Below are 53,402 nucleotides of genomic sequence, written 5' to 3'. Positions count from 1 at the left end.
GAGGTAATTATAGAACCGGATGAAGTGTGAGGTGAGTGTTGAACTATTTATTATTACTTTGGTTTGTCCGTTGTGTGTGTTTTTTTATTTGTTGGTCGTCTTTCGCATCGATTATTGCTCGTTTTGGACCGATTCGTTTTCGATACGTCTATAGTTATCAAGATATTGATAATTCAGCATTTAACAATTTTGGCTGTGAGCCGAGATTATTTTTCATATTAGTATGAGTATTTGGTATTGCACTAATATATTTCGTCTCTTGAAATATAACATATAGAGTATAATTGGAATTGGATTAATATTGAAAATTGATTGAGATTTAATGAGAAAGAATTACGGGGTGAGATATGGTGTTATCATATTCGATGTTGAATTCTTGTTACTGATTTCCCTTGCTGAAACTTTAAATATATTAGAATTATTGATATTGAAATTGCATCTAGAATTCATCCCCCCAGAGTTTGGACTATTTCGAAAGTACTTTATGAATCCCGTGTTGTTGATAATACTGAGGCATTATGAAATATTAATCTCTCTTCTTAATTGAATATTGAAGATAATAAATACTTTAATATTTGAATATTATTTGTAAATTTCGAGTATGGAATATTTTTCTTATTATTGAGTTTACTAATATCGAAAGTATTTAAATTGGAACTGGAAAAATTGAATCAACAACGTAGTATTTTTAACGATGAATTTATTGTTGCCATCGGATATCTGAAGGATCAGATATCGATCTGTAAATAAATTGTTAATAAATATTTGTTAAGCTGAATTGTGTCTGTTATTATTTATTAGATTTAAGTTAATTAAGTTTTTTTGTGGTATATTTCTGATTTATTGGTGAATGCTGAATTATCTATTATTGCCAAACTCCTGCTTTGTATAAAAATGGGGACATCAGCCCACGTAGATCCCTCTGTAGTTGGTTGGGGGTGTTGCTGATTGATCAACATATCTTGCGACTTTTTGTTAATCCACGTGTGTAGGACACTTGGCAATTTTCCTGACTTCGACGGCGGATGGGAACGCTACAAAATTTGCTACATAGTCAGTTCTGTTCTTTTTTTAAAGAGTTGGGTTACAAATTATCAGTTCCGTTCTTTGTTTTTTTAGTGAAGGGTTACAAACATTTTTGAAATCAGTTCCGAAGGAGTTCCTCTGTGCTCCATTTTTGAGGAAAGAGTTATTGCTTCCTAATTTATTTTAAAAAGAACTATCAGTGAGAAGTATACAATTAGTTCAGAATTTTTGATAAATGATATTAGTTCAAAATTCTTAAAACAAAAAAATGTTGTAATAATTTTGGTAATTACTAATTGCAATTAGTTTGAACGGTCGTGTTGGTTGGTATTAGTCAATTATTATATATTATTTAGTATTTTTGTGAGGCTACCATCGATTAGAAAAAAATATTATATATACTTTATTTAAGGAATTATTGTTAAAGGTTGTTTGCTCGGTTGGTTCCATTCTGGTTCTCCCGGTTTGTGTAGTGTCCGTAGATAGTTTAATATTAAGTTTATTTATAATCACCTGTAATATTTTTTTGTGTTATTATCCTACTGTTTGTTGAATTTTTGACAAAGTACTATGAATAATCGATCTGAATATATTAGCATTTATATATCTGAAGGATACTCGGAATTGGTCACACGTGACAGAAGGGGTTATTGTGAAACGGATACGCATTCGGATTTTGGAAATATAAGTATGTCACTTACTCCGACTATGCAAGGAAGCCTATATGCTAGGCGAGTTTCTTTAGGAAATAATAGTAATTTTGGGAGAGTGAATGAGAGCTCAAATTCTATAAGTTATGGTTTCAGTAGGCTAGCAAATGCATCTAGTTCTCGAGAACCTCAGAGGGATATGAGACAGGTTGCTTTTGAAGCTCCGATGAATCAACCCATGCAAATGGGTTTGGGAAATAGAGTTTCTTCGAGTGTGAATGCTGTTAGTAATAGTCAATGTAACGGTTCAAATAGATATTTAAATCTTAGAAATTATTATCGAAGAGTGTCTCAAATTCGGAATTCGACTCCTAAAGCTCCTGTGAGTTCTCCTGTTTTTCAGCCTATTGGTAAGTCTATAGGGACACATAACTTAGAACCTGGTGCTTCTAGTGGTAGTAACCGACCTGATTTGAATGATGTCGAACATAATCTGATGATTAAGTATGCATTTAAAAGAAATAGTTAATCTCTTGAATTACGATTCAAGAATTTAGTTGTGACCGATGGGAGCAATAGTAATCTGGTTTTTGAATTGTTACTTAAAATCGAAGATACTCACTTAGAGACAAGTTATTCCCTTAGTATGATATTAACTGTGATTGTTGCCAAATGTACAGGAGCCTTATTGAGGGAAATATTATTTGCTATTAATAACAACATAGGTTGGCAGAATTTAAGAGAGAAATTATTGAATAATTTTGTTACTCCTGTTAGTCATCATGCATTTGTCTCGGATTATATTTTTAGAAGACAAAAATTGTCCGAACAAATAAACGATTATGTAAGATCGGTTGTTATCGCAATGAATGTGTTAGGTTTCTCAGGTCCAGAATCGGAATTAGTAAATATTATAATTTGTGGTATAAACCCCAATCAAAGGTTTCGAATGCTTAATAACTATATTCCAGAAACTCGTTTGGAGTTATTAGATATAGCCGATAGACATGTGTTGAATTTCCGAGAACAATTTGATTATAATAAGGAAATGGGTACTAATAAAAGGAAGGTGAATACATTCGTATCCAGCTATCAGTCTAAAGGTGTATATCAAAATAAATTAATGGTAAATGAATCTTTGTCAGACAATAAAAGTAGATCCACCCTTAATGAAAATAGATCGGGTAGGTTAATTGGAAACTCAGGGAATTTTCGGAATTCCAAGGGTCATTGTTACATATCTGAGCCTAGACGAGATGAGAGACCTGGTCAAACGCAAATTCCTTCTGAGATGAACAATACAGTTGCTTCGTTCATTGTGGGGAAAGTTGATAATCAATTGACGGACATATGCATAGATGGTGGTTCTAGTTTCAACATAGTTCGGAATGACTTGGTTCGAGCCTGCGGTTTGGAGAAGATAGTGATTACGCAAGAAAAGCATGTAAATGCTCCTTCGGGTCTGCATTTTACTACGAACCAAGAAATTATTTTGACTTTGAATCTTTCGGGTCACTTCGAAAGAGTAGGGTTTAAGGTTGTTGAACAATTGCCTTGCAAATGTTTACTCGGAACTTCGTTTTTGCGTGCTACATGTTCTGTTATTGATTATTCGAATAATGTTTTATTGCTCCGCAATGGAAAACGACGTATATTATTGAACTTTGAGAAGACGGTTCGTAAACCCGAGTTTCATCCCAAGGGATTTAAGTCAGTATCTCGAGATGGCCAGTCGAGTTCGAACGATACTAAGGAGCATTGGAAAAGGAATCAAATTGAAACCAAGGATAGTATGGTTTCGATTTTCATTTACGAGGATATCTTCAACTATGGATTACATGATGAGGGAATCCAACATAATCTGGATTCCTCAGATACTGAATCGAAACTGTTGGAGATTCGAGTCCCAGATGACATCCAATTGGGACAAATTAGAGCTATGATCGACTCCGAGGTGGACTTAGGGAGTTCTATAGAAGATACATTGGCTTGTATGGCAGATGCTTGTCGCATGGAATCATCGACCAGTGGATTAGGTGGAGTGAATGAAGTGTCCGAATTCCAGTTTTCACCATTAAGAAATTCAACTTCAAGAACATTAGGAAATCCTAGCACAACATCAAGGAGTTCGATGGGAGGAATTGGTGTTAGTGGAATGACATGTAGGAGGAGACCAATGGGTACTAATGTACAGAACTTCAGACCAGTGGTTAGGTGTACTACAGTTCCAGCACGAGAATTTGGAAGTACAGATGATGTTGAGGGTTCATCCAGATCTCGTCAGCGTCGTAGTGAAAGTTTAGCTTCTGTTAATTCTGAATGGAACTCTGAAAATAGTACTCTTTCCAAAGGGATGCGACTTGCTGCACATGAGGATTCCACCATGGGACATCCGAATTGTTGGATTTCTGGAACTTTAGATAGACCTAGTGGTGCAAGTGAAATGTCCTTCCAGGGATCTTCAACTGCAGGACTTGTGACACCTACCAATTCTGCTGGGGAATCTTGTAATTTTGAAGTTTCTCGTTCAGCTAATGGAGTTGGTGCGAGTGGAATGTCCAATAGTCATCGAACTTTTGCTGATAGTGAATCATCAAATTGGGTTTTGAATACCGAAACGCAAGATGATGTTCGTTGAACATTAGAATCTGTTTCTGGTGGCAATCCTACATCAGATAGTGCACAGCCTTTGGATAATGTGATTATTGCTCACAATTTGGATTCAACGGCAAAAAATGTTTCGAACACTGGACAAGCCGAGAAGTACTGCAGCAAGAAAAGACGTGAACGTCGTCGAAGAAGAAAAGAAAGAAGGAAGAAAGAAGTCACCGAATCTTCTAAACTAGATGATGGGTTTGAAAGACCTTGTGGTGATAGTGATCCAGATAAGAGTGATAAGGTGGATGATGCAAACCGTAAGAGTATTTCATCGAATATGTGTAGCAGTAGATCAGAAGCATCAGACGTGGATTTTGAACAGTCTGATAACTTTCATAAACTTATACAACGTAATAAAAAGTTCCAGCCTATTGACCATTGCTTGAGTTCAACAAATGGTCCTCAGAATAACACAGGTGTTTAACCATGTTAACACACAGGTGAAAGATCACAGTATGGGTCAGGACTCATGGAAATACGAAACCCCTGAGATTTCTGAATTTATCAGCTCGATGAAAGTCAAGTATTCTGATGTTATTTCAGAAAGGGTTGGATGCATTAAACGGTTTGTAGGTAGACTCTATTTAAAAGAGAATAGACCATTTAAGGATACCCCTTTCCCAGTTCCCAAAAATAAGGAAAAGTATTTTTATGAACAAATTAATGATCTTGTTCGAGAAGGGATATTGGAAGAGGTGGACCATTCCAACTATGGTAGTAGTTGTTTTCTTGTCAAGAACAAGAATAATACGTTTCGAATAGTTGGTAATTAGATCAAAGGCAATAATTTAGTAGTGAATGATGTGTATCCATCCCCAAACCCAGAGGCATGTTTAACTGGTCTAGCTGATAAGAAATTATACAGCAAATTTGATCTAAAGCGAGCCTACAATCAGATATACCTCGATAAAGCATCTCGTGACATCACTACTCTTGTTACATTTAAAAGGTGTTATCAGTATACACGAGTACCCGTTGGTATAAAGACGGGAAGTAATATTTTATCGAGGGCTATGGAGAAAGTCTTGGGAGATCTAACTGATAAGGGCGTTAAGGTGTATTTCGATGACGTCTTAGTAGCCAGCAATACAGTAGAAGAACATATGCAAATGGTGGAAAAAGTTCTACAAAGATTCAAGGAATATAATATTACAGTATCACCTGATAAGTGTTTTATGTTTTATAAGAGGATAAATTATCTAGGATATATAATTGAGGGAGACCAGATGGAGATAGACCCGAGTAGAGTGTCTGCTATTAGGAATATCCCACCTCCTCGTAATAGGCGTGGTTTGTTAAAGATATTAGGTGTGTTCAATTACTATTCAAAATTTGCCTCAGAGTTACAAGAGCTTATGGCTCCTCTTAGTGCTCTTAAATCTCCGAAGGTAAAATTTGTCTGGACACCCGAACATCAGCTGATCTTGGAGAAGTTAAAATGTATTTTGATTGAAAAATGTTGTATTGAAAACTCCAGATCTGAATAAATGGTTTGTAGTCCATGTCGACGGGAGTGGGAAAAGTATAGCGGGCTGCGTGTCTCAGAGAAATGCAAACGGAGATCTTCAACCGGTGTGTTAATATAAGATCTTGTAAGAAATTGTCAGAGGCTGATGAACATCGCAGCATCTATGAGATTGAATTCATTAGTTTAGTTAAAAGCATTTCTCGCTATAGGCACTATCTTGTTAATGAATTCGATGTGTTGACCGACAACAAAGCTTTGTCTTGGATCCTTAACAACAGCAAAAGACTTCTGAAATATGGTCCCTTTGTTGAGACACTTTGTCAATTCAATTTTAAGATCCGGCACATAAAATCAGGGGAGAACATCATCGCGGACTTTATAACGCGGATGTATGATCCCTTTGAGTTTAGTGTTTTAGACGGCCCGGTTGGATTAGCGGCATTTAAGAAAAATATGAAATTAGCGCATCTGTGGGATTTACCATTGGTGAAGGAACCCATTGACAAACTGCAGAGAGAAGATCCAGAAGTGGATGATATCATTAAGAAATTCTAGAATGGCCAGGATGTTAATGGGCATATCGTGAACAAGAATATATTGTTAAAAAGAACGAATTCAGCTATCAATCCGTATAAGATTGTAATCCCTAAGGATTTGAGACGAGTACTCATTAAGTATTATCACGAAGATGCACTAGTTGGTGGCCATGCTGGCGTTTTTCGGACACTGGGCAAGCTGATGAAGAAATTCACGTGGGACGGTCTGAAAGAAGATGTTAAATTTTTCGTCAGTACCTGCGATATATGTAAGAAAGTAAAAGAATCAAACCAAAAGAAGATGGGACGTTTAGTTTCTAACTTCAGCGGAAGGATTAACGCACACTGGATGTATGACATCGTTGGAGCATTGCCTAATTCCAGCGGTTATAAATATATTCTCATCGGGGTGGACAATGCAAGCAGATTTGTAGTACTTGAACGTCTTCGAAGTTTGAGTTCTAATGTGGTGGCCAACAAAATGATGGAAACTTTTAGTAGATTAGGCTTTCCGGAGGCCCTGTCTACTGATAATGCCTCTATATTTTTTCTTACTATTGTAAGAAGCTCTTGTTTGGCCTAGGTATTAAACACGTAAGGCTTAGTCCGTACCATCCTGGTGGTAACACAGCGGAGAGATTTATCAAGACGATGAAAGCTTCTCTCAGAGCTTATATTTCCACCAAACAACATCTATGGTCATCCCTTATCCCAGAGCTACAATTTACCTTAAACATCAGCGAACATTCGGGATTGAAGATGTCACCAATCGAGGTCTTTTATGGACGTCCTTATAATACAACGCTCGAGAATCGATGGTGCGTCAACGATTCCGATTTCGGAGGTAAATCGTCAGCAGAACTGTGGAAGAAGGCGATATGTAATATGGAGAAAAGCTGGGCATCTATACGTAAGTTAATGCTGCAGAGGAGAAATCCAGTTAATCTAGACGTTGGGCAAAAGGTATTGTTGAAGGCGCATGTTAAGTCGTCGTTAAGGAACAAAATAGCTAAGTCTCTGAGTGACAAATGGTATGGACCATTTGTCATCAGAAGGTTTCTAACTCCGAATACAGTTTTAGTGTCGGATGAAAACGATACGGAAGATTCTTATAGACGTTCGCACGTATCTGAGATTAAGGTTTATCGAAGCAGACGTAATTAATAATGGTAATTTTGGACCGTTTGTCTGACGTAAATAGGAATTTTGTAAATATATATGTAAATACGAGGCTATGATTCTTGTTATTAGATTAGTGTGTCATAACATTTTATTCCTTTGTTATTTCATCATGGCCATGATGAACAAAAAAATATACATAAGGATTATTTGGATTTATTGTATATTGTGGTAAATTATCATTAGTTTAATTGTAAATATATGATATTATTGTATATAATTTGTGGTTTTATATAGTATTTATATGTATGTTTATTTATGTTTGTACTTATGGTTTTTGTATATTTTGTAGCCTCGCTGTTCTGTCATGACGAAAAATTCCTGGAAGAAGAATTGTTCTTTTCCATCGGTGGCCAGCCTGTAACGATATCGTTACGATGAGCTGTGGAGAGAGGACAAAAATAAGAAGAAAAGGATTTGAAAAAATCTTATCATTGTAAATCATGCTTTCCTCATGAAAGAGAATGTCTGAATTTATGTATCTTTTTCCATCTTGATTACATTAAAAAAAGAAAGGGGAGAAGAGAAATGAAGAAAAGAATCTGTAACTGCAAGCTGTTTTCATCAGCTGGGTTTGTAATTAAGGAGAGAGAGGGGAGGTATTCTGTCATATTGCCTCAAGGCCCTGGACGTGACGCATTTCTCACATGACGCGATTGTGGCGCCAAGTACTTTGGTGGGTTCGCTCGTTCCTAGTGACGGCGACTGACTATGTAGTACCCGGTGCGTGTAGATGTCTTGGTTTGGTTGTTCGAAGGAAGGAGAATAGCTATTCTGTTAGCGTTCGATATAGTAGAAAGCGGACTTCAGTTAATGGGACGTTTGATTCATCTTTCGATTCATACCAGAGTTCTTGTTGGATTTCATCGCTGTGTGTAAAGTAACAGGAATGAGAATAGTAAGTTGTTGCTGTGAATTAGTTTTGTGTAAATTTCAAAAAAAGAATTGCAGTGAAAGAACAGTGTTGCTTTGTGAATGAAGTTTTAGTGCTGTATGTGCCCAATTGTGTTTTCCAAACAAGTAGAGTTTCTTTCTTTTCCACTCTTTCTGTTAATTTCATTATTTTTGTTCCTCGTTTTCTGCCGTGTTTCGAATGAATGAAAAAATATATAAAAATACAGTAGCTTAAGTCTGGTCAAACCGGCGATTTACCTTGTTCAAGGAAATCCCTTGTTGAATACATTATATTGCAGTTCTCTATCTTAGTGGAATGAGAACGAGGGTAACTTGTGCATGAACTGGCTGAAAAATCCCACTTTAAACTGTATAAGCATTCCAAAGAGTCGTTTCTTGGATGCAACTCACTTAATGCTTATTTCTATGAGATACAGTAGATTCTTTTTGAATGGTGAATTGGAGATGTGGGCAACGTAAGTGCGTGTGGCAATTAAACCTTTAGTTTGTCCTAATAAGGTTTATTTCCCCCGTCTCAAGAAAGTGCTTTTTCTTTTTCTTGAATTTGCCGTTTTTGCAAATGGTGGAATGTGGATGTTGGAAGTATCGAGGCAGAAATTTAGTCAATTGATTAGAAAGAGGAGTATATATACCGGAAATATCCTTATTGGGCCCAATTAAAGAATTGTTTAGAATTCTGAATATTTGGCACTCAATTGAAATTTGTTGCAAGGGAGTGTTGCAAAGTGCAGCAGTTTGTATGCAAATTGGAAAGTTGTGTTTTTCCATCAAATTGACTAAGGATAGTCAAAACTTCAATATTTCCTGTTCAGATTATACAGCAACGACCAAAGTATTCTCGATTCCTCCTTTTCACTTGCAAGACGACATGCAGTCCCAGGACCAATGTACAAGGAGGTAATTATAGAACCGGATGAAGTGTGAGGTGAGTGTTGAACTATTTATTATTACTTTGGTTTGTCCGTTGTGTGTTTTTTTATTTGTTGGTCGTCTTTCGCATCGATTATTGCTCGTTTTGGACCGATTCGTTTTCGATACGTCTATAGTTATCAAGATATTGATAATTCAGCATTTAACAATTTTGGCTGAGCCGAGATTATTTTTCATATTAGTATGAGTATTTGGTATTGCATTAATATATTTCGTCTCTTGAAATATAACATATACAGTATAATTGGAATTGGATTAATATTGAAAATTGATTGAGATTTAATGAGAAAGAATTACGGGGTGAGATATGGTGTTATCATATTCGATGTTGAATTCTTGTTAATGATTTCCCTTGCTGAAACTTTAAATATATTTGAATTATTGATATTGAAATTGCATTTAGAATTCATCCCCCCAGAGTTTGGACTATTTCGAAAGTACTTTATGAATCCCGTGTTGTTGATAATACTGAGGCATTATGAAATATTAATCTCTCTCCTTAATTGAATATTGAAGATAATAAATACTTTAATATTTGAATATTATTTGTAAATTTCGAGTATGGAATATTTTTGTTATTATTGAGTTTACTAATATCGAAGGTATTTAAATTGGAACTGGAAAAATTGAATCAACAACGTAGTATTTTTCAACGACGAATTTATTGTTGCCATCGGATATCTGAAGGATCAGATATCGATCTGTAAATAAATTGTTAATAAATATTTGTTAAGCTGAATTGTGTCTGTTATTATTTATTAGATTTAAGTTAATTAAGTTTTTTTGTGGTATATTTCTGATTTATTGGTGAATGCTGAATTATCTATTATTGCCAAACTCCTGCTTTGTATACAAATGGGGACATCAGCTCGCGTAGATCCCTCTGTAGTTGGTTGGGGGTGTTGCTGATTGATCAACATATCTTGTGACTTTTTGTTAATCTACGTGTGTTGGACTCTTGGCAATTTTCCTGACTTTGACGGCGGATGGGAACGCTACAGACATAATTGCAGAGCGAGTGTTATCGAATGAAGTCATGGCACGTTGTTTTCTATCTTCGTTAGTAACAATTGACTTTCTTTTCTTAGATAAATCACTTCCGTTTTGTATAAATCCTCTACTGCCCTAAAAAAATGTGTTCGATACTTTCTTGACTATTTGAACATCACTATCAACTCATTTCTTCCGTAATTCATCCTATTTTTTGCTAATTTTGGCCCCCCAATACTAAACAATTACCCTACTTTTTAGTGCAAATGAAAACGGAACTTTAAAAATCATATTATTAGTTATATAAAGTACCATCAAATAATTTTAAATTTTTTTAACCTCCAAATTCTTTAAAACCTAGAAGTAAATCATAATATATTAAATAAAGTAATTAGCCATATGGTTCTTATAATTTGGAAGATAAAGTAAATTAATGGAAATAAATTCCTTCCCGGGAATTTATAGGCCAGGGAAAAAACCCGGGAATATTCCCATTTTTAAATTCCTTCCCACCGGGAATATTCCCATTGCCCATCACTATGTACATCCTCGCACACTACGCACTATGCTCTCGCACACTTCTGAACTTGGACCTTTTGACGCACACTAGGTGCCGTCACTTCCGGAAGTGAGAGTACTTCGAATGCGAACTTGTGTCTTTTGGACACGCCCTGAAATTTGACTTTTTCCCGATTGCGACACTTCTTTTTTTCACGTATTTTCGCTTTATTATACTTAGTACTTTCTATCTGTTTTATGACTTTGTACACATCTTGTTACTTTTTATCATTTTTCAACTATTCTAATTTTTACATTTTACACGTTTAATAACCTTTCTAAATTGCCAATATTCATGTTCAATACAGTGATAATGATACTATGAGAATCTTTTAAGATGCTTACTACAAACAAACAATCAATTGCCGAGAGAGCAATTGTAGCTGATGCAGAAAAATAAGAGGAAGAAGAAGATGATTGGAAATATAAAGTTTCTTTTGGAGGACGTACTTGTAAATCATGTCATTAACACTGGCAACGTAAAATATAAGGGGAGTATAAGAAAAGTGTTAAATTCTTAGTATATTTCAATTCACAATGTCTGGTAAGGCGTCTGTTAAGTTGGAATTGATGTGCAAAGAAGAAATTGCTTATGACTTACCTCATGAAGATCCACTCGAAAGGAAAGGATGGACATACGAACTAGTGAATGATAACAAAGAGATAATATTATCTACAATGGAAGAAGAGGTATCAGTGGACAAGGATACAGCTATATGCTCTATGGATTTGAAACTAAACGTTGAAAGGGTAAAACCAGAATTAGCACTAGAAGAAGATCCTGCATTTGAAAGTAATATAGAAACGCTAAGAAAAATAGTGGTTCAGGAGACTTGCGCGTCGTATTCTAATGACTCCCAACAATTAACAACAAAAAGTTTAAATTCAGTTCGGCCAGAAAGGTAATGTTCAATTTTTCATTAACTAATTGGCTCAGATTGATAATACGGTTACATGGTTTCGGAAACTTTGTTGGTTAAAAGCAATACTTCACGATAAATATTTAGGTATGGGAGATATCATGAACGTAAGTTAGTAGCCTACACTTTGGAAATGACATGGCACACATAGACTATCTGTATACCAAATAAAAATTTTAATAAGATTGATACCATCCATGCAATTCTTATGTGGTTCATATCTTGATAAAATAATAATTTCTTTATTATTGGTTACACATTTCTCACTAATTGTTGCACATATTTAAAATATGGGTGCTCGACGATATTGTTTTATTTATATAGAGACTTATGTGAAATAACAAATAATGAGAATGGTAAATATCCTAAAATTTTACAAATGTAAACCTGTAATGTATTATATTCGAACATAAACTATGGACGTTTGTGATTTTATTTAGGATTTAGCTCAAATGGGTCTAGCCTGATTTTTCCAGCGGGCTTCGAAAGACAAAAGTAAAATACAAGATAAAGAATATTTTAACCAACAATGGATGTTCATTATTTGTAGAGGTCCATACATCAGTCCATTTCATAGCTGCACTCATTTTTTCAAGGAAGTCGACCTTTCACATTCCAAGGAATCTTTTCTTGTGTATGGGCCTGCATTTCTCAATATGGGATCACTTTAGGGGCTTGGTGAACGTACATGATATATGCATTATTGTTAAAACTACGCTAACCAGCATGTGCTAGGTGGCCGGTAATAATAAGATTGCTATGCAAATTAGGGCATTACGCAGAATGTGGGTAAACAAGGATAGCGCAAAATTCTGTATTTAGGATGACTTACATGTCTTACGTGTTGAATGTGTTCTTGTACGTTGCTAAGTATTTTATAGGTAACATCCTGAAATGCTTTCTTTGCTTGTATATTAGTGTTCCGATGTAACACAAGACATTAGGGACGTAACTTCTTAATTATATGGATCCCTTCATTCCCAAACATTTTCATAGTTCCGTGTTATGATTTGCCACACTGAATTTTGATACTTCGTTTCGCTTATAGTGGTTACTAGCTACCTTAACAAGGGGTTACTTTACACATCGGGCATTTCTTCCCACAAAATATAAAAAGAGTTCCACAGTCATCTGTAGGTAAAACCATGAACTGTATACACGAACTTTCAACTACACTCTACGATAGGACATGTAACTTTATTTTGGCGTTAATGTTGGGGGTCAGCATCAGTTCTAATTACAGGGAGGGTTTGTTGTTGTAGTGGTATGGAAAGCTGTCACTGTAAAGACCGCCAAATTTGAAAAGAATTTCCGTCAATGTTAAGTCAGTTTCCTTTATTATACAACGTAACTTGCATTATACAACTTAACTAATAACCGTTTGAACAATTTTATACAAATAAATGAGTTTAACGGCGGTGAAGGCTTACGGAGCGCCATTTTGTGCGTCATTAGTTGACAACAAAGGTTGTAAGTCATTCATCAAAAATACAGATTAATGAATGGGTTCCTAAAACCAACGGTGGTGACGATCTCTTACAGTTGAAGCTTGCAAGGTCGCTTCTACCCTAAGACCTTACATCCCAACCTGGTTGCATGCCTTCGTCATTCAAGTCATGACACATCAGGGTTAATTTCCCAACCCCAATTGGGCTGTCAACATTCAGGCCTTGAGGAGGCATTTTAAGAAAATAAATATAATGAAAAGGACGACAAGAAATACACCCTGGGAGGAGACTTAATGCTACAGCCCCGCATTTCATCAATTTTTTATTCATTAGTATTACTTCATTCCCGCTCGTACCTACAAAATTGGTAGGTTTACAAATGTAACGTTTTAAAGAGCGCTAGCTAATACTTATGTGTGGCTTACTAGCAATTGCACTTATCTTTATCGAGAATAAAGTCACATCTGAGAGCATTTGTCACATTAGTGAAACACAAGATAACAGTATTATTAACTTGTTCATTAAACATTAATGTTGTTCAGGGCCTACTCGTACGTAGCAATCTTAATATGTTCTCATAACATAAACCTGAATTTTACCATATACTGCCTAACTAACGTAGACACTCCGTACTATCGATACATCATAGTATCCTGTGTTTATCGTAGTAAAGGGTACCGTGGAATCTTAAACGGTCTTCCCTTTTCCTTTTTCTCGAGACCGGTTTATGTTTCCCGGCACAACAAAACAAGAGTTATTTTCAAACATCAAAAAGAATAACATTTAATTTACTTTCTCTAAATCCAAATCAAAACTCTAATTATTTTCTCTAAATCCAAATCAAAACTAAGTATTATATCAAAATCTAATATCCGAACATCAATTTTATTACCGTCAAATGGGGCGACTTGAGACGATTTTTGAATATTTGTATTTGTCACGACACATTGTATGGTTGGAAAGAATCTGTTTGGTACGGAATTATGGAGGTATTTACCACACTTGTCATTCATGGTATTGCCAAGCCTTCACCTCTTCTTAATCATTATTTATTTTTAAATATAGACTGTCTCATGTCACCCCATGCAGTTAGGTGACATGTGACATACGTAATTGTCTTTGTACGTCTCAAGTAATTCTAACATCAGGGTAAGATGACTCTTATTTTTTGTTTTTAAAATTATATTTTTAACACTACAATACAACATTACGGGTAGGACAAAAAAATAATAAAAAAAGCAGCCTGAAATGCAACAAATAAAAATACACTTTCTTAGAAATACACTTGATAAACTATTTGCTAAAAGAAAGAGACATCAAACAGATAGCGTCCACCTCTCATAACTTTAACAGGTTTTATTTTACATACAATATCTTGTACATTAAACGATTATGTATCTTCTTTTTGTGGATAAATGAAAACTCCTCTTTCTTTTGTGCTCTCGTTCAGAAAAGTGGCTGTAATAGTTTCTCCGTCTATAGTACAAATTCTTCCGATGAATAGTAAACGTCGACCCCTTTCAGACTGAAATGTAACAATTACAAAATCTCCAATTTTAACATTCCCTTTCGTACCAGAAGCTGAAAATTTTCTTCCTTGCTATTAAGGTGGTTGGGCATATTTTCGCTTTCCTTGTCTCTTCCATCTTCAACTGCCTTCAAACTGACATCAACACGTAAGTCATTATAGTTCTTTCCTGTGTCATTGGTTTCTTTATCCATCGAGCCCAAAGTAACACTTTTTCCAGGTTCAATATCAATACGCCTTTTACGTTTTCTTTTAGTTTTATCTTCAAATCTGGCTGATTGCGGTGCATCTATAAAAGCACCAGACCAATTAGTGGAAGAAGGGCCGGCCTCTGGTTTTATCTGGAATTTGCTTTAAAACCTGATTTCTGTCCAAAGGAAAAATGCCTGTAGCTCCAAATCCGGCTTGAAGGTTTTGAGCAGAATGTTCTTCTATTTTCATTAAAGTACTATTCAGAAGGGAAGGAAAGAGGTCTTTGGTCAGATAACCGCGATGTTTTTTCTTCCACGCAGAAACAATCCCACGCCAAATTCTCTTGGGAGGTCCAAAAAACGCAACGTCTAAAATGGTTGGCACAAATGCGTACTGTTCGGAATCAGCAACACAAATTCTATTCCCTCTTTGGGAAGCTCTTGAATCACAAGATCGGAGAGATGGCTGGAGACATTATCACCTATCAGTACTTTTCTAAGGTTGGAGTTTTGTCTTTTGAAGTACAGGAGTGCAGTAGTCATAAACCAGTCTTCAAACACATGCTGATCGAACCAACTAGATTTTGTTCGATTATAACGTGTTCCTGTTGGTCCATTTTGACACCATGATTCCCAAAGATGATCGGCTTTGTAGCACACATACGGCGGTAGTAGCGTGCCATCGGCAGTAGCAGCAAACATCACAGATTTAGATGCCTTTGATAAATTTACAATTTGTTCAGGATGTTTTCCTCCCCGCTTGGTTATAATTTTAGTTTCACCAGGATCGTCAACAAAGTTCGTTTCGTTAAAGTTAACAACATTTTAAGGTGGAACGTCTTTCAAAGTTTCTTGTAAGTTGTTAAAGTATGCACTGATTGTTTCCACACTAACTCCTGGCCTGGCACGAATAATGTTTTGGCTTAATCTATGTGTTACAACAGCCGAGTGCCGACGAAGAAAAGAAATTGTCCACTCCAATCCAGGCAAGTTATTGTTGAATCTTCTTTCTCTTCTTCCTGTTCGGTCAAGATATCTTTTAACTATCAAACGTACATCCATTTTAGTGAATGGAAACCCCCATTCTGCTGCGTGAATATTACCATTTACTAATTTGTATTCTTCGTCAACGGTTAGAACAGGTTGACCTCCTGGGGTTCCTGAGTACGTACCTCTTAGTCGGCGGTGTAACGCATCCTTATTAACACTAAACTTGCTCGAAACAGTCTTTAGTGATTGGCAGGGATGTTTTTCCGAATACTCTACTGCTTGTTGTAGTTGAGTTGCATTGTAGTTGTGGTAGGGCCTACTTCCCGCCCTTATCTTATATACTCTTGGCATGTCTCAGTCACCACAGCAACACACCTTTCGTCAGAAAACGCCCTCTACAATGTAAAATATGACCAGAAACGAAAAAATGTTAAGAAGCTTCCACAACTTGTAAAACACAAGTCGATTAGATATTCAACCATAATATTTGAAGTATGCACACATGGAAGTTGAAACGCCGTCAGAAAATGCTTACGTTTATACTCTAAACGTTTAAGCTTCCCGCCACTTATTCATGCACATGATCTTTACACGACACACACGTACAAGTCCACTAGATCTCCAAGAACAAAATAGCGTTCACTGCGCACGAAAAATGTTTACAGTGTAGCAAACTCCGAATACAGAAAATACGCAACTGTCTCATTTTACCTCTTAGTCTCAATTAGCCCCATCTGACCGTAATATTACACTTTTCTCTAATTATGCCAAACATTAAAAGTTAGAACAAAATTTTGAAATTTTAGTCAATATCGAATCTGCACATTAGCTGGGACCCAACAAGCGTCGCACTGGTTTCATCACTTTCATTTTATAATGAAAGTAGTGATGTCCCTAGGGGATGAATTATATTTTAACTTTAGGGGGCGCGGTGGCTCAGTGGTAGAGCGTTCACCTCTGGTGCTTGGGGTCCCGGGTTCGATCCCAGCCCCCGCCAAGTGAACTTTGTGGTGGACAAACACCGTGCTCGTGGGTTTTCTCGGGGTTCTCCCGTTTCCTCCCACTTTCTTCATTCCACCATTTCACTCATCTCTCATCATCACCGTCTCCTTTAGCCTAACCGGCATAACCGTGGGACGTAAAACTCAAAGATTTCATTTCATATATATTTTAACTTTCAACTCTTCTTAACTTATAATATCGCTTTCTCTAAAGTCAATTAACTTCAGTTATCATTAGTCACATTGAATGCACATTGACTTTTCATAGTAGACTGCATATATATATCGAACGACGAACAAATCAACGAACAACTTTATAAAATTCAAGGTTATTGTCAATTACCTTCAATATTATACTAAATTGTGTTTAATTTACAGTATTTGTACAGCGACTTAATCTTACATTACAAATTTCGCATATTTTCTTATTATACAGTCACAACGTTAGATGAAAAAATCACTATCTGAAGAGCACATTTTTTAATTACCCAAAATTTTAATTTTATGATTTATTGTAGTTATTACTAGTACTTCTCTAATTATGTTCGTAATTATCTCTAGTTACCTAACATGTCTCTAAATGCTTGATTGTATGGGGGACAGCTAAATGTTAATATAAACATAAAGAAGAATGAATAAAAACTCAAAACAAGATTTGATAATAAAATTTTATGAAGTATGGTTCCCAAAACTGGAAACACCTGAAAAGAAAAAAAAAATACAAAACTTAAACATCCTAACAGGAATTCGATACTGAAAGTCCGCATCCAAAACGGAATAGCCATTCTTTTCAAAAGTAGTGTGGTAGTATTACAATTTCAAAGTCCGAAATCGCGTTTTAAATCAATTACCTTTTTAAAATTTCCAATGCTGTACTTTCTCTCCTTTCAACATTCATCTTTCATCTCCAAAAGCTGTAAGGAAACCATAAAACATGACATCTAAGTGAACGTACCTGATTGTAGAGCGATATTGATGGTTTCCTGGACTGGTGCGTCAGTGGCGGTGGGCACACACTTTGATTATGAAAAGTAACCTTCGAAATTTGGGAGAATAATCAAATAAATAAACAGTAATTCTTTTCTATTCTCTAAAAGTTTAAAAGGTCAAATTCGGTATTTCTGATTTCTCATCTCTTCCGGGATTTAGTCCGAGTTTGGGTGAAGTTCACGCTTTTTTTGGGCTAAGATTTTAGTTTTCCATCTGTGCCGGTTACTCTTGTAAGCTGTAATTTAGCACGTTTACGTGTACTTTTCCAGTTAGTTTGATTAATTTGCGGAACTTTTCACCTTTATACAGCACATTTGCTAAATTTCCACGTAATGACACGTCTTCCTTTACGACAATTGGATTTACGCTGCATTGCGATGCGTGTCATAAATTTCTTTTTATGTTTGCGCTTATTGTTACTATATTTTGCCATGTAGTTTACTATACAATGTTTGTACGTGATTTCGCTTAAGCTTTTTAGTATTCTTCGGGGTCGATGTATACTTCTTCCGCATGTTTGACTCGAAATAACCTCGCCTACAGCTCGACTTTAATTTCCATGTAGTTCGTCTTTGACCGAGTTTAGTTTGTTCCGAATTACGCTTACCAAAGCACTTTCCTTTTATTCTCAACTTATTTCCTACTGCACGCCTAATGCGTGGTTGTGCGCGCTGAGAATACGCTGTACGTGGAGGTCGAGGAACATTGTTATCGTTACGAGCAATCAACTGGTCTACATTTTGAGTAGCACTACACTTAAATTTTCGCTCTTAAAATTCGCAATAGTGAAGTACTAGATTGAAAATTCAAACATCTCGTCAACTGAAATCTATAAATGTTGCATCTGATGTACTGATATTACGATCACGTTTGCTCATTTTAACTCTCCTGATTATGCTCCTCGAAATCGAGTTTACGTTAATAATGTATTACGAAAACTCAACTGGGTTTATTTTGCCATCTTATTTTTCTTCTTAAACTTAGTGTTACATTTGGGTTCTGTAACGGAAATATACTTTCAACTGCGTGTGGTTTTTTGGAAGTGTTACTTTTACGCTTGTTTACGGTACACATTTCCGACCGATATATTATGTACGAGACGTTCACTACGTAAAACACAATTCGCTTGGCCGGTCTACACTCTAAACTGTGAATTTGAAGTCGTTTCCTTCTACAATACTCAAAGCTGATAAAGTTGGAATGGATTTACAGCACTAAAATGCAACTTACATTAGACATACACGGTTACAAAGACAAATTTGAATTTGTGAAATCGCGCAGAACCATTTGCCTGCGACACAAAAGCGACAACACTGTAACTTCGTTATCACACAAAATCATCAATTGAACTGTCAAGCCTTCCCTGGCTTCTTCAAGAGGGCGGATACGCGCAACCTCAACGCTACCGCTTATCATGTGTGAAACATCGGTATCCCTTGCCGGTAAAACAATTACATTAGAAAAAATTGTCTACAGGTACACGTAACGATTCTTCCTTTTTCGCTATCTCTACACTGCATATTTCCTCTTCCTGACTGTAATCGACTTTTCGGTTTATTTGGCACATATCTTTCATAACGTGGGCCGGCTTGAATTCAAGAGTATTTACGGTTTCTTTTCCGCCTTGCACTTCTTTGCACTGTTGTATTTTGTTGGTTTGCCTACACTCAACCTATGCCGTTCGCATGTATTCATAGAACACAGTGAGACCGTTCTTTCATTCCGCTACACTATTTTTAAATTCAGCAGTAACTGAATCAACATGATTAGCCGCATTAACATATTCAGAGCGTACCTCAGTTAAGGAGTTCTTGGCTACTTTGATATTATTACGTAAACTGTCTGCTTTGGCATTCAATTTGCTCTTTTCTACGCCCGCAAATCGGTTCTGTTATAGACTTTTGGAGTTCACCTACTGATTCATCTATTTCTTGCCCTAGACGTCCAATATTCATTACCATTTTTGAGCAACGGTTTCTAATTGTTTCTCTAGTTCCTCTGTCGAGATTGCTTGAAATTGTTCTAAAACACTAGCCTCCATATTGAAATGAATTACGAGCAACTAATTGATAGTACAAAAATATAAATAATTGATTTTAATACGAAAATATGAAACATGCACTTAAAATATGAGACACTAAAAATTTTGATATTACGATCATTAACAAAAAATCCTTCTTTTCACAACTCAGGTTTCACTTTGCGAAGTGCTTCAATATAAAATTAACACACATATAAACTAGTACCATATACAAAACATTTTCTATAACTATTCTATCAGCCTTTGTTTCCATTTTTTACTAATACACAATAACACACTGTGCAAGGCCATATCATAATATGTAAAAAACAGTATGACGTGACAGTTTCAACACAATAACTGGGTCTTCATCAGACTTCCACTCCTTCTGGCTGCTGGGAGTTGGTCATGACATATATACTGTCCGGAGATCAACTTTTAATTAGGCTCCGCACCTTCATTAAAGAGTAACACTTGTGCGGAGTAACACTCTGCTAAATGCGTTCTGTCCTGTAATTATCCTTATTTTCCTTGTTATTTTTTTTCTCTATCTTTCTTTTTCCTTTTCATTTCTTCTTCTTTAAGCAGAATTTTCTCCCACTCCTTATTTCTCGAGAATCCTGCATTCCAGTTCATCACCTTGCCTCCTACCTTCATAATCACCCTGGCTTTCTTCCATTTTCTCACCAAAGTTCTGTTTTCTACATCTATGACCTCTGCTCCTTCGCACCCTATCCTGTGGTTTGTATCTTTCTGATGCTTGTATATCGCATTGTTGTCCATTTTCAATCTTACATCGAACTTGTGGAGTTTAATCCTTTTCTGCATTTTTTTTTTGTTTCTCCTATGTAATTTTTTTACACTCCGCGCATTCTACTCTATATATTACTCCCCCTTGATCATTGTTCGCTATTGCTTTCCTCATTGTTCTTCTGACTAGTTCAATTAATCTGTTTCCTCCTTTCCAGTACGTCCTAATTCCTGCTTTCCGAAGCATTCTCTATATGTTCTCTGTTTCTTTGCACAGTTATTGTGTTGAAACTTTCACGTGATACTGTTATTTACATATTATCACATAGCTTTGCTCTGTGTGTTATTGTGTATTAGTATTAAAGCATTTTCTGTTATTCATAAATGCACATGAAGGTGCATAGTGTAAAAATATGTATGTGTGTATGTATATATTCAATCAGCTGTTTGCTATTCTCTCACATCTACATAAAATTAAAAATTAAGATGAAAAAATTTTATGAGCTACATTAATCTCTCTTTCGCTCTCAAGATCAAAATATATTTACTTAACTTATATGAAAAATCTACATTACTTATTTCTTGCTTTTATCTATCCCTCTGCTTTATTTTTAATTAATTGTGTTCGCGCAGGAGCTGATGGAAATTGTCGACACTAGGCTAATCAGATACAAAACTCAACACGTTATCCGAATAACTAATGGTGTTGTAATGGCAGGTGTAGGAAGATTATTATAATTTAATCCGGAAAACGGTCGCCGTGTGGTTGAAATCCTGTTTTTTGGTAGTTTTTAGATTCTTGTAAATATAATCGTAACCTTTACATTGATTTTCGTCTTTTTCCCAAGATTTGTCACTTGTTTTTTGCGTTTATCCCAGCTTTGCTAGGGAAGTAGAACGTAATATTGAGGTCTCAAATATTCAGTAATAATAATAATAATAATAATGGTAATAATTTCCGTTTGAGAACACATTGTATTAAAGCCTGTAAAATAGCCCGTAGCGTAAGGCATAAGTTACAAAATAGTCGGGATTGGAGAAAAGTGTCAGGACCAACAGCACATACCTTCTCGATACGATCCTACAACTAGCTACGTGTTATAACGGAAAGCTTCCCTACAACGAGCTAAATGTTATAAAGGAAAGTTTCCCTACAACTAGTCAAATGTTATAACGGAAAGTTTCAAGGTATATCTCGTGTAGAAAGTAAGGATTCTGAACTCACAAGAGCCGTAAGAAACTTTGTTTTTAAGTGATGGTTATGCCGGCTAAGCTACAGAAGATGTCGAAGGGGTCTCGGGAAAGGGGTTCCGTACCACTACAGCTACTCAAATTTAAACAAAAAATTTCCGCTAATATTTCGTGTAGAATATATTCTACTGTACGTTTTCAGGAAAAGAACCGTAAAAAAAAGAACTGAATATAATTGAACACTAAAGCTTGTAATAAACTAACTTCTGAAGTTTCCAGATGTAATTATAAAAGCTTTGCTACAAAAATATATACACAGACCATAATTCAGTGAGCTCTGAAATACAAACTAACAAAATGATGTATATGATTCAGTCTACAGAGCAATTGTTGCTTAAAGAGTGGCATACACTATTTCGAGAATCGAAATAAGATTAGAAATATTTACAATAGCTTTCTTCTCTTCTCGATTCTAATCTCCAAAGCATGACCATAGTGTGAGTTGACCTTGTCCCGTCTCGAATTAAAATGTTTCATCACGATTTTGTTTGGTCTGTTTTAAAATTGAGATGAGAAATTCGTCTTTTCATTGGCAACATTAAACAAAACCGAAATATTTTCTTGTGCGCCAAATATCACGTGTCTGCTTGTAATGGTACGACCTGAGCGATAATAAGTTTTTAATTTTTAAATATTCTTCGAGATAATTGTTATTATTACTAGTATTATTCCTGAAAATTTGAAAGTTCAAGTGTTTAAAGAAACGAGTATTCAAATATTTGAATGTAATGAAGCGTGTGTCATCGCCGATCTACCTCCATAAAAATTCCTAAAGTAAAAAAAAAATGCTTGAAGTATATTCGATCGAAGAACCTTGAATTTACTGGTCAAGCGCCTAGACCACTGAACCGCGATCACTACGCTGTAAATGATTCGTCTTTAGTCTTGTTACTTTAAGTTTTTCTGCCTTAGCTTGGAAAGTTGTATGTAATTTTTTAATTCGTTTCAAAACGCCTTTCGTGTTCCTCTTATGATGAGATAAGTAAATGATCTTCGGTTCAGTTTCTATTAATACGTTGAGTTGTTCTTAAACCTTTGGATCGCAAGTTTGTTTTTTCTCCCCACGAAACTACGTATAAGACAGATGTAATTCTCATACTGTGCATTCGTGTCAAGGCAGCCGACAATACCTGTTCATAGACTTATGACCGCCACGATATAAATGATAGGTCAGTTTGATATAGTGAAACAAACTACAGCCACTTATTTTGAGACAATATTGATATGTTGACTTTTCAGTGGTACTCCATTTCATATTTCTACAATATTTAATGTAATAAAACAAATGAAGCGTAACTTTATCGTGTAATATAGCGAATGATTACATTTTTTGTTGCTACTTAATCATTATCTCCATTCACATTTCCTTGTTTGTTGAATTTTTTACAGGCGCGATAACATATTTGCTTTCCACGGAGAAGGGGATACGTTTACTACATTAAATGATGCCATTTCTCATTCTTATGTGGAATCTGATACTTCGACGCGGTTTGGCAGAGGATTTCATCGATCACGTTGGACAAGAAATATGGTGACACAGGAAAGTGAACAGCGTCATACTTATCAAAAGAGTGATGAACGCTTTAGTCAAAGTTCAACTATGTCAAGTGGTGAGTTAGTGCATACAGATGAAAAATCTCACATATGTGGAGTATGTGGAAAGGAATTTAGAGTATGTTCAAGTTTGGCTACGCACATGGTAATTCATACAGGAGGAAAACTACACACATGCCAAGAGTGTGGTAAGGCATTTAATCAACGTTCAAATTTGACTACACACATGTTAATTCACACAGGAGAGAAACCTCATACATGCCAAGAGTGCGGTAAGGCATTTAACCAACGTTCAAGTTTGACTACACACATGTTAATCCGCACAGGAAAAAAACCTCACACGTGCCGAGAGTGTGGTAAGGCATTTAACGACCGTTCAAGTTTGGCTAGACACATGTTAATCCACACAGTAGAAAAAGATTACACATGCCAAGAGTGTGGTAAGTCATTTAATAAACGTTCAAATTTGACTACACACATGTTAATCCACACAGGTGAAAAACCTCACACGTGCCAAGAGTGTGGTAAGGCATTTAAACGATGTTCACATTTGGCTTCACACATGATAATCCACACAGGTGAAAAACCTCACACGTGCCAAGAGTGTGGTAAGTCATTTAGTCATCGTTCAACTCTGGCTACACACATGTTTATACATACAGGAGAAAAAGTTCACACGTGCTATGAGTGTGGTAAGGCATTTAATCGACGTTCAACTTTGGCTACACACATGTTAACCCACACAGTAGAATAAGATTATACATGCCAAGAGTGTGGTAAGGCATTTAATCAACGTTCAAATTTAGCTAGACATAGGTTAATACACACAGGAGGAAAACGTTCCACGTGCCAAGAATATGGTAAGGCTTTTAATCGACGTTCAAATTTGGCTACACACACGACAAAAAATCTTACACGTGCCAAGAACGTGGTAAGGCATTTAATCAACTTTGAAGTTCGGCTACACACATGTTAGTCCACACAGGAAAAAAAAACTTTACACATGCCTTGAATGTAGTAAGGCATTTAATCGACGTTAAAATTTGGCTATACATATGATAATCCACACAGGAAAAAAAACATAAAGGTGCCAAGAGTGTGGTAAGGTATTTAATCAAAGTTCACATTTGGATGCACAATGATATTCCACAAAGGAGCCAAATATCACACATGTTAAAAGTGTGCTAACGGATTTAAATGTCGTTCAAATTTGATTACACACATGTTAATCAACACAGGAGAAAAATCCTACACATGCCAAGAGTGTGGTAAGGCATTTAAACAACATTCTAGTTTAGCTACAGAGAGGAGAAAAATTTCAAGAGTGTGAATGGGCATTTAATAGACGTTCAAGTTTGGCTACACACATGTTAATCCACACAGAAGCAAAACCTCTCACACGCCAAGAGTATGGTTGTGGATAAACGTCGTCCAAATTTGATGACACACACGTTAATCCAAAAACGAAGCAAATATCACACATGCCATGAGTGTGGTTGGCATATAATCTATGTTCAAGGTTGGTTGCACATGTTAATCCACACAGTAAAAAAGAATTACACTTGCCAAGAGTGTGGTAAGGCCTTTTGAAATTGTCGTCAATTGCCGAATCTACACATTAGCTGGAACCCAATCAGCCGTCGCACTCGGTTCATCGCTTTAATTTTATAACGAAAGTATTGATGACCCTAGGGGATGAATTATGTTTTAACTTTCAAATCTTCCTAACTTATAATATTGCTTACTCTGAAGTCAATTAACTTGACGTTAGTCACAGTGAATACAGATTGACTTTTAAGACTAGACGGCATATATATATCGAACGACGAACAAATCAAAGAACAACTTTATAAAATTCAAGGTTATTTTTAGTTACTTTCAATATTATTCTAAATTGTGTTTAACACAGTATTTTGACAGCGACTTAATCTTACATTACAAATATCGCATATTTTCTTATTATATAATCACAATATTACATGAAAAATATCACTATCTGAAGAGCACATTTTTTTAATTACCCAAAATTTTAGTTTTATGATTAATTGTAGTTATTACTAGTATTTCTCTAATTATGTTCGTAATTATCTCTAGTTGTCAATATCTCTCTAAATGCTTGATTTTATAGGAAACAGTTATATGTTAATATAAACATAAAGGAGAACGAATAAAAACTCAAAAAAAGATTTAATAATAAAATTTTATTATGAAGTATTGTTCCCAAAACTGGAAACACCTGAAAAGAAAAAAAAATACAAAACTTAAATATCCTAACAGGAATTCGATACTGAAAGTCCGCATCCAAAACGGGATAGCCATACTTTTCGAAAGTGGTGTGGTATTTTTACACTTTCAAAGTCCGAAATCGCGTTCTAAATCAATTACCTGTTTAAAATTCCCAATGCTGTACTTCCTCTCCTTTCAACATTCATCTTCCTCTCCAAAAGCTGTAAGAAAACCATAAAACATGACATCTAAGTGAACGTACCTGATTGTAGAGCGATATTGATGGTTTCCTGGACGGGTGCGTCAGTGGCGGTGGGCACACACTTTGATTATGAAAAGTAATTTTCGAAATTTAGGAGAATAATCAAATAAATAAACAATAATCCTTTTTTCATTCTCAAAAAATTTAAAAGGTCAATTCGGTATTTCTGATTTCTCATCTCTTCCGGGGTTTATTCCGAGTTTGGGTGAAGTCCACGTTTTTCTTGGGCTAAGATTTTAATTTTCCATCTGTGGCGGTTACGCTTGTAAGCTGTAATTTAGCACGTGTACATGTACTTTTCCACCTAGTTTGTTTAATTTCCGGAATTTTTATCCTTTCTACAGCGCATTTACTAAATCTCCAAGTAATGACACGCCTTCCTTTCCGACGATTGGATTTACGCTGCATTGGGGTACGTGTCAAAAATTTATTTTTATGTTTGCGTTTACTGCTATTATATTTTCCCATGTAGTTTACTATAGAATCCTCGTACGTGTTTTCCCTTAAACTTTCTAGTACTCTTCGGAGTCGATGTATACTTCTTCCGCATGTTTGACTCGAAATAACCTCGCCTACAGCTCGACTTTAATTTGCATGTAGTTCGTCTTTGACCGAGTTTAGTTCGTTCCCAATTACGCTTACCAAAGCACTTTCCTATTATCCTCAACTTATTTCCTACTGCACGCCTAATGCGTGGTTGTGCGCGCTGAGAATACGCTGTACGTGGAGGTCGACGAACATTGTCATCGTTACGAGCAGTCAACTGATCTACATTTTGAGTAGCACTACACTTACATTTTCGCTCTTAAAATTTCGCAATAGTGAAGTAATAGCTTGAAAATTCAAACACTTCGGCAATTGAAAATTAATAAACTTTGCATCTGATGTAATGATATGATCACGTCTGCTCATTTTAACTCTCCTGATTATGCTCCTCGATATCAATTTTACGTTAATAATGTATTAAGAAAACTCGACTGAGTATCATTTGCCCTTTTATTATTCTTCTTAACCTTAGTGTTACATTTGGGTTCTATAATTTTCAACTGCGCGTGGTTTTTTAGAGGCGCTACTTTTAGGCTTGTTTACGGTAAAAATTTCTGACCGATATATTATGTACGAGACGTTCACTACGTAAAACACAATTCGCTTGGCGGGTCTACACTTTAAACTGTGAATTTGAAGTAATTTCCTTCTACAATACTCAAAGCTGATAAAGTTGGAATGGATTTAGAGGATTAAAATGCAACTTATGTTAGACATACACGGTTACAAAGACAAATTTGAATTTGTGAAATCGCGCAAAACCATTTGCCTGCGACACAAAACCGATAACACTGTAACATCGTTATCACACAAAATCATCAATTAAACTCTCAAGCCTTCCCTGGCTTTTTCGAGAGGGCGGATACGCGCAACCTCAACGCTACCGCTTATCATGAGTGAAACATCGGTATCCCTTGCCGGCAAAACAATTACATTAGAAACAATTGTCTACAGGTACACGTAACGATTCTTCCTTTTTCGCTATCTCTACACTGCATATTTCCTTTTCTTGTTTGTAATCGGCTTTCTGGTTTATTTGGCACATATCTGTCACAACGTGGGCCGCCTCGAATTCAAAAGTATTTAGGGTTTCTTCTCCGCCTTGCACTTCTTTGCACTGTTGTATTTTGTTGGTTTGCCTACACTCAACCTATGCCGTTCGCATGTATTCATAAAAAACAGTGAGACCTTTCTTTCATTCCGCTACACTATTTTTAAACTCAGCAGTAACTGAATCAACATGATTGGCCGCGTTAACTAATTCAGAGCGTACCTCAGTTAAAAAGTTCTTGGCTACTTTGATATTATTACGTAAACTGTCTGCTTTGGCATTCAATTTGCTTCTTCCTACGCTTCCAAATCGCTTCTGTTACAGTCTGTTGGAGTTCACCTACTGATTCATCTATTTTTTGCCCTAGACGTCCAATATTCATTACCATATTTGAGCAATGGTTTCTAATTGTTTCTCTAATTCCTCTGTCAACATTGATTGAAATTGTTCTAAAACACTAGCCTCCATACTGATATGAATTACGTGGAATTAATTTAAAGTACAAAAATATAAATAACTGAGTTTAATACGAAAATAAGAAACATGCACTTAAAATATGAGACACTAAGAATTTTGATATTACGATCATTAACAACAAATCCTTCTTTTCACAACTCAGGTTTCACTTTGCGAAGTGCTTCAATATAAAATTAACACAAATATAAACTAGTACCATATACAAAACAATTTCTATAACTATTCTATCAGGCCTTGTTTCCATTTTGTACTAATACACAATAACACACTGAGCAAGGCCATATCATAATATGTAAAAAACAGTATGACGTGACAGTTTCAACACAATAACTGTGTCTCCATCAGACTTCAACTCCTTCTGGCTGCTGGGATTTCGTCATCACTTGTATATACTGTCCGGAGATCAACTTTTAATTATGCTCCGCCCCTTCATTAAAAAGTAACACTTGTGTGGCTTTCACTTTCACTTTTTAGCTGCACACATGTTGATTGAAAGTTTACATTTTTTTTCCGCTGGATGCATTCTGTTCTCTAATAATCCTTATTTTCCTTGTTATTTTGTTTCTCTTTCTTTCATCTTCCTTCTCATTTCTTCTTCTTTAAGCAGAATCTCCCACTCCTTATTTATCGAGAATCCTGCATTCCAGTTCTTCACCTTGCCTCCTGCCTTCATAATCACCCTTGCTTCATTGCATTTTCTCGCGAAGTTCTGTTTTCTACTTCTATGACCTCTGCATCTTCCCACTCTATCCTGTCATTTGTATCTTTCTGGTGCTTGTATATCGCATTGTTGTCCGTTTTCAATCTTACATCATCCTGGTGCTGTTTAATCCTTTTCTGCATTTTTTTGTTTCTCCTATGTAAATTTAGTTACACTCCGCGCATCCTACTCTATATATTACTTTCCGTTGATCATTGTTCGCTATTGGTTTTCTCATTGTTCTTCTGACTAGTTCAATTATTCTGCTTCGTCCTTTCCAGTACGTCCTAATTCCTGCTTTCAGAAGCATTCTCTATATGTTCTCTGTTTCTTTGCACAGTTATAGTGTTGAAACTGTCACGTGATACTTTTTGTACATATTATCACATAGCTTTGCTCAGTGTGTTATTTTGTATTAGTATTAAAACATTTTCTGTTAATCATAAATGCACATGAAGGTGCATGGTGTAAAACATGTATGTGTGTTCGTATACTGAATCAGCTGTTTGCTATCCTCTCGCATCTACATAGCATTAAAAATCAACAAGAAAATTTTTTTATGAGCTACATTAATATCTCTGTCGCTCTCAAGGTCAAAACATATTTACTTAACTTACATGAAAAATTTACATTACTTATTTCTTGTTCTTCTCTATCCCTCTGCTTTATTTTTAATTATTTGTGTCTGCGCAGGAGCTGATGGAAATTGACTGTCGACACTAGGCTAATCAGATTCAAAACTGAACACGTTATCTGTATAACAAATGGTATTGTATAAACAGTTGTAGGAAGGTCTCAAATATTCAGTAATAATAATAAGAATAATATAGGTAACAAATTCCGTATGAGGACACATTGTATTAAAGCCTGTAAAATCGCCCGTAGCATAAGCCTTAAGTTACAAAATAGTCGGGATAGGAGAGAAGTGTCAGGACCAACAGCACATACCTTGTCGATACGTTCCTACAACTAGCTAGATGTTATAACGGAAAGTTTCCCTACAACGAGCTAAATGTTATAAAGGAAAGTTTCCCTACAACTAGTTAAATGTTATAACGGAAATTTTGAAGGTATATTTCGTGTAGAAAGTAGGGATTCTGAACTCGAAAGAGCCCTAAGAAACTTCGCTTTTAAGTAATGCTTATGCCGGCTAAGCTACAGAAGGTGTCGAAGGAGTATCGCGAAAGGGGATCCGTACCTTCATGAGCTAATATTTCGTGTAGAATATATTCTACTGTACGTTTTCAGGAAAATAACCGTAAAAAAAAGGAACTGAATATAATTGAACACTAAAGCTTTTAATAAACTAACTTCTGAAGTTTCCAGGTGTAATTATAAAAGCTTTGCTTTAAAAATATATACACAGACCATAATTCAGTGAGCTCTGAAATACAAACTAACAAAGTGGTGTATAAGGTTCAGTCTACAGAGCAATTGTTGCTTAAAGAGTGGCATACACTATTTCGAGAATCGAAATAAGATTAGAAATATTTACAATAGCTTTCGTCTCGCGTCGATTCTCATCTCCAAAGCATGACGATATTGTGAGTTAACCTTGTCCCGTCCCGAATTAAAATGTTTCATCAAGATTTTGTTCGGTTTGTTTTAGAATCGAGATGAGAAATTCGTCTTTTCATTAACAACATTACACAAAACCGAATTTTTTTAAAATTTTTTTTGCCTAATACCACGTTTCTGCTTGTAATGGTACGAGCTGAGCGATAATAAGTTTTTAATTTTTAAATATTCTTCGAGATAATTGTTATTATTACTAGTATTATTCCTGAAAATTTGATAGTTCAAGTGTTTAAAGAAACGAGTATTCAAATATTTGAATGTAATGAAGCGTGTGTCATCGCCGATCTATCTCCATAAAAATTCCTAAAGTAAAAAAAAATGCTTGAAGTGTATTCGATCGAAGAACCTTGAATTTACTTGTCAAGCGCCTAGACCACTGAACCGTGATCACTACGCTGTAAATGATTCGTCTTTAGTCTTGTTACTTTAAGTTTCTCTGCCTTAGCTTGGAAAGTTGTATGTAATTTTTTAATTCGTTTCAAAACTCCTTTCGTGTTCCTCTTATGATGATATAAGTAAATGATCTTCGGTACAGTATCTATTAATACGTTGAGTTGTTCTTAAACCTTTGGATCGCAAGTTTCTTTTTTCTCCACACGATAGACTTATGACCGCCACGATATAAATGATAGGTCAGTTTGATATAGTGAAACAAACTACAGCCACTTATTTTGAGACAATATTAATATGTTGACTTTTCAGTGGTACTCAATTTCATATTTCTACAGTATTTAATGTAATAAAACAAATGGAGCGTAACTTTATCATGTAATATAGCGAATGATTACATTTTTTGTTGCTACTTAATCATTATTTCCATTCACATTTCCTTGTTTGTTGAATTTTTTACAGGCGCGATAACATATTTCCTTTCGACGGAGAAGAGGATACGTTTACTACAATAAATGAAGCCATCTCTCATTCTTATGAGGAATCTGATACTTCGACGCAGTTTGGCAGAGGATTTCATCGATCACGTTGGACAAGAAATATGGTGACACAGGAAAGTGAAAAGCGTCATACGTACCAGAAGAGTGATAAACGCTTTAGTCAAAGTTCAACTATGTCAAGTGGTGAGTTAGTGCATACAGATGAAAAATCTCACATATGTGGAGTATGTGGAAAGGAATTTAGAGCATGTTTAGGTTTGGCTACGCACATGGTAATTCATACAGGAGAAAAACTACACACATGCCAATGGTGTGTTAAAGCATTAGACCAACGTTCAACTTTGGCTACACACATGTTCATCCACACAGGAGGAAAATCTCACACATAGTGATGGGTAAATTCCCGGGCAGATATTTTTCGGGAATTTTCCCGGGAAGATTCCCAAAATGGGAATTTATCCGGGAATTTATGTTCAATCAGAAAGAAAATTGATTTCTATTACTATATTATGATTACAAAGTAGAATTGTTTTTTATATCAAAGCATATTATTACTGATGTCCACAGAGCATTCTTTAAAATACATATTCTGAACGGTAATATCTCACTTTATTAACACTTTGTTATATTTAGAGTACACATAAATGTATATTTATTTACAATATGTTCTATTAATTAAATATGTGTGAAAAAAATTATATAGTAAGACCTAATACTTTTAAAGCACTAAACAGTTTAAATTTATATGTGTGGATTTGCTCAACTTGACATTATTACTGATATTATAAACACATTAAATTTATAAATATTATAAATCAATTAGATTGGATAAATGCTAGAAGATACATTTCTAATCAATTTATCAACATTTGCGCATACGGCTTTATGTTCACAAAATTTTCAAGATACTAACTTATCTTTATATTTTAGCACGTAACATTGCCATACACGACCTTCCATTCTACCTATTTCTCGAAATTCCATACGTTAATTCACATGTAAAAGAAGTCCGAGTGCCTCTTCAGAAATTCGAGTCAGAGAGAGGAGACAGACCGACGTTTATTACTAATGGTGGTTCAGGGTTTATTAATAGTACTTCATCTCTATTTCCACATAATTCTAAATTATTTTACAAAATGGTTCCTTTTCATCATTTGTAAATTAGTACTTTGATAATTTTGGCTGTTCTTTAGCATTGGGGGTCAGCTTTTGCACGTACCTTTTGCGAAATTTTATTCCGATGCGGTTGTTTTATGGTTTCATACGTTAAATTACGTTACCAACATTAAATTCAGACAGCATTGCAGAGCGAGTGTTAGCAGAAACCCTTCCACTGTGGTTCACCGCTGACATCTAACTCAGAGTCCATGAGTTCGATTCCATCAACGTCAAGGTATGTGGTATTACAGCTCACATAGCTCTCAGATGAATGAATAACCAGCAGTCTATCTGATGTGATCAAACAGTTGCCTAACGATTCATAAACATACAAAATACACGTAATTCAACATTAATTAATGGCAATAAATGACCACTTTAATAGTAAGTGTTTAGTTCATGATTTATAATACAACCTCTCGCATGATTGTTATATAATTCCTGTCTATTCCGGATAATAGACAGAAGCAACTAATATCGTGTCAAAGAGCATTCTACATCCCATTTAGGCACGGCACGAGCGATAGTTGAGATTATATAACATGATAAAGTAAATTTCTTCTTTGACATCTCAGAATATTATTTGGTTTTGATGCAGTAATTGTACATTGCATTTCGGACCTCGCAATCATTCTTATTGCAAGAAATTAGAATCGGTCTAGAGTGAGAGGTTAAAATACATTGTCACCAGATATTTTAAATATACGTTTTTCTGTAACTTTTGTGAAAATTATTCAATTTTTACCCAATATGGTATACTACATATGTTTTGAAGATTTTGTGTTTGTGATACGACGGCCAATAATGGAAGTTAGTTCATTGAAATTAGGGGTGAACTATCTTTTTCTCAGATTTGGAAAGATGTTCTACGATAACTTTTATAAAAAAAGAAAGTAGAACAAAGAATGAAAAATACAAAAAAGAAATAGAAAAGGGGAAAATTGGTGGAACATGTGTGTCATTGACGGGATCGGCACATTCTGAGCGGTGTGTTTATTACCTGTAATTTATTGAGCCGTATAGTAAGTTGGCCCTCTTATTCTAAGGCTTGTGTTTAAGATTTGTTGCCCTGCCTTTTTCTCGTTTTCTTTTATTTATTACAAGTACGGATGTATATGGCGAAACAAAATATTCATATATTTCTTATTCGTTTCGTTTGCGAATAGTAATAATTTAATGAAAAACGGCGCTGTACAAAGAAATAACTATAGGTATTCCAGTTACGAGCTTGAACTTTTGTATTTCTTGTTTAGTTACTGCTTTTAGTTGGCAAGTATTTATTTGTTGTAGACAAATGACTGTAAACTGATTGAAGCGGGGAAAATTAAATTCTTGTAGTACGTTCCATAATTATGTTGTTTAGCCTAAAGGAGATGATTATTAAATGAAAATGATTTTAAATAGGCTAATTGGTTTAGTGGAACCTTAACCACAGTGATGATATCAGATGAATTCCGCATCACTGCTAAAATTTTGCCAATCCTTCTTGAGCTCAAAAGAATTTTGCCTCGGTGGGTATTTAGAAAGTCCGTTGCGGAAATTCCTGGGTATTCCGTAATATTTAAAAAAAAACGAGAAAACGTCTGGACACGATGTTGTAAGCCAAAGACTCATACGACGAAGGATGGAAAGAGATATCCTCGCACCAGAAGTGAGCTGCTATGATTCCGCAAATTAATTCATTACACAAAGAAAATCGCGTGCCAATAAAAAATACTTTGGAACTTAATCGATATAATATATTTTAACGCGCAGAACTCCCTCATGGTTATATGATTGGTGTGCCTTCGGGGCGATAGAACTGTATGATTCCATGTGGGAATTCATATGGATTGGACCTCACATTAAGCTATGGATCCACGTTTCATATAGTCTTGGCTTTAGAGAGGATGCTAAAATTCAGGACACCAACCAATAACATAAGGCGAGCTAATATAAATACTCTATCTACGTCTACTAACTTAGGACAACCAAAACAACCCTAGACTGTATAAAACTATCCTTGCCCATAAGCAATTAAAATACTAGTCTTTCTCTCTTTATTAAAGATGAAATTTGTTCTACAACAAACAATCATACTTTCTCTTATTGTTCATTAGCAATTGTTGACCAATTGACAAGTATCATTAAATCGCATAATCTGAGGTTAAAATTTCGTTACCCTTGAAAATCGAACTAAGCTTAGAATATATTTATTTGGCAAGTTTCTAGTCAACGAACTTTAAAAGTTTGTTACTGAATTCTCTATGTCTCTGTCTGTCTGTTATTTGCAAATTTTGAACCATGCATTCGATAGAGCATAAAAAACTATGTGAGAAAGTGGTTAAATTTTTCGCGTCACTCGTACCATTTTCGAGATATTGACCCAAAAATGGCCGATTTCCGGAGATTTAAGGAGTCATATCACGGGAACGGTTAGTCATAGTGAGGTGGTATTGGTGTTAATTAATACCTAAGAGAATAGTAAATATTTTGGTAGCAAATGGTAACCGGTTGCCACTGGTCTAATGGCTACTAGCCAGCTGGCCACCGTTCCTCAGATATTGGCCAAAAAGTTCGAATTTCGGGAGATTAAAGGAGCCATATCTCGGGAACTGTAAGTGATAAAGATATGATATTTTGCGAATTTTTGATATGCAGAGCCTGCTTTACCATATGTGCAGCACGTGCATTTGCATGGAGTGGCAAGTTTGGAGGGTTCGACAAAATCTGTCATAAGTATATTATTTAAATTAAATACCGGTATTTCTTGTCGGAAACAGACTTCATGATGATGTTAGTTACACTTACTAATTTGGCCTCTATTTGAATAGTACGTTCATAAGTTCATGTTTAGGTTTCATTAGTTTAAGGTCACATGGACAATGCTATAGCAAATGGTTACATAAATCCCAGCACAAATTGCTTGATTGTTTTCAAATGCAAGAACTCAATTCTCGAACACCTCTTCCATTTAGTTAGTTATCACTGTTCTGATATGATAGCTAGTCTTTTCTTTGTTACAAAGAAGTTTCTTATCACTGAAAGAGGAAACAAGTTTAAAAAATAACAGATGTAGAAGTAAAGCCAAGAAATAAAGATAAAAAAGCAATTGCAAATTGATATATTGAGATTGAAGCTCGATATTAAATTCTATAAAAAGGGTTACATTTTTGAGGTGTGTTTGGTTTATCTTCACTAACATAATAGATTATTATTTAAAGGAAAAAGCAGACACAACGAGATAGTATTTGTAGTATTTAAGTCTTTCTGAGTGTGAGTGCATTTTTCTTCCTCCCCTTTGTTGTTCATACTGGAGTAGCATACTTGAAATCATGAGTTTTAAGATTTGTTCTTTCTGGAGAAAGGGGAATACCGCAAATGATGCCACTGCACTGGGCGGCAAATTCCCTAAGGCCAGCTCTGATATGTACATACAAGACATGAATATAGGATGACTCAATTTTAATCAAAGCAGGGTGTGTCGAAATCAATATTAGGGTTTTGAAACTTTGTAGTATCTATTACGATTAACTTACAATTATAACTATTACCAAATAAAAGACCAACTCAAACAGTTATGTACGCACGCATGCACATGCACTGTTTCCTCTGTCTGAAAGAGCTAGTAGTAGCAAAGATGGAGACTAAAGAGAAGAAAGCTTTTTGTGTTTTAATAAAGATTGAATGTATAGTTACAGTGCAACCGTCTGTGTGAAGAATATTAAGGAGACGCTTGCAACTACGTCCTTATCGTTTGCAGTTGCTACAGGTTTAAAGCCTACAGACTACGGTATACGTGCCAATTTCGCAAATGAAATGTTGCTGCATAACAATGAAGATTTTCTGTATCGCCTCGTCTTCAGTGATAAATTGACATTTCAGCTAAGAGCTAATGTAAGAGATATATTTTTCTAATTTTTCCTTACTTTTCTGCTTAACATAATATATTTTTGGCAATTAAAAGCTTTTTCTTTAAATATCGCCATGATAATTGTAGGATATATTAGCGGTGTAGCAATGTTTAATTTAATATGGTTTGAATCTGTCTGGTAACAGTATTACCAGCTACAGAAAATTTGAATTCCAGATTTTAGGGGGAAATTTTGGGAAATTATCGGTTTTTTCTCTATTATTTCCCTCTTGTTGGCTACATCGGAACAAACGTACCAGTATCTGAAAGTCTCGTTTTTGCCCTACACGGGCACTATAGAAAGTTTCAATAGGATAATTAGGGGAAGTACAGTTGAGGTTTATAGTAGACCTGGTTCTCTAAGTGTTAAGATAACTGTTTTTTTTTTAGGTAGAATGAGATATTTTTTATTGACATGCTTAGTTTGTTAAATATCGTCCCAATACTTGTAGGATTATTACAGGGATAACAAAGCTTATTTTAAGATAGTTTCTATTTGTCTGCTAGCAGTGTGGCCAACTACAGAAAATTTTATTTCCAGATTTTAAGCGAAAATTTAGAAGAAATTCTCTCTTTTCTCTATTATTCCCCTAATGTTGGCTACATTCGAACAAATGTATCAGTGTCTAAAGGCCTCATCCTTAGCCTACACAGCGCATCATAAAAGTTTCACTAGAATAATTAGGGGAAGTACAGTTAATGTTTATGATAAACCATGTTCTGTAAATTGTAAGAAAATAGTGCATTTCTGAGGTAGAATGATATATTTTTTTTTAATTTCATGCTTGCTTTGTTAGATATCGCGATGATACTCGTAGGATATATCCTTGGCGTATCAGGATTTATTTTCAGACAGTTTTCTTCTGTCTGACGGGAGTGTTATCAGCCAAAACAATTAATTCCCGATTTTAGGTGAAAAATTCGGAAAAATTCCCTTTCCCCTTTATTATTTCGGAAAGAAGAGTGGTACACCCAATTTTTTTTGGATTTTGACGAATTGTCTTCTCTAAACACGAACAAACTATTTGCTGAGCAAAACAATATATTCATATTAAAAACTACATACGTGTTACAGTTTCGCCAACTAACACTTTGGCTTTATCAGACACTATGAGATACATGAGAAATGTGCAGTCTTATATACAAACGAGAGCTGAGACATCTTGCTTCTGATTGGCTCCTGAGATACGTGAAAAATGTGCAGTCTTATAGGGGAAAGTGTCGTACCTATGGACATTTTTTGAATTTTATTTTTTATTTGTTAAACAAATAACACCAAGGGAGCCAGATTGCTTTAAAAACCTTTAGACATTCGTTCTTTATTACACAAAAAATTGTCAGCTCCTGAACGCTTTTTAAAACCAAGCAATAACCAATTTTTGAAACCCATATTTCGTGTCCTGAGGTACAACGGGGGCATGTACCTATGGACATGGGGTGATGTACCTGAGGACAAAAGGCATAGAAGGTAATAAATAATAGAAAACACATCTATTGCGTCTTTCTGGTTTTTATTCATTGCAAAGTTTGATCCATTAATAAGAAAAAACACGGCTGTGTAGAAATGTAAGAAGGTTGGTACATAAAATTGGCAAATACAAGCCTATAACAACGAGTCTTAAAATATGACAAAATGTTATGGTAAACAAAGGGATACTGATTATCTAAATAAAATAACATTGTTCACAAAATGCAATAAGTCGGCAAAATGAACAAAACACTTTTAGGTCTACTTTTAGAGTCCGTATCTTCTATAGAATGACTCAACCAAGGTTGTATCCCATAAATGAGATTGGAAAAGACAATTGCTTTGATTGCCTCTCCGAACCACCTACGATATTAGGATTAGGTAGTTTCAATTTTATTTCATCTAAGACAACATCATAAATGCTAGGGTCTTTCTCAATTCTGAATTTTGGTGAATCGTCGCTTGAACACTTTTTAAGATACTCCACTGCACACAAACCATCTCCCGATTTTTCTCTTATTCTAGCTGCAAAATGCTTCGAATGTTTTTTGCCTGTCACTTCAACTAGAATATAATCGCCAGGTTTAAGTTTTAGTGGATTGAAACCACCCTCTAGGTCCTTGGCTAAGTCTTGATGTTCAGTTAATAGGTCAACAAGTTCTCCTTCACTACTTTCTTCATCTAGTTGAAGTAAGTCTTCAAGATTTTCCTCTTCTGAAGAACTGTTATCAAGTAGTACTTTACCTGTTGCTTACCTTTCCTCTTCTTCTTCATTTTTTTCAATTTCCATTTTCTCGGGCGTATCTGTTAAAATCCTTGATCTTCCTTTGCGACGTTTAATGGTCCCTACAGTTTTACGTACTCCAGCCTTTGGGAAAGGACGTATCTGTTCCTGCGTGACAACAAGGTGCTTTTCAATGGTTTCGGAAGGTACTGGATTTGTGACACTATTCGATGTTGAAGGTTCATTTACAGCAGAGGAATCTGTAAATCCAGAGACTGAAGCTGAAGTACTCGAAAACTCAGCACCTTCAGTAGACTCTGTGAGATTCGTTGATGGTTCTGGGCGATCAGTCACTGGCGAAGGTAAAAATTCGTGATCCAGAAAAATGTCCCGCTTAAGTGGATAAAGTTCTGTCACTCGAAAACCACTCGTTATATTTGATGGAGTAAACGCTAATCGGTATGCCTTTCCCGCGAACTCAGCTACTTCATATATGGATACTGGCCTACCTGATGTTTTATCATCTAGACTTGACCCACTGCTTGATGACATCCAATCTGCTACTGCTCTGTTATAGTACGATTTAGAAGGACCGAAAACTGTCCTATCTAGAGGCTGGAGCTTATGTGAACAATGAGGATGGAAGGTGGCCATAACCACTCCTGTCTATTTAGCACGACAGATTGTCTTGAAAGACATGTGACTTTCGTGATTGTCGAGCAGTTCAAGTACAGGATCTTCTGGTAATGGTTTTGTATGGTTTATGAAGTGATTCAAAAAGTTAAAAAAACATGTCTTCATTGGACCATCCTGACTGTGTTGCATCACCAATAGAACCAGGGGAGCACCTTTCAGCATGTGGGATTTGGAATGCACTCTTGGAAATATAAACATAGGGGGCACACTATATCCTATTGCATTTACAACTGCAATCATTGTTACATTTTCACCCCTTTCTCCCGACGTCATTCCTCCGATAGTCTTTACACCTTTTGGAGCAAGAACTTTTGGCGGAACATCAACAGTTGATATACTACATTCATCTATGTTCCAACATTTTGAAGGATCGAAATGATAGCGTTCCATTACACTTATATAATTTTCAAAGAATTTGGACACATTTTCTTTGTTAAAGGATGTAGTTCTTGAAAGGCTGGTAGCTTCCGGTGTTCGAACTGAGATATCAGCCGCATGGGGAGCCCTAAACCACTTGACCCATCCTTCACCAGCTGTTTGATCCCTGTCCCAAGTAGAAGGATAATGAATTTTGTTCTCCTTCGCAAAGAGATACGCAAGTTTTTTTTAATATCTTTTAGTGTAAGTCCATACTGCATAAAGGCACACTGCTTTATGTAGTCAACTAGTATAGCTTCTAGTTCATCTCTAAACAACCTATGATTATCATAACGTGGTGAGTAAGCATATGTTTTCGCTGAGGATTTCTTAAATTGAGCAACATGGAAAGCTAAACAACTTTTTGAAATATTAAATTTCTTGGCCGATTCACGGATTCTAATCTTGTTTTTTATTACGTCCATCACAGCACTAGATATAATTTCATTGGACGGTTGATTTCTTTTCTTCTTTTCCTTGCTACGTGGCATCTGTAAAGAGACATAAACACTTTTTTTAAATCTAAGTATGTACCTACGGACTCCATAGGTACATCATAAGATTTGTCCACAGGTACATTTCCCGCTACATTTTCCAGAAATGGCTACCCTTGGTTCTACAATAAGTATTACTGAAAACAATCTTAGTGTATAAGAAGCCAAATAATTACTAATATAGATTAACAACCCAATACATTAAAATTGCATATAATAAAAGTAATATTAATGAGAGAAATTACCTCAAAATATTACTTTCAACCCCCAAAAATTTCAAATTGGTCCCACAGAGCAAAATCACCAAACACCAGTGTCGTCGTAAGCCTATACTGATCCTGTGAAAGAAGCAATGTTGCAATGCAACCAAACCCAATTTAGTCACAAATCTTCCTATTGAAAACGCCACTGTCCACAGGTACAACTGTCCTTAGGTACGACACTTTCCCCTATACAAACAAGAGCTGAGACATCTTGCTTCTGATTGGCAGCTGCCAGGAGCCAATCAGAAGCATGATGTCCCAGGTCTTGTTTGTATATAAGACTGCACATATCTCATGTATCTCATAGTGTCTGATCAAGCCAAAGTATTAGTTGGCGAAACTGTAACACGTATGCATTTTTTTATGTGAATATATTCTTTTGCACAGCAAATAGTTTGTTTGTGTTTAAGTATATACAAAGCAAAAATGTCATACGTAGTTTCTCCGATTGCCTTCATAAACACTAGAAACACCTTTCATATAAAGATGCCGCAATCGTTCATAGTATATCGACAACCAGGAGTCCAGCTCTTCTAAAGTAACTATGACATTTAAAACGCACTGTTATGTCTATTACCTCCTCCGCCTATGACCATTGTACCATATGTTGATTGTACCAGCACTCAAATGCAAGGAATCACGGAGGATAATAAGTTTTGCTAATGGACATGTTTGGAGAAATCGCATGAAATTTCAGACGGCCGTTATTATTAAATTATGTTGTAACTTTTATATACCTAGGTACTTCACTTTGATACACAGGCTTGTGATACCATGAGTTTTCCATCTCTATGCCATATTGACGTCTCGGGTTATTGATAGTAAAAAAAAAAAAAACAATGTTAAATCTGTTGCAGCCAGTGGCGTAGGGAAGGGAGGGCCCAGGAAGGCCGGGCCCTCCCAAAGGGTTCCGACAATGTATTTTGGTACTTTGATGTTTGTAATTTTATCTCTGAACAAACAATAATTTCCTTTCATGTACTCCATTTCAAAGCAAAATATGACACTAAATAGTTCCTATCCTATACAAGTTGTGTTTGCCAACGTCGTATTCATTCTTTAAAAATGTTTACATATTGGAGGTATGGAAATCGAAGTTTCCAAGAATCCCTGCTGTTCAAAGGAAAGAATGGAAAGAGAGTGAGGAGGGCCTACGCATATGGTGACGTGACCTTGAAGTTATTGTTGTACTGTTTGACCTAGCAATGACCACAGTTTTCACGTATCTTCTTTGACCCAAAGCCAAAGTTTGCAGATTGAACCAGGAAATACTGACAATAATCAGTTCCTTTCTAATCCTAAAAGGATGTTCCGAAAGCATTTAATCTTTACCTTAGCTCAAGGGTTAGGAGGGAGTGGACATATTTGAGCCCAAGAAATCATTGACCTGGATAAAATAACAAAACACGTGATCTATCATCGTACATTTTGAATCAACTACCGCCGTTCCCAATAGGATTAACTACAGCAAGGAACCTGGGCACCCTTCCCGAGGTTCCCTTTAATACTATTCACTTCTACTAGTAGCCGCAATTGGCATTAAGCGGCGATCAATTGATTTCGATAAATGCTCAGCAGGTAGGTTTCTTAACCTACAAGGCAATAAAAAGAAAAAAAAGAAACAGTAAAAATAAAGATTTTCCTTTGTTGTTTTGGTTATATTCAAACAAAAAATATTTTAGGAAAAATTATTTACAGAGGAAGGTGGAAAACAATAGTAAAGACCTGTAGCGTGTGACTAAAATAGTCACAGCAATCTCTGATATTTGATCAGTTAGAACAGTTCAGGTGTAGAAATAAGAACTAACTTTGCGTTTATCATGGCGGAAAACCTTTTACAAAAGTGGTTAAAGCGGAAGAAAGACAATTCTGTTAATTTCGGCGAGGAAAATGTACAAGCAAAAAAACCAAAAAGCAACGGACAACAATCTAAACAAGATAATAATTCAGAAAAAAAAAACTCAAAAAACGTTTTAGAAAAGTGGATAGAACGAAAAGCAGACACCAGTGGTATCAATTTTGCCGAAGAAAATGTGCAAGAACAGCAATCCAGAAACAACAAAACAGATCTAAAGAAGCCAGCACTTCAGAGAAAGATGTAAGTATTATTATTATTATTATTATTATTATTCCTATTATTAAAACTAAACCTTCCAACTCAACAACCCCAACGGACCAGAGTCTGCTACGCAGTTTTCTACGAGGGCATGTGGTCAGCGCACCACAATTTCCAGCCGCTGTGTCGCCCTCTGGAACTTATGGCTTGAAGTAAAAAGTTTCTTCTATTCCCACCGGGAATCGAACCCGGGTCGTATCGTCAGTCGGACACCTATTATTATTATTATTATTATTATTATTATTATTATTATTATTATTATTATTATTATTATTTAGTATTGGTAATCACCTTTGTGCAAACGATCCCAGATTTAAATTCCGTTGAAAACAAGTGTTCGGTAATTGTTTAAAAATGTCAATAGCCGTCTATCCTCATTTGTGTTACCAGCGCAGAGATGGAATGGGTCAGTGGGTCGTAGATAGCAGGACGTGACCAACGGCGACCTACCATCCACTCAGACCCACCAACCCCTCTCCTCAGTGAATTGTATTCAGCATCTTCTGAACACTTGTGAGTTTGTCTACTTTTTACTTTCAAAGTCTCAATTTTTCTTCCTTTTTCATTTGTTTTTATTTACTTACCTGAGATGAGTAGATCTAAGTGGAAAATGGAAAAAATTTGAACCTCAGGCACTTTTGGATATTGATATTTGTAATAGTACTATAATAATAGCAATAGGACATACTACTTAGTTTTCGGGACGCCCCTGTGCATTTTTAGAGGAGCTGATTACTGGAAGAAAAATATTTTTTAACCACCTGCAATATATGAATTATTATATAAAAAATGAATGTAACTATGTGTGCGTAATAATCATGGCCAAATGTCAAACCCAAATAAATGACGTTTGGTATATAGTCAGGCCCTAATCCCTACTGGGGTGTTATTATATCGCTTTTATTAAAACACATATCCTAAAGGGGAAGTGCGGGTTCGATTTTTTGCGAAAAAAAATGAGTGTCTCACCAGCCGTTAAACTTAGGGTGCTGAAATTCAGTATAACTCTTTATTAAAAAGAAGGAGAACATGTGCTATTATTTTTTTAAATTCTCCTTAATGGGGGGAGGACTCTCTATATATGGAAAGTTGGTAGGGGTTGATATGTAAAAATAATCGAATAAAACCGATATTAGTGTTGGGTTCGATGTGATGCATAGTAGAAATTCCGAAGTAGTTCAAGCGCAAATTTATCCCCATCGGCATGAGGAGATAAAAATTAAATGTTCAAATAGACCGAGATAAGTGTCGAATCCATAGCTTTTGGGGTCGTTGAGATAAATAGTGATAATCTTGAAGCCGTTCATGTTTACCCCCCTCCGTTGGCATGGAAGGGGAAGTGCGGAGGTGATAAGTAAAATATTCAAATTGACCGAGATTAAAAGTTTTAGGGGCTGCTGAGATGAATAGGTCAATCCTGAAGCCGTTTAGGTCCAAGTTTAGTCCCTCATCATGAGAGGAGGGGGTGTGAAAAATAAAATGTCCAAATTGATCGATATTATTGTCCACTTCATAGTTTTGGAATCGCTGAGATGAATAGTAACAATCACAAATTTGTTTGTTTGTTTAGCTGTCATGCTGTTTCGTTTAATGTTGGTGTTACTTGTTTGTCTTTAAAAAGAATCATGCTATTTCCATTCTATATTTTTCACTTCACAAAAACGCACTTAAAATGTTTTAAAAATATATATGCAGTACCATGTTTTAGTGACTAGAACAGATTATTTGCATTTACATTAATATCAATGTGAAAATAATTTCGGTTTATAAATATTTTGGTTTACGAACAGCGTTACAGAGCGGATTAAGTTCGTCACCCCTGAATCCACGGTATATAAATTTTACTGAACTTCAGAAATATTTTTCGAGATGATCTAGTATTAGATGTAGGAAGTAAGTATTTTTATCAAATGGTAAAAAAAAAAAAAATCTATCTATTCTGAGTTATCCTTAGTGTTTTACAACAAATATCCTGAGTTGAATTCCGGAACATTTTTGTATCACTCTTAGATTAGTCAGAATTTTAAGAACTTACCCACGAAAACTTCAGTTTCGTGTGCTGGTCTGAAATATAATCTACCTATAAATAGATAAGTGAGTTTGCCAGTCCGGGTCAATCACATTTGTAATAGAATTGAGAAAGTACTTCGCATTTTATATCCATTGCTTTCTATTATAATATAAAGGTAACCAAGAAAGTTCTGTCGCTTTTCGTGTACGTCTGTGCTCAATTGGCCCTCACATCGTGAGTTGAATGCGAATGGAGATAAGGCGGTCAGTTGTTGGTATGAATATTTCCAACATAATATCTGGTTGTGACAGTTCAGTTACACCATAAACTTACGTAGGGACAGAGTGAACATGGGACTCCACAGAGCGTCATAGGGGCGTGTATGTTGTACGGATTCAAACTGGGGTCAAACGCCACTCCAGATATGCCAGTGCTTTGGTAAGGTTATCGTGACTACGCGTACAGTGTAACGCTGGTTTAACAAGTTTAAAGACGGTGACGAAACACTCGAAGACTCATCACGTGCCGGAAGACCAACACATGTGGAAAATGAAGATCTTCAGGGAGCAATTGAGGCGAATAATGGTAAGATATGTGAGGAACTTGGACTACAATTCAGTGTGAGTAAGTGAAGAAATCATTCAGCACCACCTACATCAACTTGGGAAGCACTACAAGTTGGGTCAATGGGTCTTACATGATTTGACTCCGGACCAGAAGGCAATGCAAGGAGTCATCTCTGTTTCTTTGGTGTCTCGTCTGAGGAAGTAGCCATTGCTGGAAAGAGTGTTGACATGTGATGAGAAATGGGTCCAGTACAAAGCTCCACGGCGCCGTCATCATTGATTAGCATCCCATGAACCCGTTCAAAACAGCCAAAACCAGCACTGCACCAGAAGAAGGTCTTTCTGTGTGTTTGATGGACTGCTCGCGGCGTCGTGCATCGGTAACTGCTACCAGCTGGTCAGAGCATCAATGCAATTGTGTACTGTCAGCAGTTGAGACGTGTTCAAGAAAAACTCAAAACTCTGGAACCAGCACTTCTGAATCATAAAGGGGTCCTCCTGTTACAGGACGACGCTAAGCCCCACGTGGCTAGGATGACCCGGGACACCACTCTACGTCTTGGATGGGAAACACCATTGCATCCGTCATACTCCCCGGACATTGCACCGTCCGATTATCACCTGTTCGATTCCTTGGACAATCACCTTAGAGGAAGCCAGTTTTAATCCATAGTAGAGGTGCAAAATGCACTTGACTTCTTCGCTTCACGACCCACCAAGTTCTACACGATGGAATCCGTGGCCTTCCAGAACGTTGGCAGAAGGTTGTCGATGCTGATGGGAACTATTTTTGATCTTCCGTGTACGTCTTAGGTGACATATCGATGTTCGAAGGTGGTAAGTGAAAAAGTGACAGAACTTTCTTGGTTACCTTTAATTGATGGAGATTGTGTTTATTATGTGGTGCGCTCAGAGCACAAGACAATATAGCTATAGAGTTGTGAGAAGAATAGACATAATTTGTGCTAATCCTAATTACATGGAAATTTTAAGTTTGTACGGTATGCTTAATTATATTGAAAATTTTAGTTTTTTCCCCTTTACGTCGACCAACATTTATCTTGATTTTAGACTTTAACATTTCATCCTATTTTGCAATGAAAAGTATCAGTAATTCAACAAGGAAATAATTATATATGATAATTAAATTGAATAATTTGACCCATGATAAACACTTTACCATTTTATATCGTAAATGTGAGAGGCCGCGGTGGCTCAGTGGTAGAGCGTTCACCTCTGGTGCTTGGGGTCCCGGATTCGATCCCAGCCCCCGCCAACTGAACTTTGTGGCGGACAAACACCGTGTGCGTGGATCTTCTCGGGGTTCTCCCGTTTCCTTCCACTTTCTTCATTCCACCATTTCATTCATTACTCATCATCACCGTCTCCTTTAGCCTAACCGGCATAACCGTGGAACGTAAAACTCACAGATTTCGTTTCATTTCATTTATATCGTAAATGTCACATCTACCGGTAGTGTAACAGAGCGGTGCTTGAGTGTTTGACTGGAGAAATTCAAACTCCGCTTAATGATAATTTTACATCCTTGTTTTAATACAAATGTAAATTCTAGTCAGTGGAGAAAAGGGCGTGGATCATGGGTAAGAGTTGATAACTATGGGTTTTCGTGGATGCTGGATCAGAATAGGTCATACTAGATCACGATGTGCCGTAGGTCAAGTTGGTTTTAGGTCATGATGGGCTGTGGGTCAGTGGGTCGTGAGTCAAGTTTCCATTCTCTGTTCCAATGTTTACATGCTGTCGCCAAGTAACTTGGCTCATCCATCCTCCATTTTCCCACATTTTAGGACCGGCTAACTAGGCTGGTTTTTGCATCTCTTTTGTTTATGATCGGATATAATATATATATAAATCTAAGAAAGTGTCTGATATGGAAATTTTAACCCACTAGCAGAAGAATTAGGCTTTTCTATTCGCTTCCTCATGATCCGTTGTTATAATAAAAAAAATAAAATAAATAAATAGAGAATAAAAATGCAAATTCAAGGTGTGTGTTACTAAAAAGTCGTATCCACAGTTTATATAAACTAGTTTTCATGGATTAAAAAAATATCACGAGAAATCTGCACCGAATCAAACCAAACTTTGCACACGAATATTAGGTATCAGACATTCCTTTGGAAGATGAGCGAAATCATTCGAGTTGGGTCCCCACACTCTCCGTCCCTTCAATTTTATATTTAATTCATTCTGTCGGGTGCGTTTCTTAACTGAATCAAAGTAAAATTTGCAAACAAATACTGATGTTAGTTTAAATATTGGTTTTTTGGAAAGCTAGGTCAAATTAGTTGAGGTTCTGGGGGACTACGGCCCCCAAGCAATGTATGTTTAACTATCATTTGTTCTATTTTCGACCTCTGTAATTTTGAAATAGTAAGATTCGGTTTAATATGATACTTTAAAAACTTCACGAAAATGTATGCAATTGTTCGGAGAGGTGGAAGTGTGAATACATGGGAGAGATGGAAACCCTCTTTTTCACTAAAAATTTGTACGTTCGCTTTAAAAATCAGGGAGCAAAGTTACGAATGAAAGACCACCTACCACCTGCCCATGCCCAAGATTTTTTTTAGAATTATACGTACTGAATGGAACAGTTGCAGATTTTCCTTAATATCTTCCTTAAAAATTGATAAATTATATTAGTTTTTTGTTGATCATTCTATGTACAAATGATGTAACATACATGAAATTGATTTGGCCATCACGTTATATCTTTGCAGAGTGGAGAGAGCAGTGCGACCTCCATATCAAAAATTCAAGAACCCTGTGACTATACTGAGGAAAAGGACGAGGACGACGTGTACGCTCCAAATGACATTGGCCTTTTCATTGGAAAATCAAATATTACAGACGTTGAAAAGGAAATGCTGTTACGAAGAACGTGGGAACCTTCTGCTTCACATAAATGCTATGTTCAAATGATAGGGTCTAAGAAAAGAACTTTTCAAGTCAGATGGTTTCAGCGGTATTCTTGGTTGGCATATTCCGATAAACTTAATGGCGCTTTTTGCAAATACTGCTCTTTATTTTTCAAAGGCGGCGTAGGAAGTGGCTCTCATGAAACACTTCAAAGTTTAGTAAAGAAACCTTTCAACAAATGGAAAGACGCAATCGAAACTTTTGATGAACATGCTAGAACAAAATAACACGAACATTCACGAACATCAGCTCAAAATTTTCTCAAAATTTTTGACGGTAAGCAAAAGGACGTTGTGCAACAAATGCAAAGTAAAGATGTAAGTGATACCGGGAAGAACAAAGCTGTTTTATCAGTTATTGTGGAGACTTTAATATTATGCGGAAGACAGGAAATAGCACTTCGTGGGCATAGGGATTCAGGACGTTTGACGCTGGAGGATCCTGTTCACAATGACGGAAACTTCCGCGCCTTATTGCGTTACCGTGCAAGAGGAGGTGATTCTCTTCTAAGTGATCATATAGAAAATTCGGGCGCAAATGCTATGTACGTAAGTCCAACAGTACAAAATGAACTATTAAACATAATAGGATGTCATATCCAATATAAAATAATACAACGATTAAGGAGTGCCAAATACTTCAGTGTATTGGCAGATGAAACAACTGATATTAGCCGTATCGAACAATTCTCTTTATGTGTTCGCTATATTGACAGAGACACTGTAAGACTTCGCGAAGATTTTCTTACATTTGTTCCTGTATATGACGTTAAAGGATCAGCTATTGCTTCAACAATTAAGAGTAATCTACTTCAGCTGGGTGTTGAATTAGCTTATTTACGAGGTCAAGGCTATGACGGTGCATCAGCAATGCGAGTATCATTTAACGGAGCTCAATCCCATATTCAGAGAGAGTTCCCTAAAGCTGTTTACACACACTGCTCATCGCACTGCTTAAACTTGTGCTTAAGTGATGCGGCAAAATGTCCTTGTGTTCGTAATTGCTTTTCAACTGTGTCTGAAGTGTGTACGTTTTTCCGAGCGTCAGCTAAAAGGTCGAAAATTCTGAAAGACATTCTTTTAGCTGATGGACTGACTCATTCATCAATTCATGATTATTGTGAAACTCGTTGGATAGAGAGACACGATGCCATCGCCATATTTAAAGATTCATTTCATTCCGTTGTTAAAGCACTAGAAGAAATTAATACAGGAACACAAAGCGATGTATCCAGAAAAGCCGAGACTCTTCATGCAAGTGTGTGTAATTTCCCTTTTATAATTGCTCTGACAATAATGTCAAAGATTCTCTCGACAACATATCCATTATCCAAAGCTTTGCAGAAAGAGCAAATAGATCTAGCATCGGCTATGTCAAGAGTGAGTCTCGTAAAAGAAACAATAAGTAACATGAGAGAAAGTGCAACAGATGAGTTTCGGAAGCTATATATCAACGCTGAGGAAATGTCAAGCAAAGTAGGGGTTACTCCATCCATGCCAAGAAGAGTAGGGACTCAAAGGTTCCGGTCTAATGTAGAAGCTGAAACACCTGAAGAATATTATAGAAGATCAGTGTTTATTCCTTTTTTAGATGAAATTTTGGGTGCACTGAAATCCCGGTTTTCAAATCACAAGCTTATTTTACTCGGTCTTGACAGTTTGCTCCCTACTAAAACATCGTGTAGGGAATTTAAAGATGTGTTGCCTACAATTGAGTTCTACAAAGAAGATCTTCATCACAGTATTATTAATATCCTAGAAGCCGAGTGGAATTTATGGGTTGCACATTGGAAGAAAGAAGCTCGTGTTCCTAAATGTGTAGTGGAGAAATTACAACAAATAGATGAGGAAATGTTTCCAAACATAAAGCTCCTTCTCACAATTTTAGCAGTGCTTCCTGTTAAAACAGCTTCTGTGGAAAGAACTTTCTCTATATTAAGACGACTTGAAAATTATTTGAGAAACAAAACAAACGAAGATCGACTGACAGCTCTAACACTTATGACAGTGCACAGAGATATTTCAATTGACATTGAAGCTGTCGTTAACCGATATGCACAGAGCTCTAGGAGACTACGTTTTAAGTAATGGTTATCCGAGTGGCTATGCTTATCCCGAATAGAATGGCTATTTATGTAGTTTAATAACTATTTTTCATATAGATATTATAATTTCAATTTATGTTTTAGTGCTCTTATCAGTTTCAAATGTTTCTTCTTAAAAGTTTTTTTTTGTCAATGTGTTTGTTTGTCACTTCAGATCCATCGTATTACCCTTAGAGAATATTTTAGTTCTTATTTTTCTTTTTGAGTTCTTATCTTGTATTGCAACAACTTGAAACCTGCAAAACCTTTGTCTACCACTGGGCAAGGACATTTTTACTAGTAATTACGCAGCTTCGATCGTTGCTCATTGTTTATTCTGTTTTAATTCACTTATTGGATTACTTTCGTGGTTATTTCTGTTACCTGTCTAATGCAGTTTAACATATTATATAAATTTATTACGGTATATTAACTAATTTATTATATTTCGTTTTATTACTAGTTTATCCTAAATGACTACCTTGACAAACATATACAAACGCATATATATATATATATATATATAACAACACTAAGGCCCCCCCAAACAAAAATCCTGGCTACGCTACTGGTTGCAGCTAAACACATGCCAACCCATACAACACTGACCTGGATCCAGGTAAATGCTTAAAATTGATTCACCTAGACCCAGCCTAGCTGAGAAAGATTATAGTTTCTGGAGTCATTGTTCTTAATAAAATTCGCAATGTATACTGCATTTGCAATTCTTGTTTGAAATTTGGATAAATATCGGAAAATAAAAAAAAATCAAATTAAGATGCAATCGAAGTTCTCAGGAGATTCTCAGGATTCAGTTTCCAATGTCATTAGTTTTGGTTCACTCACCCTTGTTAATATCGAAAAGCCACAATGGACAAACGGAAAGATTTAAATTCAGTTGAAGCGTGAATTTATGTTCAATAATCGTTATTTATGACCAATGGCTTCTAATGATATCTCCAAATACTTTGTTCAATGTTTGCATAGCAAATAATTACAATTCTTTAATACTGTCTTAGGTTCCCATATGTAAAACTATGTCACACTCATACTACCGCTAATTTCATACAAAGGTAAACGTTTAGATATATTAGGTTATTTATAATTCAAAAGAAAATATCAATAACTACATTTTTCACAGTTTTTATTACTATTAATGAGAGAAAAGTAAGAAAAACAAAAAGATTTTCATTTACAAACGATAATAATAATAATATTATTGTCAGATATTTCATTATATTATATATATAGTTATTTACATTAACAGTTCAAGTCGTCTAAACATATTTCAATTGTAAGAAAAGACGCATTGGAATTTCTGTTTTCGAGTTGGCTAACGCCAAATATAGGTATGACATGTAGAAATATGGTACCGAAGGTAACTAAAGATTTAATTTTATGTAACGCATAAAAGAAAACAAATTCTCCTTTGTTCCTCATACATTTAGTGTCTTTATGTGGTCGCATCTTCATTTAAGGAAGGAAAGATTTATCAGTCCCTTACGCTCAGAAATTAATAATTTCAATTAGAGTAGATATATATATTTCAATTTACACGTTTTAGCATCCATTTCTTATTCATATTCAATAATGCATTTGCACACTTTCTTCGTTTTTCAAGTTGAAGAAAAAATATTACAAAGTTTAGTGCGATGCTTAGACACAAATAAAATAGCATAACAGCCTATAGTGTCACAAATTGGTTGTTATTTTCTATCTTCCGGGGTTCCAGTTCCGGAATCTTTACATTACTTATTTGATTAAATTACTGATTGATACTTGATATGTATGCAGTATTTAATCAAGAAATTGTCGAATAATAATCTTGAAGATTATAGTGTACTGTGAAACAAACAATTAATCAATAAAATGCTAGTAGAAACGACTATCATTTAAAGGTGCCTCCAACGGATTAGATGGTCATGTTTTGTAAAAGAAAAAAATCACTGAAATTTTCCGATGCATTCTTTTTTACCTATAATTCTGTACTCACGAGAATCACAATTTGCAGTTTTACTATTCAGTAAAGAAACGATTGAGTTAAGCTGAATAATTCTTAGAATCAGGATTTTACTGTATGATTCACAAATATATCATGGTAACATGCTAATCTACTTTCTTCCCGTCCATGCTGTTTAGTAGTTGTTAGTATGACAGGGTTAAGACACAAATTTTTTACACCCAAAAGGCACATTCATTAACCTCGACTTTATATATTTTTATGCATGAGACAAAATTTAAGAAATATAAATATGGCTTCAAGTACTTAAGTTAGAGTAGATACTAGAGAAAAATTCATAGCGAAGGACGTCGTTTCGTCGACCGATATGTTGAACAAGAACATCTTAATCATACATAATCACATGTACACCAGTAAAAATGTCATCACATTGACAAGTATAATTATATTTAATTGACTTGCAGACGAATGCTGAGTTTACACATTTTTTAAAATTACTAACACAATATTAATAACGTAACTCCGGACCAGAAGACAAATAAGCGCGTTAGATCAACACAATGCGTACTTAAAAAAACTCTCATATACCAGGTAGTGAATAGCAGAACCACGAATGTAGAGGAAACAAAAAAAGTAAAATTTATTTTTAAAAATTAACACACCTAATAATATATTAGAGTTTTCCAGATCAATATCTACGAATTATTATATATTAATACTAAAGTTTGTGCACCCACAATTCACAACAAAAGGAAAGAAAAGAAAGAAAGAAAACATTTCACCTCTGAGTTAAGCTGTCAGAATTAAAGGTTACAAACAATACTATCAGTGGGACGAGAATAACAAAAACTAAAAGTTATTACTTCCAACAAGGGAGACTCTAATCTAGATGTGTCAAGGCTATGGATCCAAATGAAAAGAGGCATGAAACTATCAATTCGGTTATATGTACGCGAATGCTATCGATCGAGAAAGGGAAAAACCACTGACTATGAAAATGAACGTCCCCTAGATATATTGCGAAGGTGTCCGAACCACAGAAATATTAATCTCTATATACAGTATAGAAAAATGATTTTTAATACTTTTCTGAAAATCAAAATAAAAAATGATGAATCTAATTAATCATTTAAAGACTTCAAAAGGAGAAGGAGAAGGTAATAACTTAAAAAATATTTGAATGAAGTAAGGGTAGAAGAAGGAGGTAGAAAAAAAAACAAATAGGCACTGAAGAACAAGATAAACGTAAGAAAGATGCTACCGGAGATGGTATTCCGACCTAACAAACAGCTACGACAAGCGTCGATTTTAAGGCCAAAATTTATCTC

General features: G+C 35.7%; 2 protein-coding genes across 2 annotated transcripts; both read left to right on the top strand.

The window, feature by feature from the left end:
* Window positions 1-11,029: 11,029 nt before the first annotated feature.
* LOC145677672 (uncharacterized) lies at window positions 11,030-24,799 on the top strand. The gene is made up of 2 exons (XM_081748096.1): window positions 11,030-11,812; window positions 23,389-24,799. Exons 1-2 carry the CDS (start codon window positions 11,448-11,450, stop codon window positions 24,305-24,307), a joined length of 1,284 nt encoding a protein of 427 aa, XP_081604222.1. The 5' UTR covers window positions 11,030-11,447; the 3' UTR covers window positions 24,308-24,799.
* Window positions 24,800-48,333: 23,534 nt separating this feature from the next.
* On the top strand, window positions 48,334-50,118 carry LOC145677671 (52 kDa repressor of the inhibitor of the protein kinase-like). The gene has a single exon (XM_081748095.1). The coding sequence runs from the start codon at window positions 48,334-48,336 to the stop codon at window positions 50,116-50,118; it is 1,785 nt and encodes a 594-aa protein (XP_081604221.1).
* The last annotated feature ends 3,284 nt before the right edge of the window (window positions 50,119-53,402 follow it).

This window comes from Thermobia domestica, unplaced genomic scaffold (assembly GCF_964235325.1).
Source record: "Thermobia domestica unplaced genomic scaffold, izTheDome1.hap1.1 HAP1_SCAFFOLD_1192, whole genome shotgun sequence".
NCBI classification, from domain to species: domain Eukaryota; kingdom Metazoa; phylum Arthropoda; class Insecta; order Zygentoma; family Lepismatidae; genus Thermobia; species Thermobia domestica.
Note: the sequence above shows the minus strand (reverse complement) of the source record. Positions and strands in the feature narration are given on the sequence as shown.

Excerpts from the sequence above, each read along its gene's own strand:
- LOC145677672 (XM_081748096.1), top strand. The coding sequence starts at position 11,448 with ATGTCTGGTAAGGCGTCTGTTAAGTTGGAATTGATGTGCAAAGAAGAA. Across the intron at positions 11,813-23,388 it reads AATTCAGTTCGGCCAGAAAG|GCGCGATAACATATTTGCTT; the intron begins GTAATGTTCAAT and ends AATTTTTTACAG.
- LOC145677671 (XM_081748095.1), top strand. The coding sequence starts at position 48,334 with ATGCAAAGTAAAGATGTAAGTGATACCGGGAAGAACAAAGCTGTTTTA.